This window comes from Ostrea edulis, chromosome 8, assembly GCF_947568905.1.
Source record: "Ostrea edulis chromosome 8, xbOstEdul1.1, whole genome shotgun sequence".
NCBI lineage: Eukaryota > Metazoa > Mollusca > Bivalvia > Ostreida > Ostreidae > Ostrea > Ostrea edulis.
The window spans coordinates 15540952-15613040 of record NC_079171.1 but is presented as its reverse complement, the minus strand read 5'-3'; the positions used below and the strand labels follow the sequence as shown (position 1 = coordinate 15613040).

Genomic DNA, 72089 nt, shown 5'->3' with positions numbered 1-72089 from the left:
TACTCAATCATTACGCTCAACATCATCAACACCATCATCACAACCCTGCTCTTTTACATCGTCAGACTCAATCCAAATTATCACGACAGAAAAGATGCGAGACCAGCATGCAAACAACCATACGCCGCGTGACAATCTGCATTCCTCTCCATCTCACTCAAGTGGGAAGTCCACGTCGTGCACCTCTAACTGTACTCTTATTGGTAACGGTCCAATGACTCCCAGGCAAGTCAATTAAAGACTTTGCACTTCGATAGCCAGAAAAAAGTAGACAAAGGCAAACAAATAAGCGGATCTTCAGGGCCGTCGAATTACAGAGCGGTCGATTACAATGGAAAATCATGCGTTATTACGCTAAGTGACGAACGCAACTCGGACGCACCTCCTAAGCATGAAGATGACATTTTTATTGGTGTTACATATCAAAAGTCAGCCAGATACTACTTATCGGGCATAGGTAAAGAATCGTCAAGAGCAGGTATTGCAAACGTTATCGAACACAAAGGTGTTAAAATAACCCACTTAATGTTTTTTAAGCCGAAATTTAATCGATCCCTCATGACTGCGAAAGTAAATTTCCCACCAGAGTTCGCGAAAACCGTGGAATCTCCCGACTTTTGGCCCGAAGGTGTTCGATGCAGGAGATGGATGAACAATAGAGAATGGGAACTAAAGTGTGCAACGCAACGCACACACGAGGACTGGGACAATGAAGCTGACAATGACTACCAAGATAAATGATGTACAAGTGTCACACACATTAGTTATCTAGTAGACTTTTTTCTTGTATATTATGTACTTATTAAGCAATATTCTATTATATATTATGGTTGTTCTGATGACATGGAATGTACGTGGTATTATCTCATCTACAATGTGCTTGTCAACCGTTTTAGACAAAGAAAATTGTTACATTATGGTAGTAACAGAACATAAGTTAAAAGAAAGCACGGAAAATTACCTTGACAGTATTCATAGAAATTATGCCTGCTTTGTCAAAATTGATGATGATAGCACATTGTATTGTAATTCAGGGTTTACTGGAAAATGTGGTGTTGCTATTATGTACAAGAAATCGCTGATGTTTTCTGTTAAAGAAATTAGTTGTTATAACACAAATCGAATTGCTACTATTCCAACTATGGTAAAGTTATCATTGCAGGTGATTTCAACGGCAGCTTGATTGATACATGTAACACAAGCCCTATCAAAGCTCTTTTATTATCAGACTTTGTCTCAAGATGTAATTTATGTATCCAAAACAGAGACTTTGTTATTGAGGGTGAACATTTTTCCTTCATCCAAAAGAGAACTACTCTCGATTACATTTTATTTGAAAAGCATGTTCTTAAATGGATAAAAAGTTACAAAATTCTTGAAGAAGGGTCTATTTCCATTACATCAGACCACTTACCAGTCAAAGCGATTTTTAATTTCGAAATTCGAAGACACTCTTTAAGAAATTCTCAATCAAAATTACCCGCATTGTATAAGGCTACCCCTGAATCTGTTGTAGAATATAGAAATCTTGTTCAGGACAACTTGCGAGATTTATGTAACACTATACTCAGAGACGACAAAGACATGGATGAATTCGCTAATGAACTCTGGTTAATACTATTATTTTGTGCTGAATCGTCTATTCCATTCTCGTCGTATAATCCCTATACACGCCCAGATTGGACAAAATCTGTCAAACATCTACACACGATAGAACGAACCAAGCGAAGAATCTGGATTTCTGAGGGAAGACCTCGAGGTATGCAGTTCTCTTCCTATCGTGAATATAAGCGAGCAAAGCGTCAATTTCGTAATGCTCTTGACACAGAACACGAGAATTATATGCGCAAGGTATATAGTGATATCGATCAAGCTGCTGAAGTTGCTGTTCGGCTGTTCTGGAAGTTGACTAAACGCAGGAAGCCTAGATCATCACGAGTATATCCTGAAGATGGAGTGATTCACACGGATCCACATGGTGTAGCGGAAACATTTGCTACATTCTACAAGAAACTTTACACTCCACTGGATGAAGACAATTTTGACAACGAATTTCAAATGAAAATCGAGAAGTTCCAACATTTAAAAAGCGAAAGTGAGCTAGACTTCGGTTATATACCAGGAGGCAAGATCACATTAAAAGAAACAATCACCGCTATTGACACCTTAAAACTACGAAAAGCACCTGGAAATGACTTGTTGACAAATGAACACATAATACATGGTGGTAAACTACTTATCTCCTGTCTTCTAAAGTTATTTAACGCAATTGTAAATTGTGGTCATGTCCCTGTCTACCGGAAACGCGGTCTGATAGATCCGTTATATAAAGGTGGCAATAAACCTAAAGATTCCTGTAACAGTTACAGACCTGTAGCCTTATTGCCTTGCCTTTTTAAGCTTTTTGAAAAAGTTATCTACAATCGTATTACTAAGTATGTTTTACACAAGAAAGATTTTCCCAACACTCAAAAGCAAGGTTTCCAGAAAGAATTAGGTTGTCTGACTGCATCGTTCAATTTACATGAAGCAATTTTTCATAATTTGGAACAAGGTAGAAATGTTTACGTGGGTTTTCTTGATATTAGCAAAGCATTTGACATGGTATGGAGGCCTGGTCTTATGTTTAAGATATACGAACTTGGCATTAGGGGTAAATTATGGTCACTTATTAACCAATGTCACCAAAATACAGTGAGTTCAATTATTGTAAACCAAACCCAATCAGATTGGTTTCCTGTTAACCAAGGTGTTAGACAGGGCGGTGTGCTTTCTACCTTTTTGTACCTTGTTTTTATTAATGATCTTATTCATGAACTACAGTCGGGTAGTCTAAATACTGGCGTACTAGATATCCCTAGCAGCTGCCCCTCTTTAGCTGACGACTTGTCATTAATTGGCATATCACCACTATCGCTCCAAATAATGCTGAATATCGCTTACAACTACTCCCGTAAATGGCGATTTACATTCAATGCGTCCAAATCCTGCGTCTTGCAATTTCGAGCTAAAGGAACAAAGTTAGACAAATTATCGTGGCACTTAGGTCCTTCCAAAGTGACATGCGAACAGTCCTATAACCATCTAGGAATTGTTAACATTATTAACCACAAATGCAAACTTTCGGACAGAATACAACAAAGGGCGTAAATCTTACTTCGCACTATCCGATCTTGGTACACAGTTTCTTAGCCCAATGACAATGTCTCATTTGTACAAAACGATCGTACTACCATCAGTGCTTTATGGATGTGAACTCTGGAGCAACATGTCACCTGTTGATAAAGTTCGACTTAACACATTCCAACACTTTATTTGCAAAAACTCCCTTCATTTACCAAAGTTATGCAGGTCAGATATGTGCGAATCACTTTTCAATGTTGTACCCATATGTGCTGATATTGATGTGCGGAAACTTTTATTCTTTGGAAGATTGTGTCGTCTGAATTCAAAAACATTAACGAAGTCAATATTTCTCGCAAGACTATTTTCCTATCTGTACAGTCTCTCCGATGTTCATTCTGGTTTTATTCCCGATATTGTGAAGACTCTCCAATCATATGATCTTGTTTCCCATTTATGGAAATTTCTGGAGGATGGATCCTTCCCTTCGAAGCTGAACTGGAAGAATATGGTACGTGGTAGAGTCATGACCTCACATCTATCTCAGCGTCAAATACGAATGTTGCACGACCGTGAATGTCTTTCCTTTATACAAATTTTCTCGGACTCAAAACCGTCGTCTATCTGGTTTTTAGCAAAAAACTACAAGGAAATTGAACTCTGCAAATTCATATGCAAACTGTGCACCAATACTTGCTCAATGGACCAATTCCAAAATTGCTCTCTTTGTGGAAGGTCTTTCTCTAATGTGTTTCAACATTCCTCTTGCGCATGTCCTGCAACTGCAATTATTAGGAACAATTGGTGGAACGTGATCACAAACTGTTTTGACATACGCCTATGTGCAGAGTTATGCGGATTGACAGAAAATGAAATGTTTCTTGTTCTTTTGGGGCGGTATACAATACACGAAACCAATAATCAAACCTTCCGCTTACTGAACTTCAATCTTGTTCGAAGCGCAGCTGTGCATTACCAGAGAGCTCTGGCTCAGTTACAGGTATCGCCTCCCTAGCTGTCAGACACCATGCCGTTATCTGCCCCCTATCCATAACATACTTTAAGGGTAGTGTATATATGTTTATTCTTCTATATTCTTTTTGTTTGTATATATATATATATGTCTGTTCAAAATGTAATATTCATGTATATGTAATTGTATATTAACTTATGTTGCAATATCTCCACATGGAGGAAATCAAGAATGAATGAATAAGCAGTGGTTTATTTTTAACGTAATTAACGTTTTCATTGTAATTAGGAATAGGTGATTAAGGTCAGCTATATACATGTACATGTTTACATTGGAGATGAATTGCATAATGTACTCAACTGCGATGCAATGTGAGCAAAGAATAAAATATTTATCACCTAAACAAATAGATATTAAAAACGTCTTTACTTCTACACAAAGCTTTAGAAAACTGGCAATTAGATTTTGGAACGCAGTTAACTATTCACAATTCAATAGCGAACTGCATTCTAGAACGCAGTTCACAAATCAAATTTCTATATGCATAAAACAACACCACACTGGAATTATAAGGATGGAGTGCCAGTTACTAACCCCAAACACTGTGAAGAAATGGTGATGGTAATCTCTCTATTTATGGAGATGCACCCCTTAAATTTTTATGCATAACGCATTATACTTAGTGAATAAACATCGGGTTCGGAATCATCGAAGACCCCTACCCAGAGGACTGAAATTTTTATGGTAGGGTGTTAGTGGTCCTCTACCACCACTGTGAAGAAATTGTGATGGTACTCTCTTTAGTTATGGAGATCTGCTCCTCCGACAATTTTTAATAACGCATTACACTTAGTGAATAAACATCGGGTTCGGAATTATCGAAGACCCCTACCCCGGGGACTGAAAGTTTTGTTGTAGGGTATTAGTGGTCCTCTTCCACCACTGTGAAAAAATTGTGATGTTAATCTGTTTAGTTATGGAGACCCGCTCCTCCGACATTTTTAAATAACGCATTACACTTATTGAATAAACATCGGGTTCGGAATTATCGAAGACCCCCTACCCTGGGGACTGAAATATTTGTGATAGGGTATGAGTGGTCCTTTCCCACCACTGTGAAGAAATAGTGATGTTACTCTCTCTAGTTACGGAGATCCGCCCTCCAAGTTTTATGCATAACGCATTACACTTAGTGAATAAACATCGGGCTCGGAATAATCGAAGACCCTTACCCCGGGGATGTATTATTTACTAAATGTATATATAACAGCTTTTTGTCTTTATATTTTTGTTTACCAGTGCATAATGGTGATGAGATCCAATAAATTGAATTGAGTATATGCAGTCTTGAAATATCACAAAGTATAGAGTTGACAACGATTGAAATAAAAATGCAGACGTTTTCTCGTTTATTCAGTGACTCACAAACTTGCGCGTCTTCTCAATGAAAGTTGTAAAACAAACGTATAGGTTTGGACAGTTATAACATAATACTGGGGTAAAATTCATCTCATCTCCGCTACCAATGGGTTTTGGTTCAACTGTGCCTTCGTGGACGAATAATCTTGGCTAGTGAAGATGGGGGGAAAATGCCTAGATAGTCCGCTTGCATTCACATGTATTACGAAGGTGAAATCGAAGAATTATCCAGTAAATCCAATGATGTTGCAGTATATATAGCATGTATTTATTTTATTTTTGACTGAGAGGGAGATAGACAGCTAAGCACGTAACATCGTTTTAGAAGGGCGGGGGGTACTCATTAATTAGTCCTAACCCGGACCAGCCGAAAATTTTAACATGTAAAGAAAACAATATGGGAAATAAAAACAATATCAGAATGAAAGGGGATGGATAATTAATCAGAAAGAAAATGTACTTTCAAGATTTATACCGAACGTATTAAACTTCTCGTATCTGCATACATTCATGAATATTATAATCAATGATTACCAATGCTCTCTCTCTCTCTCTCTCTCTCTCTCTCTCTCTCTCTCTCTCTCTGTTGCTTTCATTATCTAATGCATCTAAAGATTATATTAAGGATTTTAATAATCGATAGCGTATACGAATAAAAGCAAATGATCGTTAAGTCATTTCTGTTTATATTGTTAATAGTCTTTTTTTTCATTAACTAGTTGCATTTGACACCGAGGATTTACATTCTTAAATATTGATTACAAGCACGTAGAATCGGAGAGAGGGTAATTTGAAAGTTAAAGGACACATCTCATGTTTTCAAAGTATACAACATTACATGCATTTCGTCTTCTTTATGCTTATTGTAATTAATTCTAATAGTTCGTTCGCCGAAATTTTGCGATAATTAACCACAATTCAGACTTAAATCTAAGCCCCGGTTTCAAAAAGTGTAGTTAATTAGGTAGGTAGCCAGGTGGTACAGTGACGTCACATGCGCCCTTCGAATAGTGAAAGTACTGAGAGATATTATTAAACACTTAACTTTTAGGGGCCTAATTTATTTACCATGGGCAACATTTAAATCGATGTTGACAAATTTTCCGAGTTTTATGTTTTCGCCACCAGTGCACACATATTACGATGTAAATACCCAAATATAGCAAGTAAAGCGTGTATGAAATCGGCAATATTGTGAGTAAATATTAATGTTTATATGGGCCGCTGTCTACAAACTGTTTGGTAATGTTATTCCTTTATATATCTGTAATTGGCGGTGTTTTTCTAAAATAAACAGTGCAATCATTATTTAATTTTGGATTAGACAAATTATAATACGTTACATTGTTGTCAACTGGGCCCTATGCCAAGCTATTGTCACGAGTGCATTTCGGAAAGAAAGAAAAAGACAACACACACACAAATCAATAAAAATAATCAATTTTCAAGTGGTAATCACATTATTTTATTTTGATAAAGCAATCTTATTACTATTTTTGAATTGTGATCTGCACGTCTTTAGGAATTACAATGTGGAAGCACGGCGTTATACTGACGCACTCAAGATGCTACGAGTTCAATAAGGAAATAATTTTATGATTCAATTTTTAAAATTTAGGAAATACAATATTCTATTATTTGTATAATTAAAAGTTCAATTATTTTGTATCTTTATTATTATTATTATTTTATTTTTTTTTTTTTTTTGGTAAATCTACCAGTTGGTAGAAGTTACATTGTAACGTCGATATATGTTGTTACAAGGTGAAGGTCAGTTGATCCGAGTGTGTATTGAATGTGAAGAGCAAAACAGAATGTATGTTATAGGCCTACCAGTGCTTATAGCTTCGAAATATCCATTTTCTCGCAGTTTATCAGGATCTTTGTCCAAGCGGTTTTTGAAAAGGTGACTGATTGTGTTTTTAAGGTGAAGTTCTTGCTCCAACAAAAAAATTATTCACGCCTTTTTTTTTTCGTACCTTCCTTCGAAAAATTGAAAAATACTCAGTCTAATCCTTTCTACCGACAACTAGTACACCCGAGCACGGCACAAAACATCTTAATGCATTATTATTTACAAGCCGTTAACGTGATAATTGGTTTTTTGTCGATCTGTTTATGAAATGGCTAATAGATGTTGTCAAACCCGAGGGTGCATATGACGTCACACATAATGGCGCGTAAACTAGCGAAAGAAAATATGCATATCGCAAGATTTGAATTTCATCGCTTTCAAACTCGAAAACTACGCAAAATATTTCATTTAAAACACATTTAAAGTAGTTTTAGGCATAAAAAGAATTAAATTTGCTGAAGAAATGAAAAAAGTTTAGAAACATGCGTTGTGCCCTTTAAGGATTTAGCCTTGTAGCTTGTAGCGACCTACCTACCCACTGCACGATTTAAGAAATTGAAGTCGGAAGGGGGAATTGAGACAGTTTCAGACTACTACCCCCACCCCCACCCACACATGTTCCCAATTTAAGGTTTTCGTAATCGGACAATTTAAGCACATTTTTGTTGTTATTTTATTGCTTGTCAAGAATTTTACACAACTTCAGTTCAGTCTGCGGTTTGGTCATACTTCGTCATTCAATAATTTATCAAAAATATATTTTAAAAAAAATGTTTGTAGGTTTAGCGGTACTATGCTGTATGACTCTAACAATTACCTGTGTATAACTTGTACATTCCATGCAAATTCGAAGGGGTTTTCGCCTCAGTAGAACAATGGGGGTCAGCTACTCCGTGTATTTGAAATCAACAGAAGTGCTTAGCTTCTTGTGGAAAGTGTGAAATATATTGGGTCGGCGCAAGATACCCGTGATCTTAGACTAGGTCTGATATCGCGCCGACCCAATATATTTCACTTTTCATAAGAAGTCAAAACCCAAACTAGCTAACCGTAATTTAGTTATACTGTGACAAAGACCCTAGGAATTTGCATGGTATATACTTATTATACAAAAATCATTGCATTATCCAGACGCTCCCGATGAACATTTCTTTTATGAAAACCTCTATCAAAGTACATTGAACATAAGTCTCGGTCAAATGTAATTAACTCGGGATTTTAAAAATAAATAATTTGATGTTTTGTATTTTTGCTTCTATTAATTATGTCATAAATTAATTCCAATTTGTTAATCATCGACAATGCTCTAATATCGATAGTGGATCAAGTTATAGTTGTCAAGATGCATATTAACACAATATGATGGAAGTAATTATGTTAAACAGCGCATTTGTCAGAGAGAGAGAGAGAGAGAGAGAGAGAGAGAGAGAGAGAGAGAGAGAGAGAGAGAGAACACATCGGTAGTTATTAAATATCCCTATTACATGTTGTACATGTATCCTTTTCATTTACTGAATATAATAATTCGCATTCAAAACAGGAATTGCCTCCAAATACGCATTATTTAAACATATAATTTAAGAAATATTTAGTGAAGAAAGAAGATTAAAAGAAAAAAATTCAAAACCAGGTTTTCTCAAAAACATAATATATAGTCTTTGATACGTTGGAATTGGCTCAAAATGCTGAAAAACAATATAAGTATCAGGGGGGAGGGAGGTATTGACACTTTTTTCTTTTCTTAAAATTCCACCCTATGTTGATTATTTGGCCTGCAGCACATTTTCATACCTCCCGCAAGGCGCCCGTGGCCAGAACAAAGTTCCCAGAAGCTGTGTGTATTCGCAAATAACACACACCGTGGAACACGGAGGACACGGTGTATCTCCGTGGATTTTCAACTGTGGACGTTCCACGGTGGGGTGTATAAAACTTTTGTCGTGTACTGTAGATCTTACTGAGGATCAGAAATAGATATCTTCTCAAAATAGTGTAGTTTCATGTAATACATGAAGTTTTCAATCGAATTTGCAGATACAAATGCAAGACGCAATATGACTTTTTGTGCGGTTCAGTATATAATATAACCCGCACCTTTTATCTTATATACACAATTTTTAAAAAGTATTTCATAAGCACAGTATCATTTGTTTTAGTGGTAACCATCCAGCTCTTGACAAATCAGAATTCATTTTTTAAATACATTTTATTACATACATAGACTACACATTTTTATTATATATCAAAGAAATATCATCAAGACAATAGTCAATGCATGGTTTCTTGAATGTATATTTCTGATAATAATGAAAACATTATCACGAAGAGTAGGTCATTTAGGTAATGTATATTTCTTTAACGATTTCATACCAGAATCAAGGAATGTCATTACCATCACTACATGCAATGGAAACCGCTGTGATAAATAAATACAGGTAGCACATACCTTGTATGTACCAATCGACAGTGTACATATTTATGACAGTGAAAGTCTGATTAATCATTAACCCCACGTATTAGAAAAAGAGGTACATGTATATTGTTTTGCTCCTGTCTGTCATTCAGTGGACTTTTCGCTGCTCAATACACATACTCTCAAGAATCCCTTTGATTGATAGATATTCACACTTGTACACTTATAGCTCTCGCATAGTAAATGACCCCTTCTGATTTGAGGTAACAAGGTCAAAGTCAATGACCCACAACATAAGAAATGTTTTTATAACCCTCAAACTTGGTAGAGTAGTGTTATATAAATTACCCTAACATAGAAGCACTATATGGCCCCCTCTGATAATGAGGTCAAGTCAAAATCTCCCCTTTTATACATGTAGGAAAATATTGGTCACTAGGAAACCTGACACAATCCCTGATACAGTTGTTGCCCTGACTAGTATCTGAGACTACCTGCAACTGATTTAGAACATCTTCTCATTATCATATACATGTATAAGTTTCTTTAAACATTTCTTGTTTTCAAAAGTATTCTATGCTGTTTTATTATTTTTATTTTAGATAGAAATAAACATCAAACTGTCAAATAAACATGAAAGCATTTTTATATGGTGTATATTCAAGTTATTTCAACTGAAATTCCTCATGTAATTAAATTCGAAAGGGAAACAACTTATGGAAAAATTAAACACCGATGGGTTGAACTGTGTAATTAAGTTGTGTTGACATGTGAAAATACGTGTATAATGTGACACATCATAAAATAGCTCATTTGGTCTATTTTATGCAATTTTGGGCTCTTCACCCTCCCCTTTGTGGATGGAAAATGTACAAATATGAGTCACAACCCCCTTCCCACCTTATTTTTTTCTGGATTCACCCCTGCTTTGTAAATATGTTCGTTACACTGTTTATACAGTATACCGTTTGTAGAGGATCTAAACTTACAAGTTGCAACTGTTACATTTTTTAAAAAGATAATGAAGTGATAATCAAGAATTCATTTTCAATCAACGTTACATAAACTAGTATCTACCTGGGTTATAAAGAACACAATTTTTGTTATCTGAATACAACCTGTAATCAGACTACGATTGTGCCATAAACATGATAAATGAGTCAACTTGCATTTTTAAACCACATATTAATTCAATTACAATAATCCAATTTCTACATTATTTTCATAACATTATCTAAAGTCAATATAAACCAACTTCTACGTACAATATTAATGACACATATATATATTAATGTCTGCAGTTACTATTCTCATTTTTATTTCATTTATAAAACGTACATCACACTAAAGGTTTTTGTTACACTCTTACAAAGGAGTTATCAGAAAAGCAGATGCTAAAAGTTTATATTGAAATTTGAGTCATGTTTCTGCAATTGTTGGCCAAAGTTTTAAAATCATGTGCACATGTTTTGTAATATTTTTGTTTTAGATTTCAAAATAATTAGAACAAGAATGAGTTCAAAAGGATTTTTCAAATAAAAGATATTTTCAATGAAATATGTAGGGTATAACACAAAAGTTGACAAACTCTCTCTACATTTTTGTATCATTAGAATTTCCTAGAACATATTAAGTGTATTTACAATTTTGTTTGGTATTCCATGTATAATGAAAGGATAATGAACAGTTTTGAAGGATTTAGATCAACATAAATGTTTATTGTTAAATAATGATGAAAGTGAAGCAGATGAAATTCACATGACTAGTAAATGATTAGAAGCTGACCTTTTTGCACTTAAGACTTTTTTGGAAGAGTTGTCTGCCCTTTGTAAAAATAAGAAAAATCTAATTTTCTAAAAATATGTGTGGTCAATGATTAATTTTATTTCATATTTTTAGTAAGAGAAAGTGTATGTAACTTTCTACCAAGAGATTTGTATGAAAATATAATTTCTTTTTAAAATATTGTAATAAAACATGCTTTTCCCATATATTTCAATGTTAAAGTCTAGGTGAAATAAATCACGCAGTAAACAAAATTTTGAAAATTCCTATGGTGGATTATTTTTATTTGATGAACCCTTCAAAATGATACCATTTTTACAAATATTCCACCATCCATTTATTAGATATGAAATATGGTTATTATACACTGAATACCTTTATACTGAATATCTTTATACCCAAGACTATAATGCCAATTTCTTGTCACTCGAGCAACCTACAACGTACGTCGTTGACGAGCCTCATAAGGTAGAGTTTTTGATAGGTGAACTTCAAAATGTAAAATAATTCTCAACCAAGCATTTTTCCTGTAATCTATTAATTACCCACCCACTCCAAACTATCCAGCAAAAAAATACTTGCAAGGTAACTCGCCATTCAGTGCTAAATATCCTATAAGGCGCGGTCTAATAAGGTGTTTACAATACACCTGAGGAAATCTTAATGAAATGGGTTAATGATAAACGGACTTTCGATAGTTTCTCGCATTTACATAGACATATCGGATATAAACACATAAACAAGATAATGTTAGATATAAATAAATATTATAATTACTAGATCATGAAAAAAAGCCAACTGTACTTTTTGAATAGTTTGCAAGTAAAAGAAAACTTAGAAACATGAAAATATATTATTTTCAAGCCATTTTTCACAATCTTCACATATTTTTTCCGAGCAAAATCAAAACTTTCAACAACAAAAATTGATTAAACATTATTCAATAGTATGTCCTATATTGATCTAATTATGAAACTTTTAAAAGTTATTGCTGTTTCTCGAGAAAAATGGTTTTAAAGTAGGAATGTTTTTCCATTAACTACTGCAACGGCTACCATGGTATCACATAACAAATACTCATTGTGACACCAGAAACTAGTAGACAGTAACCTTCTTCATTTGAAAAATGTATGATCTTCTCATTTAAAAAATCTTTAAGTATATATAGCATTTTTATGAGTCATTTTTGGTCAAAACATGGGTGTTCTATTTTTAGTAACGCAGCTCTGTGAAGGTGCATCATATGGAAAAAAAATATATATCACAGACTGAGTTCCTAGTCTCTTTTTTGGAAGTAAAATACAGAACAAAACTCTAAACACTTTGTACAAATATTTCGACCGTAGCAACGTAACGCACGATTATATACACGAAAGTACTATGACTGTGACGTCATAGTACTTTTGTGTATGTAGTCGTACATTACGTTGCTATGAGAGATAAACACGACTGAAGAAGACCGGTCGAAATATTTGTACAAAGTGTTTAGAGTTATATATATATATATATATATATATATATATATATATATATATATATATATAGGGATAAATCTCCGATATAATCTTCTAGAGTGCTCGACGTGGCCTCACGGAGCTACATAAATTGACGATCAGATGGAGTTCAATCACATAACATTTATTTCTCTACAGGCTGTTTCGTGAGGGGATGGTTTCCCCTCACTCGTCGGGAGAAAAATGACATCTAACGAAAAACATCCGCGTGGCTGAGAATATGTTACACAGAAACATACTGGATAGTTGCTAAGCATGATTACACACAGGATTGAGTAAATAGAAATTTATGGGAATGACGGCAAGTGCTGACAAGTTCTGAACGCTTATTCAATGAAGATTTTTCGGGATGACATATTATAAAGAATTTCTCTAGAATACAGAGGTTGCACTTTTTTGAAATGTTTGAGTATGATGATGTTTTTCCTAAAATTTCCCACTTGATTTTGTAGTCAATATTTTTGTCTTTCAATGTCCATATGAATTTGCTGAGCTCGGTGGTATTCTTTTTCGTGGAATTACGGAATGAATGAGTGTGGTTGGCGTATCTTAATTTGAACTCGGTGTCTGCTAGTCCCACGTAGCTCTCTTCTTGTCCATTATCGGCTCTGACTCTAGCTAAATACACAATTCCGTGGGCGCGACATTCACCGTTGAGCGGGCATTGGTCTTTGTTTCGGCAATTACACCTGTTACATGTATCTCCGGTCTGGCGCACTTGTTTAATTGAAGTGTTATGCGAGTCAATTACATTTTGCATGGATGGCATACAACTGTATGATATTTTAATAGTGTTTCTGTTGATAATCGGGCGTAGAACATGGCCTATCGGGAAACACTCATCTATAATTTTGAGAAACTGTTTACCCAAGTTTGTTTTTACGTTACTATCATATGGGGGGTTAAACCATGTGATGTTACGGGAACGATTTCTTCTGCTGTTCTGTTTAGTTTTGGCTGATTTGTCGTATGTTAGCTTGTATTTATAGCCGCTTTCATCAAGTGCTTTTTGGTATATGCCGGCGGCTTTGACGAATTCCTCTTTGTCCGATGAAATTGATGACAATCGGTGATTGATGCCTGATGGTATAGCTTTAAGTATGGAAGGCGGGTGGTTACTGCCGGAGTGTACGTAACGCGGAATGTTGCCGGGTTTCAAATACGGGGAATGTTTACTTGTATGTAAGTTCAACGTTACGTCCAAATAGTTGACCACCTTCTTGTTGGCATCTATAGTGATACGGAGACCATGATCCTCAAATATCTTGCACAGACGTTGTTTTATCTTCTCTGTGACTCGTGCGCTGCATTTCGTAACGCCTAGTCCGTCGTCTCTGTATAGTCCTACGTTTAATAGACTACCGAACTCGGCTTTGATCACTGACAGCAGGTAGATGCCGACTAATTCACAACACTCAGCGCCATCGTATGAGCCCATGGTAATATCGAATAGATTTTCTTTGGCTTCTTTCTTGACCCACGGTTCGTTTTGACATAGTAATAACGACTTCTTTGTGTGCATAATGATGTGACTATCCGCATCGGAAATATGATGAAACTTCGATGCGTAACTGAGAGCATTGTGGAGTAATTGCTCAGATATGCTGGGATAAAAGTCCACGATATCAAAACAGATGAATGAAGTATTATACAAACAGTAGCGGCAGCCACTAGACACAAATTATGGCGAAAAACTTTATCCGTAGTGGAATGGTTCGACAGTATACCTGACAAGAGTTCATCTTCATTCATCTGTTTTGATATCGTGGACTTTTATCCCAGCATATCTGAGCAATTACTCCACAATGCTCTCAGTTACGCATCGAAGTTTCATCATATTTCCGATGCGGATAGTCACATCATTATGCACACAAAGAAGTCGTTATTACTATGTCAAAACGAACCGTGGGTCAAGAAAGAAGCCAAAGAAAATCTATTCGATATTACCATGGGCTCATACGATGGCGCTGAGTGTTGTGAATTAGTCGGCATCTACCTGCTGTCAGTGATCAAAGCCGAGTTCGGTAGTCTATTAAACGTAGGACTATACAGAGACGACGGACTAGGCGTTACGAAATGCAGCGCACGAGTCACAGAGAAGATAAAACAACGTCTGTGCAAGATATTTGAGGATCATGGTCTCCGTATCACTATAGATGCCAACAAGAAGGTGGTCAACTATTTGGACGTAACGTTGAACTTACATACAAGTAAACATTCCCCGTATTTGAAACCCGGCAACATTCCGCGTTACGTACACTCCGGCAGTAACCACCCGCCTTCCATACTTAAAGCTATACCATCAGGCATCAATCACCGATTGTCATCAATTTCATCGGACAAAGAGGAATTCGTCAAAGCCGCCGGCATATACCAAAAAGCACTTGATGAAAGCGGCTATAAATACAAGCTAACATACGACAAATCAGCCAAAACTAAACAGAACAGCAGAAGAAATCGTTCCCGTAACATCACATGGTTTAACCCCCCATATGATAGTAACGTAAAAACAAACTTGGGTAAACAGTTTCTCAAAATTATAGATGAGTGTTTCCCGATAGGCCATGTTCTACGCCCGATTATCAACAGAAACACTATTAAAATATCATACAGTTGTATGCCATCCATGCAAAATGTAATTGACTCGCATAACACTTCAATTAAACAAGTGCGCCAGACCGGAGATACATGTAACAGGTGTAATTGCCGAAACAAAGACCAATGCCCGCTCAACGGTGAATGTCGCGCCCACGGAATTGTGTATTTAGCTAGAGTCAGAGCCGATAATGGACAAGAAGAGAGCTACGTGGGACTAGCAGACACCGAGTTCAAATTAAGATACGCCAACCACACTCATTCATTCCGTAATTCCACGAAAAAGAATACCACCGAGCTCAGCAAATTCATATGGACATTGAAAGACAAAAATATTGACTACAAAATCAAGTGGGAAATTTTAGGAAAAACATCATCATACTCAAACATTTCAAAAAAGTGCAACCTCTGTATTCTAGAGAAATTCTTTATAATATGTCATCCCGAAAAATCTTCATTGAATAAGCGTTCAGAACTTGTCAGCACTTGCCGTCATTCCCATAAATTTCTATTTACTCAATCCTGTGTGTAATCATGCTTAGCAACTATCCAGTATGTTTCTGTGTAACATATTCTCAGCCACGCGGATGTTTTTCGTTAGATGTCATTTTTCTCCCGACGAGTGAGGGGAAACCATCCCCTCACGAAACAGCCTGTAGAGAAATAAATGTTATGTGATTGAACTCCATCTGATCGTCAATTTATATATATATATATATATATATATATATATATATATATATATATATATTCAATTTCAATCCCTGACGGTCGACTTATCACCCTCTGCCTGCTTTTTACATGGAACTGTACTGAAGCATTAAGCGCAATCCCTCTTAGGGGGGAGGTGGAAGACGTTGCCAGCTTGGTAATAACTTTCTATCATGTCAAATAAATCTCTTACTTGTTTGACATGATTTTTACTGTCAACCTTAAGTGTGTTATCAAAGATGATTTTTCTACGCTGAGACTTTTCAAAACACTCTTTCATAAATTCAGGCACTTCTCGCCAATATCTACTAAAACCAATTTTTTCTTTCCGGAGCTCATCATCACCAGTAAACAAAAGTATGCAGTGATTGTAAAATGCATCACCAAAAAACTTCTCAATATTTTCTATTGTTTTTAAATCCTCGTTTCTGCTTAAGGTAACTTTTACGGTAAATACAAGTAAAATGACGTCCACACCTGAGGATAACAAACTTCGTAGGTCATTCTCCATAGATTCAAAGTTTGCGTCAGGACTACTGGGATCAAAAAGACCTGGGGTGTCAATGACACATATCTTTTTGCCAAACCGTGTTGCGGATTCCTGTTTGCAATATTCCGTAACTGCACTTGGTGAAAGATCTTCATCAAATACTTTCTTCCCCAGCAGAGTGTTTCCAGTTGCACTTTTGCCTGTTCCAGTTTTTCCGATCAGAAGTATTGACAATTCTACAATAACAACAACAAAACTACGATCGTGATGAGTTCAATGTATTTCAAATATTGTATTAGCTAAAAATTTAATATGTTCTGATAAAAATACTTCTATTTACAAATCCGAAACTTGCAAACAGATACAGCATGGACCACAAAGTTGATATGAGTCATTTTGTACCCAACACATATTGCGGGAAATGTGACTTTGACCATGTCCAATTGGCATTGGTTCCCTAAAAACGTGAGAAGGGACGCAACTAACTTTGCATGCGAAAATAACGGGAAAATAACATTATACGGGGTTTCTTGTGATTGGGTACTTTTTTTTCCTTTTGGAAGTTGTATACTGAATAATGCATAAATGTGATATCTCCATAGAAGTGAAACAATTTTGAAATTTTATGAAGCTATCCTTTGATATTAAGACCTACATGCATCTTCAAATTATTGCACATATCCCAAAACAAATTAGAGGTTAAATTCACTAAATACAAATACATGTAGATTGATCCAATTCGATTAGAAATAGGTCAAATTTCTTATTGAAATATACTAATCTTTAATGGAATGTGATCCTTTCTTAAATTGTTTTAGAGATTTAAAGACAACTTGGAAGATGATGTCAAATATATGAGAATTTTTGGTTTAGAAATATTTTATGTTTTGTAATATTTGAACTTAGTTTTGATTACTTATAGCGATCTTGAAATATTTGGAAATAATTATAATTAATTAAAAATGATTTTAGTTTAATATCTTCAAGTCGTTTATCTTCTTTTGAGGACAAACTGCAAGGGGTATGGCTTGCACTACTTAGAATATTTAGATATACATACAGGCTCACATATTATCTGCTGGAGGTTTTTAGGATTCATTTCTTGGTTTTTAACTTCCGGAAAGAATGACGAACAGGTCGACAAACTTCAGACAATATTGAAGAGAAAAACCACTTGACTCTGAGCTAAAATTGACTTTCATACCTTTCAGGTCATTTAAAGGCACGCCCTCTTCGTCTCCAGTAAACCCTACAACATCATCCCGAATCAATGATAAATTACTAACAAATTGATCATATGCATCGCTGTCTATCGTTCTATTTACATATATTTTAGAACCAAAAACAAAGTTACTTCGTTAAATAACATTTACATGTGAAAGAGAGAGGAAGGGAGGATGATGAGAAACAGAGTGAGAAAAAAGATATCTGAAAGATATCTGAACTCAAGTTGTCCCCTCGCAACGTACATTTTACTGACACCCACTGATATAGATCCCAATCCTTTAATGTACTCAATGATTTTCTTCGTATTCGTTGCGAGGGAATAAAAAAAGCATTTTATACTTAACCATGATTAAAGGTACGCTTTATTCTTTTTCTATAACGGTAAACCATAAAGAAAACGATAAGGAGCACAATCAGAGGTATACTGATTGCTAATGCGATTATTGGTGAGCTGTTTGTATCCCCGGTGTCTACGTTGGGCTTTTCTGGATCTACAGAACTGAAAATTACGAAATTGAAATTATTGAAAATTTTTATGGTGTTCCTTCATTTGTGGATATTGTATAATCATTTGATTTTGTTAAGGCCCAATTTCGCAGTTACTACATTTTGTGGATGGGTGTTAAGTGATTCAAAGTGCAATTTAAAACGTTGATACAAATAAAAGAATAAAGATAACACTTACACACGTCTTTGTAAACAAATAGGATCTGTAAATATAGAAATTTAGTATTATATATGGATACATTAATACATGCAAATGTCTTAGCATGGTAACTCTTTCGCAGAGTAAATCTTTAACTGCCTTCTGAACCTGGTAGAAATTTACTTGGAAATAAGTTTTGTTTTTAAACATAGAAAGAAACAGTGCCATATAATTTAGATGACTCAAACTTCTACACGTTCTCTGAGAGTTGCTATTTTCATAGCACAGTATCCAAGGTCAGAGGTATTCAAGTACAAGTACTACATCATGTATTCTCTAAATTAACATTGACGACACGTATTGAATGGAATCACCAGTATATTATGTATGTGTATCCCAGGTTCGCATTATGTGACCTTTTTGATTCTATTTGTTAACCTCTATCATTGACTTTCGGTTGAATAAACGTGCTGTGCTTTCATGCTATATAATTGTGTATTGTTGCTGTTTGGGATAATTACCTACTATATGTAGCGCATATGATTTGCCGACATATCCTGCTTCAGTATTTTATTTTATCTTATTGTGTATGTGGGAAAACTTAACAATCTATGTATATAATTCCCTTTTTCCAGCTTCTAGAATTGATTGAGATATCTTTTGGTCAGTATGCCTTTATACTTACAATTGTAAATTGTATTTGAATAATGTTGATTCTTTGGACATTGCTGTCTAAAACGTATCGAACAATTGAACTGGTCAGTTATTCGTTTCCCTTGAATGCTATAAGCTGGGCAGTAGTCTGCAACACAAAAGACATTCACATTTATAGACTAGTGTAAATCTTGACAATAGATGTATCTAGGTTACTTCATGCTGCCCAATCTCACCGCAGCTCTGTTTTTCTGAATAAGGATAAATTAAATCAACACCGATACAGAGATGTACAATGTCATTTATTAAAAATGATGAAAAATATACAAACATGATAGGAGATCAGACCAACAGTTAGTAACGCATTGTGAAATGATATTTCATATATCGATAACCTACAATTATATTTTGTTTGTTATGCCAGGGGCGTCAGGACATTGGGGAGGCGAACGGGATCGAAAGGGAGGGGGTCTAACTTCGTGTTTTGACTTAAATTCAGATTACCACCTGAATCTTGATAATATTTGCCCTTCTGTCAATGTATAAATCAAAGTACTTAAAGTACTCGTGGGAGTTGAACATTGTGGAAATTCAGTTAGAAAAGATAGTACTGGAAGGGTAGGGGGATAAATGACTGAATATTATCATGATTTTAGATACAAATCAACTGTTGTTGTTTCAAAGCGTTACAACAGCAAACATGGATAATGGAAGGCCCATGGGCCACAACGGTCCTCGAGTAACTGAAGTCGTGTTGTTGTTTTCTAGAATTTCACCCCTTTATATTCTCATGAAAAATGTGACCACATATTATGGCCCAAACATTCAAATCAATATGGTTATCAATGCCTTGCAGTTATGAAGAAGTTTTTCCCCTGTATATATACATTCAAGTTTAATCCTAGTTATAGCTAATTCTAAGGATTCATTACTTGAAAAGGTAGTCCAATATGCTAAACTGTCACCTGAGTATACTACAGTCCTGTAGAGGATCAATGGAATGGTAAATAATTGTATAATAACTCAAAATAAATGAAATGCAAAAAAATTAAAAATTGTCGGGCATCGGAAATGCACAAGCCGAGTTGCGCAAGGAATGGGCATAGAGGGAACCGGCAGAAAAGTTTTCAAGAATTATCAAACAGGGAGCAAAATTTTGCGTACATAAATTTCAGCCGACTTAAATCCTTTGTGACCTTGACCTTTAACCCTTGACCAAAATCAATAGGCTTCTTTGTCTCATCAAGGGCGATAATCCATCTAAGTTTAATTGAGATCCTATAATTTGTTAAAAAATTATAGTACAGAAAACAAAATTTTCTCCAAATTTCAGTCTATTTATAGCCACTGTGACTTTGACCTTGTGACTCTTGTCTTACTTAATCGATCTAAGTTTGATTGAGATCCTATAATTCGTTCAAGAGCTATGGTGCGGAAAACAAAATTTTCTCCAAATTTCAGTCTATTTATAGCCAGTGACCTTGACCTTTGACCTAGTGACCCCAGAATCGATAGGCTTTCTCATCTTACTGAGGGTGACAATCCATATAAGTTTGAATGAGATCCTATAATTTTCTCAAGAGCTATGGTGCGGAAATGAAATGTTGATGCGTGCCCGCCTGCCCGCCCAAAGGCACTTCATCAGATCATAAGCCGAGTTCGACTTCATCGCAACTCCGCTAAAAATGAAACACTAGTCAAATAATGTTATTTATTGCAAAGGTATTTGGGATATTATATTGTGGCTCAAACAGGGGGTGAATGAACCTGACAGTATGGAAAGCATATAGTGGAATCAGACTTGTGACGCTGGAAATCTATAGTGATTAATAAACTATACATGTACAAGATCCATAACTTTTTTTTTCCAGTTTGTGAGGGAGAATCCTCATGTCTCTTTCATCTGTAGACAAATAAACAATGTGTTTTGACCAGAGCAATTTCCAATCCTTTTGCAGCATAAATTCAACATTGTGGCAACTGGGTTAAACTTTGATAGTGAAGTAATACATGGCAGCACCTTATCCCATGCTCTTAAAATTTCTGTTTGACACACACTCATGACATCCACTCAAACATTACAGAGTGCAGCAAAATCCCATTGTAATAGGGGATTCAAAATGGATAACTGGTACAAAATATGGTACATACTATTCAAAAAGGATAATGAATTTGACATATTGATGTCTTGGAAAAGGAAATTCTGACATCGGGGCTCTAAGTGTTTTCAAACATTGTCATTTGATAAAAGTGTTCTACATTTTTAAAAATAGAGATTAATATGTCTTTACATACATAGGTGAGAAAGTTTCCATTATTCCTAGCCGAGACATACCATGTATGCGCAAAAAAATCATAAACAAATATCACACTACTCACGTAGAAAATGTGGACCTTACCGTCAGATCATCAAGCGCAGCGAAACACGCCATTTCGATATTATAGTCGACGAAAACTCGGTAACAGTAATGAATAAGGTACACTCATTTTGTATCTATTTTGTGACTTTCTTTATTAAAAGGAACAGTTCTCTAATGTGTAACGTGCAATTACTACGTAATTCAATAACTTGAAGCATGAAGCAGTTTCACTTTGCCACCGGATATAAGAAATTTTATTTCGTATTCCGATCCCAATCGAAAGTTGTTGACTGGGAATGACGTGTTTTAATTCAATCTACATGTAACATCAAGCATTTTTTATATCACATTAAAAAAAAAACCAAATATATACACATACACAATGTTGTAGAGTTATTTCTTGTAAATTTTCTGAGGTTTCGCACCATATTCGATATTTCGTGCCACGGTGTCAATAGGGCTTGTGTGCAGTTGTCGTTCGTTTCCCTATCAATGTTTATAGGTGACACTGTGCTACAAACGACAATTTTCAACCTTATCTTTTATTTTTCTATGTCTATCAGTATCAATTTGATCGAAATCTTGTATTCAAATTGATTTGAATACAATATCATTGCATTTATTTACATGTCAATTATCAAAATTAGATTAATTCAGAAAAGTTACATGGATTATTTAATGGCGGATGTTTATAAAAGTTTATGTTGATTTACCTAGGAGTAAATCAGCTGACACAGAACCCCCGCTGACGACCACTATACAAATCAATACAAATTACTGCGCAGAAAAGTGCGTGATGACCCAGGGAGATTGAACATAGTTCAACTCCCAAAAACACAATACGATCAACCAAAAGCACCAAGAGCCTCAGAGTCTACTCATCCACGATTTCCAATAAGGGAGGGTACATGTATATAAAACAGCACCATCTTATGAGCTTTGATTCTTAATATTCAAAGCATGGTAAAACAAAATGTATATGCATAAATATTATGATTAACTATATATCTGTGGAATTTCAAGGTCACAAACTAGGAACACGACACATGGGCTTGAGGAATTTACCCATAAAAGCTTCAAACATTGTGTGAACATAAAGTTTTAAGATACATGGTACCCAGCACATTTTCCCAATATCGGTACGTGTCAAATATCAAATGCCTACCACAAAAGACAAAAAGAGGCCCACAGACATTATAAGGTCACCTCAGTATTAGTTGTAAGTATCGTTACTCGCAAGACCTATGAAAATTAGAAGAAGACGAAACTGTATTGAATACTATATGCAACAAAAGTACAAGTACAATCGTGAAGATCAATGCCCTCGAAAGTGCCTATAGTGATGAAAGGCTTTGCATAATATGAGATACGTAACATTAACACAATATCATTAATTTGAACCCATCCCAGGGTCAATACCCTGAGTTTGCGAAATTCACAAGTTTGGGAAGTATTTAGTCGGATATGACCTTAAATACGGAGGTCACGTGTCGCGACAGATCGACTTCCTGTTGATAATTTTTCACCCATTACTATAGGTGGAGTACCACACAAGCCCTAAGCAGCGATGGTTCTAAAACGAGTCAACGCCTGTCGCGACACGGGACTTCCGTATTTAAGGTCTAATCCGATAAAACTTCTAAATGCAAAACATTTGGCGAAGGAGCAATCGCAAACTAGGTTTACGGCTTAGGTTTGACACGACACGAGGCTCGAACCCAGGACCTATCGGTTTCGACGCGAACGATCTGCCAATGAACAACCGCGACCGGGCTCCTACAATTATTATAGGATTAAATATTCTTTTTGAAAAAATTATCGATGTGTAAACTCCGGACATTTTACTCACAAACTGAATAAAAGTGCTAAGCACTTTCATGTTAAGTTTGTGAGTAAAATGTCCGGAGTTTACAGATCGATAAATTCTTCAAAAAAATGTTTGATTCTTATAATTCCAATTCATTCACTGTATTAGCATTTCAAAAAATAGAAAAGTTTCCCTGCATTAGGTTATTTATTTTCAGGCGCGTGTGAATACATCGCGTTTTCGGATTTATTAACGTGTAAACTCTCGTTCAGTTTTATTTTTGTCCAAACAAACTAACTGTAATAAATAACGTTGGAATTATAATTATACAACATATACACATAAGTAAGATGTTTACGCTTTGGTGATTTTTCACATCACGTTACATTAGTTTTGAAAACTTTAAACAATCAATAGATTCAAACCCTAAAATATATGAATTTATTCAAAACGTGTAAGATAAAGTACTTAGCTATATAAAACTTTACTAAATTAATAAGTCGGGTTTGTCAATGGTATATCATTACGCTAGAGAAATTGTGTTGCTAATCAAAAACAGAGCTTACATGTCGCTTGCGAAGTACTTCATTAACATAAGTCCAGCCTTACATAAGATAAACCTCTCCAGTTCAAGTGGTTTATTGGAAATTCAATACATACAAAACGCATAGGATTTGAATATGAAACTTCTGTTTCTATTCAATTAACTTTTCTTTACATGTATTAGATGTGAATAAACATTAATTACAATTTTGTAGTATCGAAATAGAACATACAAAAATTACAGAAATAGGTAAATACTTAAATATGGTGTTTGATATGTACACATGTACGCCAAACACTGTACAGTGCAATCTTACCGTTTACTAAACGGGTATTGGGAGCACACACTTCAATGGATTGGTTTTGATAACCAGTTAGCAGGCAATGATATTCCAATTTTTTATTGTCACATTTTGTTTGGATAGTGCAGTTTTTTATATTCGCCCTGTCTTTCCATGAGGATTCGTTGTCCGGACAGCTGTCGACGTTGGAAACAGTTTCAAAGGATGCTTTACATTCACTTGCCATGCCGTAAGTACAACTTCAACTTGATGAGTTAAATGCGAAGGGAAACCCCAATTTCCTCTGCCTGTAATTCAACTTGAAATTAATAATCTAGAATATGAAACAGTTAAGTAATGTCCAATAACATCCGTTAAGATATTCACCCTGAACTTGTGTTCTAAGCTTATGAATCACATTCACACGTATGCACTCATCAATATTTTAAGTTATGTTAACATCGTTTCTTGACAATGCATCATTTCCATTGAACGTAGTTGGATAAATTTAAAGATTCAGCATTTGAAATTGTATTATATTCCATCTGAAAAAATATTTGAAATTTTGAAAAATATGATGTAACAAATTTTGTTTGTTGGAAGTACAAAATATGAAAGTTTTGAAAATGTTTTGTTATTGTAATTGTATCAATGATCTCAATTGTGTCCTCAATCATCTACATACAGTGTATATGTATATGTAGTGTGTGAGCGAGCTTTTTAATGCAATTGAAATGAAATGGTTCCTATTTAAAAGATGCGTTCGCATAGTCACACTGGCAGAAACATACTAAGATAAAACGATACATAGGATAATAATAATGAAATTGTCACTTTACCTAATGCTTTGGTGTATATATTAGTCCTCGTAATGTGTGGATTATGCCAACAAATAACATCGGATTCTCTACCTTATTACTTCTATAAATATTATGTTTGCCTCATTAGAAAGCGATACCAATTGCAAAATTAAAATTCATGATGAGATATGAATCAGTGCCAGGTAGACTCTGTTTGTCATACAGGTTTCCGATTAACATTCTATACAAAAGTTTTAAAGACATTAAAATACATATACCCCGACACTTTAAAAAAACAAAGCAAGAGGTGGACTGTGTTTGTCATACAGGTCTCCGCCTATCATTGCATGATGACTTCACTTTATCTATGTAATATGAAACCCAAAGACCAACGTTTTAAAGTAATCTATGATTTACGACTCAATGGTTAGCAATGTGGTTTAAATACTGTCTGTGTAATCTGTCTACTTAAATTCCACCCAGGAGGTAATTACGGCTTTGAATTGATTTCAACAGTATTAATGCTAGCATCTTTGCAATCGGAACATAACAAAACCTGTAGTTTCTACATGTAGTATTTGCAATTTGTGGCGTTAAGGTAAGACGATTAGTCAACGTTTTCATCAGTTTTAGACAATCTAAAAGTATAGTTATATTATCATAACACAAAATACTATCTTAAGAAATAGTTAAATGGAACTGTGCTATTTTGCTTTCCAGTGATTTACCAACAGAATACATATTGTTGGTTGAAAATTGCCATTTATTAATGACGAGTTTAGAAGTCGAAAATTATTTCCAACCCCTATAATAGGGATATCCTCGAGTATCAAAAAGAAAGAAACAACTCAGACAACCTAAACAAGAATGACATTGGGATCTTGATCATATTTTTTTTTAAATACTAACACCATTAGATAGAAAAATTAGGCGGCATCTTACAATTTTGCCATCATAACTGAACCAAACTAATATCAGTATGAAATCGGGATTATTGTAACCCTGACTTGTTAAGGACTAAAAAATTCGATGTTTCTGGTAACCCAATTGACCCTTATGTTTACCCTCAACCCTAACACATGTACTTTTTAATGGGTTGGTGGAGGAAAAACATCCAGAAATTTAGGGGTTTTGGTCATGTGAAAAAATAATAAAAAATAACAATAACCAAATTTTATTTTTTGTAATACTGTTAACAAATGTATTCGTTACAACATTTCATAATCCATTAATGTTAACGTCGAATAACGTCAATTGCAGCACACTCGAAAGACACTGATATTCGAACTTGAATTAACAAAGTTAATAACGCTTGTGACCACCATTTGCATTCACGCATGCTTGACAACGGCGCCTCATTGATGCCACTAAAGTGTTCAGAAATGCTTGAGAGATGTTCCAGATGTTGGTTAAAGCCTGGCCTAAATCAGCCAATGTCACTGGCGGATTTGGTAAACGGTGTTAGATGTCATTCCATTCCATCCCAGATGTGCTCGATCGGCGATAAATCGGGGAAACAGCTGGCCAAGGCAAGACATCGACATTCTGTTGAACAAAATTTCCTGACTACACATGCAACATGTGGCCTTGCGTTGTCCTGCTGCAGAGTGATGTGATTTTGCTGTCTCTGTATGAAGGGTATCACATGGCGCTGAATAATTTGGTCTCGATAGCGTACGCCGGTGAGATTTCCATTGACAATTTGTAGACGGGTCCTTCCACGTGCTGTTATTCCACCCACACCATAACGCTACCTCCACCGAATTGTCGACGTTGTACAACACAAGCATCCTGGTACCGCTCCCCAACGCGACGATACACTCTACAACGTGCTATCCAAATGAAATCTGGATTGATCAGTGAACAGAATATTGACCCAGTCCTATATTCTGAATCGCAGATGTCGTCCGCACCACGCTAGTCTAGCGATATGATGACGTTGAAGCAGTATTGAGCGCACCGCTGGACGTCTTGGTCTGATGTTGTGCTCGCGCAGACGATTACGCACAGTTCTTGGACTGAATGGTCGAAGTCCAGGAATGCTACGAGCAGTCAAACTTGCTGTCTGGAAACGATTTCTCAGGTGCACAAGTCTAATGTGGTTATCCTGTCGATGCGACGTCATAGGAGGACGCCCAGAACGTGGTCGATCCCGAGTTGTACCAGATTGTTGGAAACGTCTCCATAATGACTGGATGGTGTTAAGATGAACTCTAAAGTGTCTTGCTACGATAGTTTGTGTCATTCCAGCTTGAAGCATCCCAACAGCACGATTACGTTGGTTTTCGCTGAGTCGTGGCATGACAGAAGGGTAAAGTTTGTCATAACTAAAGTACTTTCCTTGAGGAATAGTGTCGAAACAAACCTTATACACTTCTTACTCCAAACAGTATTGGCCAGTAAAACTAGTGCGCACGAACACTTCAATAAACAACATGTGTTCACTAACCATGAAAACGTCCGTGCATCTGAGTCGGGTGCTATCCGATATTCTTCAAAAAATCACCTTTATCGATTGTTTAGATTTTATAAATATAAACAATAAATATAGAAAAATTATACTAAATTTCATAATGCTCAGTTTCTTTTTTCCGCTAGTATATATCTAGAAAGTACGTATACCTATGATATCATCTATGAATAGCCCCACACGCGTTAGGGAACTTTAACAAGTTCAAGTAGTATAAATACATGTGTAGCACAATGTTGTGAATTTAAATATCGTGAAGATTGATTATTTTGTTGTTTTACGCCACACTCAATAGTATTTCAGTTATCTGGTGGTGCCCAGTCTTTATTGGTGGAAGAGAACCCAGATACAATGTACCTGGGGAGAGACCACCGACCTTCCGAAAGTAAACTGGAAAACTTTCTCACTTACCGGCGCGGGCGGGATTCGAACCCGCACCGAACAGAGGTGAGAAGTCGTGTGATTTTGAGCGCAATGCTCTAGCAACTCGGCCACGGAGGAGAAAACCGTATCAATTCGGGTAATAATTCTATTGCTTCAGAATGAGGGTATCTATTTCAAACTTAGTTTTCTACCCTAATCTTCAATATCACTGGGGGGAAAGGACAAAGAACAAGGTACGATTGTGTACATAAAAAGGCCCCCCAAAATTTTCCGATTTAAATGTGTCTTGATTCAAGCTTGATCTGTGTTTTGAATAAGTTAAATACATGCCAGGTATACTATCTCAACTTAAATCAAAGTTATTTCTTATTTTATAGCATTATTACGTCATGAATAAGAGTTCTTCCCGCCTTTTTTCAAAAAGAGCTTGATAACTGTTAAATTTCATCTACATTATTGCTTAGGAAAAGGTGTGCCCATCCGTCGAGCAAAATGAAATAAATATATATTGTGTATTAAGAGAAAATGAAAAATGTCTTTGAATATAAATTTGCTCGACGCATGGGCTGCATGTTTTCTGAATGGAAAACCCTCTGGATTTTTAAAAATTTTCATTGATTTTTGCATTTTTTTGCAATTTTATGCCAACTTCACGCTCCTGTCATACAACACAACGATATTTTGGATCAAATTAAATGTAGTTTGGATTTGCTTATATATTCCTTATTTGAATGCCAGATTTTGGGACTCCTACTGAAATCATCTATTTTCTGGGCCAGATAACTATAGAAAATGTCTCTACTAAATTTACAAACAAAGGAACAGATGCCGTCAACATAAGCAACATTCTTCGTCATAAAAGGGCTCAGTCGTGTATTCCAACTTATTTCAAGTTCAAGTCTACACCCTGTATACCCTTCAGCTATATTTCTACTATTGCATCCAAACTTTTTAATTATAAGCAAACTTTGCAGTGCCTAGATATAGACCATCTTATACGTAATCCACCAACGTGTTCTTGTTCTTCATCTTCGTTCAACTATAATCAACCTGGACATGTCATTAATGGTGATGTTGATATAGTTGAAAATGAGGACCTACAATCGCTTATTCTAAAAGGTCCTAAATACAGAGACCATTGGTCTTTTAATTGGCGACAGAACTTCATCTCTATTATGAATTTTGTCGAAGATTATGCCAGACGATTGGAGAAGAACTCGTAAGTTACTTGAACCTGTTTCTGATCCTTTTGTTTATCATGTATGTACAATAAAATATGTTCAAAACAGACGATTGGCTAAATATGAAAAAGAAGGACTTGATACATTGTTACAATGGGTTAAGAGCATCAGAGGAATATTAAAATCCCGCATTAGACATATTAAAACAAAAGTACGTATCATTTATCCTTCTGTGTTTAGTAAACCAGAAATGATAAAAGTATTAGATAGGTTACATGAGGAATATATTTTGGTTCCAGCTGAGAAAGCTAGTAACAACATTGTCTTTGTAAGACTCATTATTACAACTGTATTTTAAACGAACTTGGCATTAATTCCACTTTTTGTAATCGTACTTATACTCCAACTCCCCTTTCAAAAGATGAAATTCTTCAAAACGATGCCTCAGTTTTAGACACATTTAATATCCCAATCAATGAGTCGAATGAATATGAGTTACCGTACCTATACTGGATTCCTAAACTACATAATTTAACCCTTACAAACAAAGATACATTGCTTGATCCAGTAAGTGTTCTACCAACCCCCTATCTTTGCTCCTCACGAAAATATTAACAGCTGTGAAGGAAAAACTTCAAACTTACTGTGCGACTACATATGTCAGAAGGGGTGTTAATCAAATGTGGATTCTAAAAAAAATTATAAACAATTTTTAGTAAACTTGAAATCGCAAAACTTTTCCCAAATTAATAACATCAAAACCTAGGACTTTTCAGCACTATACACGACCATTCCTCATGATAAATTAAAGACTAGACTTTTTGAAATCATAGACAGTTGCTTCCTCAACAAAAATGGAAAACGGAAATATTCATATCTAGTGATCAGTCATTCAAAAAGTTACTTTGTTAAACACCACTCTAACTCCACGCACAAGTACTCTGAAGTTGAAATAAAGAATATGCTAGAGTTCCTCATTGACAATATCTTCGTGGTGTTTGATGAACAGGTCTCCCAACAGCCTGTTGGAATTTCCATGGGCACGAATTGTCCTCCTTTGTTAGCTGACCTGTTTTTATATTCATCTGAAGCAGAATTTATTCAAAAACTTATACTCGAGAAGAAATCTCTTGCTGTGGCCTTCAATTCGACATTTAGATATATCGACGACGTTTTGTCTATTAATAATAATAACTTTCATTCATATGTCGATTCGATATATCCCTGTAAGCTCGAAATAAAAGACACTACAGAGTCGTCCACTTCTGCTTCATACTTAGATATTTTATTGAAAGTAGACATTAACGGCAAACTGACAACTCAACTGTATGACAAACGGGATGATTTCAGTTTTTTCATCGTCAACTTCCCATATTTATGTAGCAATATTCCATTATCACCTGCAAATGGTACGTATATCTCTCAAATGATTCGATACGCAAGAGTTTGTTCTGTGTATAGTCAGTTTTTAAATCGAGGTAAGCTACTGCCAACAAGTTGATGGTATAAGGGTTTCAACAGTCTCGATTGAAGTCAGCATTTCGCAAATTATACGGTCGTTATAACGATCTAGTTCGTCAATACAACCTATCATTGGGTCAAATGCTCTCTGACATGTTTCATACCGATTTTTAAGCCGTTCTTGGCACACTGATTTTGACTACGGATAACTCCGTTTACCTGATCAGGATATAGACCTCAAGGCGGGTGTGACCGGTCGACATGGGACTTACTCCTCCTAGGCACCTGATCCCACCTCTGGTATATCCAGGGGTCTGTGTTTGCCCAACTATCTACTTTGTATTGCTTATAGGAGTTATGAGATTGATTACTGTTCGTCATCTTCACATTTCACTGTACACTTACTGGAGATACATCAGTCTTTAATAGTTACCAAGAAGTATAATAGATAAATCATTTTTTTCTTTGAAAAGAGGGATGGATAAAGGGACCACAAGCTACAGCTAAAGTGGGGATGTCCTTTAGTATGAAACATCTTTTGGACAAGGGGGGGGATAAATTGTAATTTTCAGGACTCCTGTGTCTAAACGGCCTTATGGGGGGAGGCAAAACTGCTAAAAATTGACAAATTTTCAGAAATATTCTCTACAATCGCACATATGTAAGAAAGATCTAAATGCATAGTGATGTAGAGTAAGAAGGCCACTACTGCCGCGGTGGTCTAAAGGTAGAGCGTTCGCCCCGCATGCGGAAGGTCAGGGTTCCAATCCCGGCCACGACAGACATAAGTAGTTAACACAGGAAGTGACAGTCCCATCGCCAAACGCTCGGCATCAGGTGTTAATGTCACGGGTCCTCGGAGATGACCTTTAAAACGGATGATCCGTGTCACAGTAGGAGTGGCACGCTATAGAATCCTCACTGCTCAATGGCCGTAAGCGCCGAGCATAGGCCTAAGCCCTTGACCGGTATTGGTGACGTCTCCATGTGAGTGAAAAATTCTCGAGAGGGATGTTAAACAAAATACAATTAATCAATCAACAAACATTGTAAACTTTATGATCCCTGTGGTAGAGGTGGGGCTAAAACTTTGTATTATATGTGAAAACATTTAAATGATATCGGCTTTAATGATATTGATACTAAATTGCAAAGAAAGATATATTTAGAAGGAGTAGGTTAACTTTTATCAAAATTGTAAGTTCATGTTCTCCGGGGTAACGGTTATGGTTCCAGGGTAGAGCCAAAATTATTATAGTGATTATTGTCTTTATCATTCGAAAGAATTCTTTGTGTTTGCTGTTATGGTATAAAACTAACTGCATATTTAGGAAAAACAGGAAATGAAAGGATGTACCAAATTTATGAATTTTGCAACCTTAGGGTTTTGACTTTAGGACTAGTCCAAATTAGTCATATCGCATTAATGTTACATATATAATGTGTATATTATGCAAAGCCTTTCATCAGTATAGGTACTGTTCGACGTTGACCTACTCCTTCTGAATATCTATTTAGTTTCAATTTAAATGCGACTATTGAAATCATCGATTATCTGCATATTTAAGAATCATCATATATCCATTACGTAGTATTTATTGTAATTATCTACTAATATACCTTGCTCTTGTATTATAACCCTTTTCAGTGGTTTATTTAAGGGGGCGCAGCCGGGGCGCGCGTCCCCTAAAATTTTCAAATTTAAGGTAAATCGCGGTATCTTGTTTAGGAAAATTTACTAAACGATAAAAGAAGCAATAATTCCTTCCACTCCCGGAGAAATAGATGACATCTTTTAATTTCTTGAATTTTTTTATTGAGAGAACTTATTTTTTCCAAAAATCATTGAAATTTGCGTCATTTTATTAATTTCAGCTGATCAAAAATGATACAAAATTGTACAAATGACTAAATAGGAGATATATTTCAAGCCCTATGAAATCTGTAAAATCTAGGAGCTTCCGGGTGGTTAAGCCCTCATCAGGGCTTTGCCCTGGACCCACTGGGGGCCCCAGGCCCCCTGCCTCATAATGTGGCGCCCCCCGTAACCGCAATTCCTGGATCCGCCCCTGTTTTTAAAGTCAAAAAGGCATGAAATGAATATTATTATGCTTTATAGATATGGGTGCGGGGGGGGGGGCGTGGCGTAGCATGCCAGAAACTCTAGTCGAGAATTGAGATATACACAATTAAAATGATCATTAAATTGTCCTTCTTTTTTTTCAGGATAAGTTGAAATGATAGCCTTCATCTTCTGTTTTGCATTGATTCCCTGCACAGCGATTTTTTTCGTCGTATACTTGTTTATAGTATGTGAAAGATTGCTCGCCAAAGGTATGGATGGAAAAATAATTTTATTAGGTGCAGTGTGACATACTCTTAATTGATCATTATAATCGTTGAGTGCAGTGCTTAAAAATATCTTCTTTTGATTTAGATGGTAATCAATCAAAGTCGAAATTCAACAGACAACTAGAAGATCCAGGTATGCCTAATTTTGAAATAGATATCACGGTTTTATAAAATCGGTATTTTCATCCGATGATACTGTAGGAAAATGGGATTCTTTAGTTAATATTGCAAGCTTGATTATATGTATTTATCTAGACATGTTGTATTAAATATTCATATCATGCATCACATCAGATTTATAAAACTTTGGACTCAAAACTATCTTATTTGCAAACAAAATATGTTATACTGTTATAGAAAAAAGATAATAATATGATTGAGAGCTTGTATCACTTTTTCGATGGTGAAATCATAATTCATACGAGCTGTGTTAACGAGCCATTAAGTAAAATCTTTATGTAATGATGCACCTTAAACCTACGGCGTTTGATATAGTGATTGTTCTTTCGTCAGGTACCCACTGTTACGAGTTTCTCAATATGACTTTAAAAACGGTGGTCTCCTGGCATGATAAATAACACTCAATGCTACGACAAGTAGGGGCATTTATGGGTCAAAACATAAATCTGATGACGTTTCTATATAAGTGAACAATTCTCAAATGGGACGTCAAAGAAACAAAAAGTAATCAAACGAGCTATAACTGTGTTGGGATGCCAACACAAATGTCTCCGAGCACCTCCCCATTTTGAAAAATCTGAAAATAGATTGGAAGGAAATACTGATGCTAGAAATGAATTGTGGACCCTCCATTTACCCCAGAACCCAAATGTTGTACAGATTTTAACACTTTCAAATATTTCAGTATATGGCGGCCATTTTGAAAATGGCGGCTCAAAAATAATTTTTGATGGTGGAAATGGACTCGGGGTCACCAAAACACCCTAGAAATAGAATTTGGTTGAAATCCGACAACCTTCAGTTTTTGACATTTTTTGGCCGCCATTTTGAAACAGCGGCCATTTTGAAACAGCGGCATTTTGAAAATTTGAAAAGTTGATTGCACCCCTCCTAATGACCCTCTATCAGCTCACAAAGTTTGAAGTGGATCAGTCGAAGCATGTTCATAAAATCGCGCGGACAAATTTCTCACTAAAGAAGAGGAAAAATAAGAAGAAAATAATAACGAGCTATAACTGTGTTGGGATACCAACACAAATGTCTCCGAACACCTCCCAATGTCAGAAATAATTTTTGATGCCAGATATGCACTCAGGATCCTCCATAAACCCTAGAAACTAAATTTGGTTGAAATCCGACGGACTTGTTTTTTGGCCGCCATTTTGTTCAATGGTGGCCATTTTGAAACATTTGCACAAAACTCCTGCACAAAATTTGGTCAAAATAATAATAATAATAAGAAACAATAGAATCACTATAAGGTCTTCCGTGAAGAACGGAAGACCTTAATAAGAAACAGTAGAATCACTATAAGGTCTTCCGTGAAGAACGGAAGACCTTAATAAACAGTAGAATCACTATAAGGTCTTCCGTCTGGAACGGAAGACCTTAAGAATAATAATAAGAAACGGAGCAAAAACAATATGTCTCCGACACTTTGTGTTCGGAGACATAATAATAAGAATAACTAGAAACTCATTACTAGTAATGAGTAGGTCTTCCGTTATACTACTTCCTGTCGAGATTGGAAGTTTAAAAGCCATTCATTACAATTGAATTTTATTTCTTCACACATTATCCGTTGATATTAAGGTCATCAGTGTTAGAAACAAACTGCAGTTCAGATTGCTTTAGTCAAATTCAGTTCCAGTTTTGTAAAATGCATTGGAATTTTCAAAAATATATTCCACAAAATGTACCGTTGCGCCTTACAAAAAAAAAATCATTATGATTCCTGTTGTCTATATTCACTTTCGGTCATGACCGGAAGAGCTCCAATCGAATAAATATTTCATTCTACATCTTAATAATTCTCAACTAATCATACTTTTCGCTTTCGACAAAAATACACATGTTTGAGACAACTTCCGGTTTTTCGGTCGTACATATTTTACATGAACAAGACCTAATCATCATCCATAATAGCCCCAATATCTGTCCCAAAAAAACTTCAAAAAATTATATTTTTTATACGGCTTCCTGTCACGACCGGAAGTGACGGCTACGTACGATTCTCACATGATGCAAACACACTGATGACTGACTATCAGTCTTGAAAATTTGAGACTTCAGTCGTTCATATTTGCAGAATATTAGCTTGAACAAATTCTCATTTTGAAGACTGCAAATCTCGCGACCGGAATTAGATTTCACCAAAATACTTTACGTTTCTCTAGACATTTGCAATGTTTTGCAATGTCAATAACATACAAGAAAATCATTTGTAATACTCCATATACAAGCGAGATTTAAGACAAAGTCAAAAACTCAATTTTTCCACTTTTTCTCACAAAACCGGAAGTTGCCGTTTTTGCTTCCGGTAGGGTCAACATATTTCAAAAGAACAAGAATGAAGCAATAAGCTAATGTTCGTTCTGCGTCAAAAGAAAAAATCTGAAATTTTCGATTTCTTTGATCACTTCCGGTGAGGTCCGGAAGTGACGGTTGACGAAGTTAACCATATTCGACAATCTCACTTGTCATGATCTATCATTCCTGAAAGTTTAGTGCCTTAATCTTTAACTGTTGCTGAGCAATTTCGTAAACAAAATTTCATTTTGAGAACAGGAAATCGCGCAACCGGAAGTAGATTTTACAAAGATATTTGAGGTTACTTTAGATATTGTCGGTGTAGGTAACATATTTCAAAATTATTTCAAATACTTCATTCACAAGCGAGATTTATGGGAAATAAAAACGTCCAATTTTACCGTTTCGGAAATCGGACATATCTGACGAACGGAAGTGAATTTCAAAAAAATGAAAAAAAGTCTGGAGGTATCTATATTCTCTATCATCCCTGAAAATTTCAAGAAAATCCATCCAGCCATCTCTGAGAAATCTTCAGTGAAAAAAAAAAGAATAATAATAATAATAAACAGTAGAATCACTATAAGGTCTTCCGTCTGGAACGGAAGACCTTAATAAGAAACGGAGCGAAAACAATATGTCTCCGACACTTTGTGTTCGGAGACATAATAAGAGGTACTTTCGTGGCAATTCCAGATCATGCTATAATATTGTAAAGTCATATGATTTGACTAAGCAATTAGAATATCATTTTATTTACCTAAAGAAAGCCACCAAAGCTTTAGAATGACAAATAATGCGAAGGTGAATTGCTCCCGCATCTGCACCATTACGGAGATTCTAAGGAGTTGTAACCCTCTCCCCAAAACAATCGGAAAGGGCTACATTATTGTAACCAGTTAAAATTATATAGAAATTCGTAACTATGTACATGTATATAATGTATTGATAAACAATTATATACATGGTTTTGTATATTTTATTTTACAGAAAATCCATTACTTACTAGAATCTTTGATGATAACCCGAACGAATCAAATAAAGGTTTGGATTTTAGAAGTTTTTGAATATTTCAACATTAGATGCTCCTTCACAATTCAAACACGTGGAACAGAATGATCGTCTGGCTTAGATATCATTGAGACACTTGTTACCTTTTCAGTGTGAAATATAGATAACTTCTGCAGATATAAACTTTGAAATGACAGATTTGTTGATCAGTTGCAAAATGACAATTTATATATAAAAATAAGATGGGGTAGGTGGAGCGTATTTAAAACTTACATGATATAAATGCAATATCTCTTGATAAATCATCTTCACAAGTTAAGGGTTACATGTATTATTCGTTACCTCGCACTAACCCTATCAATCACCATTCAAACCATGGATTTGGGACATCTTTTGACGCAATAAGCTAAAAGGAAATCAGCAAATGAAATTCCCTTGTTTAAGATGCAAGTTTGGTAAGAGCAAAAACATAAAGTAAACGATTGTCTATTTCAATTTTAAATGTTGAAACACAATCCACAAACATACTTAGGCAATGCATCGTTTTCATGTGGCTTGTAATCTAAAACTTTATCTAATTGTTTCTTTAAAAAAATAAATTTTCGAAAATCAATCGACGGTCACAAATTCTACACCATATTGCAGATGCCGCGCCATGCGTGTTTAGTTTCGTTTTCGATCGATTATAAAAGCTGTTGTATGATTTGCTCCACACTACAGGCTGCAAACCTATCATATGCTCCATCTCAAGCCCAGGTTTTGAATGGTGACTGGTGTCAAGGGTTAGTGCGAGGTAACGAATTAATAACCCTTGACTTGTGTATATGTTGACATTCAGTGTCATGACTTTGTAACGTTAAGCAACGTTAACATAACATGTCCGTCTGTCCGTCAGATCAGTTTTCCGCACTTTTTTCTCTGTTCTTGCAGATATTTATTTGATATTTGGTACATTGTTTTGCCCTAACAAATTACAGATCAAGTTCGAATTTCATCTCGGTCCGTTGATTTTTCACTAAGTTATGGCCCTTGGACTTAGAAAAATAGCATGAATTATTAGTTTACATCCAAGTTTCTTATTCCTTTACTACACTCATCAAAACTTCCAGCATAGTAATGCGACAATGTAGCTAATTTATTCATGATCACCTACAATTCACAGTTCATTGACTTGGTTAAAGACTTAAAACCTAATTATAAATTTGTCTTTGATCTAGTCTTTGTACTTGAATAGTAGTTGATTTCCAACCATTCATATCCTGGTTCCCCAATAGTTCCCTTTACCATACCATACATATTGAACTTTGAATATTGTTGCGGTCCAGTTTGCGACCGGTAGCGGACTATGTATTGTCATGGAATACTCTAAAATGTTTGTTTATTTAACAATTATTAAAAATTATTTCTCTGGAAGATCACAATGAAGCATTGATATACAACGAATTTACTTCATCATATCGTATCATCTCAAGATGTCATTTTTAAAAATGGCTTAGATCCGTCAAAGAGTGTCCACCACTTTACTCTCATTTTTCCTATTTCAGGGTAGTTTATTGAAAACGGATGTAGGTTTTTGAATCAATTTAACAATATTTAGTAATGAAGAAAGATTCTATTATAGCTTACGGACTTCACTTCTTATATGAAACAATATAAATGGTTTAAGATGTAACTCTGGAGCAAGTGTTTCATTGGCAAAATTTATTAATTTATAAGTATACACGTAGATGATTTATTTTAAAATCACAATCATAGTTTAACTCCAAGTATCAACATAAATAAATAAAAGCTGCATGAAATCGACGCAAGACGATGGGAAAAGTAGCAACAAGAAAGAATGAAAACAAAAAGAACGAATACAACTCTAAAGATAATGCTCTCTGTTTTGGAACTACCCACCATTTATACATTAAAGTTGTTTAACTAATACACCAAAGTCGATTGATGTATTTTGCACATATTTTCTCTACAACTACAGGACCAAGTGACGTACTTCGTTTGGTGTTAATTGGTGAAACTGGTTCCGGGAAGAGCACCACAGGCAACACTATTTTAGATGACGATGATGCTTTTACTTCATTGCTAGATGACGCCAGCAAGTGTTGTTGCAAACAAACGAAAACACGATTTGGAAGAAAGATTGAAGTAATTGATACAGCGGGAATATTTGATTCTGTGACGGAACTTGGCACATTCCAACGAGAAATTGTAAAATGTATTGCTATGACTCAGCCCGGACCCACTGCTTTCCTTATGGTTGTTCGACCTTATGTCTTGACAACGGAACAATATAAGGCTTTCGAAAAGTTCTTGAAAATCTTTGGAGAAGAAATTTATAAACACTTGATTATAATTTTCACAAGACCAAAAGAAACTTCAGAAAACTGCAGAAAAATACCAGAACAACTTCGTAATATTCTTTGTAAGTGCAATAATAATTTGATATATTTTGACAATCATCTAAAAGGCATTGAAAGAGATAAACAAGTGAAGAATCTCCTCGAACTAATAGACAAGGAAATTTGTAAAAAAGCGGATACTTTTAAGCATACGTTCTATGAAGAAGCAGAAAGGATTATCACAAATTCACATAACTACCTTCGTCTTCTCTATAACAAAGACACACCAGAGGAAAATGATAATGCGACCAACAGGGAGATTGATCAAGGGAAGGGGTTGATGTTAAAGATTCTTTTGAGGAGCTTCGCAAAGATATTCAAAGCAGAGAATTTTAATGTAACAACGAAGCCTTTTCGACCGATATCAATAACAGGTGAGTTCATTTTGCATTCATCAACACACTGTCAACAAAATCAATGATGTAAAATTATAAAATTTCTATCAAGAAGCAGAATGAAATAAATTTAGATATATAATTTCAATGAATGTCTTCTTAAATGATTATTTCCATATTTTTCTTTACACTAGGAAATCTATTTTTTAGGGCATGTTGTGATTATGTTCAGTTCAGAACAAATATTTGATTTGTTTAGAAAACTATTGTCTCGGATAAAAATTCAAAATTGATGTGTTCGTCTTCCATGTCAATGTCAATAAGCATTTGTTTTGCTTGAAATTATCAGGAGTGTACATATTAAGCAATGGCTTTTCATATATCAATTGGTTTGAGGTTCATGTAGTTTACTCTTTTGCGACAAATTATGAAGCACCGACTTCCCCAACCTACATGTAGCTTAAAATCCGATTGCTGAATTAACTTTTCATTTCATTCCTTACATCAATATTGATGTTTCGAGCGTTACGAAGCGCACAAAATATTGACATTTTAATTAAGTAAATTAAAAAAAAACATGCGTACATGATATCAAAGGTATTTTGTAAGTAATTTATTCAATTCATTTACAGATTATGAGTTGCGAATTATTATGTTTGGCCTTTCTGGAAGTGGCAAAAGTGCAACAGGGAACACTATTTTAAATGACAGGAAATTCAAATCCTGCTTTTCATCATCTGAAACAATTCATACTTGCAAGAGAGGAACCAAGGAACGCTTTGGAATTATTCTACAAGTGATTGATACCCCAGATATTATAGAACTGAGTGATGGAGATTGCGATCGAGAATTAAGGAAATGCGTCGGACTAACTGCGCCGGGGCCGCATGCAATTTTGTTTGTAGTGCAAGCCGGGAGATTTACACAAAACAACGAGAAAACAATAAGTAAATTAGAAACCTATTTTGGACACGAAATGTGGAATTATTTCTTTCTCATATTTTCTCACGGAGATGAAATACAACAGAAGCATGGTTCTTTGGAAACATTTGTAAAGAAAGCACCATCTAATTTAAACCAAATTCTTATAAAATGTCAGAGAAGATGTATTGCGTTCAATAACAAAAGTGAAAAGCTAAACGAAAGACAAGTTCAAGATCTGATAACAAAGATAAGGGATATTATTTTACAAAATGCCACAGATCATTTTAGAAATGAAAGATATGATTTAGCAGAAAACGCAATGAAAGAAAGGGAAGAGAATTTGATGCAAGACACTAATAACGTGCTTTTACATGGAAAACACCCACGAGAGAAAGTGAGGGATGAGCTTAATAGTTATGATTCTGAAGCTTCTAAACTCCTTTCCAGAAGAACCTTACATTGTAGATAAAAACTTCATGTATTATTGTCATTTTTTTTTCATTTGGCGACTTAATTAGTTTTCGTTCTCTGTCGTTATCAAGGATGTTAAAAGACAAACTTTGAAACTTTGTATTCATCTGACTGTAATTATGTGCAAGATTTTCTTGACTTCCAGTGACGTAGGTATGTTTGTTATCTAATCATTTATGCTCTATGCACAGGACACTTTTCTTTCATATTGCATGATACATATACGCGGTTGGTGAAACCGGGCGACAGAGAATGCTTACTTCTCCTAGATACCCGATTCCACTTCAGGTATGTCCAAGAATCAGAATCTCCTCAGCTCTTCATTTTGTATTCATTGTAGGAAGTATGAAATTGATCACTGTTCGTTATTTTCACCTTTTCATGAAAGATGAATATAACGAACAGCGACCAATATCATGACTGGTAACAGGTCGTTCCGGCCCCAAAACTAATCAATCCCCTAGTCGTTCCGTCCTCAAGTCGTTCCGTCCCTAGTTGATCCGGCCCCAGTCAATCCGGCCCCCAGGTTTATAAAGTTTTTACTGTCTTCTTATTTACAGTTAATGCTATAATTTTCATCCAAACATCAATATGATTATATTGTTTGTAGTGATTATAACCATGATTTAGATTAAAGATTTGTTTGTAACATGTACATGTGCGTGACGTGTACGTTATCTGTTTGGAACACTACGGATGCAGACACTTAAGAGTTCTAGAATTTGTATTTCTTTATATCTTTTTTTTCAATTTGTAAGTGATAATTGCTATATGTTAAAGCAATACAAGCTGTAATTAACTGGCGGTACTTTCAACTATCACAATAGTCTGCACTAATATTAACACCTATCGATATGACTAATATAATACATCAATAATTGACTAATATAATCCTCATGCCTACACATTTCATTTGTTTTAAAATATTACATCATGTAAATTTTGAGTATTAAAAGTATGAGGAAATAATAAATAGCAAACGTGCCACTCAAATCAAATTTTGATAATGAATTAATTGTCAATAAAATTGTCTATGTTATTCTATTTGATCGTTTATTTTGAATTAATTTAACTTGTATTGCTTTAAATGAAATTTGATGAATTAATACATTTTTTATTTATCATATTAAACAATGTTTCATCATTTATAAAACATAAATGTACTTCCCACCCCATTACATAAATTATAAACAGAAAATATCTATAAAACGTATATGGGGACGGACTGACTACGGTAATTGTGGCCGGAATGACTTGGGGCCGGATCGACTGGGACCGGATTGACCGACATTCATCATGACTTCTATAAGCAATACAAAATAGATAGTTGAGCAAACACGGACCTCTCGACAAAATTAAAATCGCTTTCGAGGCCCTCCGAATCCATAATAAGTATGCATATACATGTACAATGTATGTGCATAACTCTGTTGTGTCTAATGATTTCAGGGTGTTCAATTGAGATAATACGCTGACAGGTTTGTCAAATATTTAGGCACTATATCTAGGCCTAGGTGTCGTATTTTTGTGTTCTTGTACGAACAGTATGGATCATGGGTGTCCGTAATGTAATTTTCTTTATCTAAAACACTTTCCTGGCCGGACATGACCTTTACTGATATTTTGATTAAAATGACTCGGAATGTACGCAGTAGTTACATGTTAACACTCACATCACATGGCTGTATCGTATTGTTAAAAACTAGCAGGAACTAAAAATTACCAAGTGGGCGAGGAATGCAGAATTTGCATGTTTTAAAATATTCGAATTTCCCAAAATTTGTAACTTGAGCATAGGTTAGCATTCTCTGAATGAGCGTTAAAAACGTAAAAATCATTCTGATCTCCATCACTTTGTTCCAACTAGATCTGGCGACATAATTTTTCATCTATTGTGACGTCATGTCAGTGTTCATGTGATGTAGGCTATGGATTTAGTAAACTCCATAGTACAGTTAGGATTGTTCTAACTTCAAGCCCGATCCCTAAAGCTTACAGCAATCAATGAAAGTGTTTGGTTTTTTTTTTTTTTTTAGCTATTTGAAGCTTTAATGTCTTAAACTGTTTTTCAAACACCACCTAGTAATATTTCTTGAAATGGTAATCTAGTAATGTAAATGATGAATAAAACATGTTTGCATAGATAGGAATTTTAGACACCATTTTCCAATATGCGTTTTTACAAAGTTTTTAACCTAGAGGGGGTCATTGGGCTCTCAAATTATCCGCTACCCTATTTACTTCTTATGTCAAATGATTGCTGGAGTGTACAGGTAAAACATATTGAAATGTTTAAAAAATCTGAAGGTTTTTGAAAACACAATGTTCCGGATATGGTAGGCTATGATTAGTCAAAATTGCACTACTATACGTGCATTTTCATCACCTTGAAACCAAGAACATGGTTCAGTAGATGAAACATTATTGAAAACAGTCATATGCAATTCATTTTCTGCAATTCATATGAAAGAAACATATTTCTATCGTTTAAATAAAGACAGTGCCTTGAAATGTATGTATGTTAACACTGCTTGTTTTAAAGTGATATGTTCTATTTTTAGAAATGGCTGTACTCTGGGAAAGGCCGCTAAACATATTTTTCTTCGGGAATTTGGTCAATATACATCCTCGACAAAATATATGCAAATTTTGATAGAAATCTGTAGGGTTTTCAATGCTAAGACGTGGTACGGGGAATTACCTTAAGAAATATTACGATTTTTCTAATTTGAAACAAGCCCGATCGGAATCATAAAAAGGTAGTCATAGAGATCATTGTAATAAAAAAACCACATCCCCTTGATGTAAAATGGTTTACAAATTAAGGTGGGTCCTTAGTCCTGAATTTTTGGGGTTTAGGTAGCATTTTTATACCCCCCAAACGAAGTTCAGGGGGGGGGGGGGGGGGGTATATAGGAATCACTCTGTCCGTCTGTGCAGATTCGTGTCCGGGCCATAACTTCTTTGTTCTTTGACTAAGGCATACCATATTTGGCACACATGTGGATCATCATAAGACGATGTGTTGACTACCTTCATGACCTCTATATGACCTTGACCCTTGACCTCAAAGTCAAAAGTAAAGGTTTTTTTTTTACAATGAATTCGTGTCGTGACCATAACTTCTTTGTTCTTTGACATATGCATACCATATTTGACACATGAGTGTATCACCATAAGATGATGTGTCATGTAACTTCATGACCTCCATATGACCTTGACTTCAAGGTCAAAATTAAATGTTTTTACAATGGATTCGCGTCAGGGCCATGACTTTTTTGTTCTTTGACATAGGTATACCATATATGACAAATGAGTGTATCACCATGAGACGATGTGTCGGGTACCTTCATGACCTATATATGACCTTGAACTTTGACCTCAAGGTCAAATTGATTATAGGGTTTTGACATAGTCATACCATAAGACATGGGTGTATCACTATGAGACTATGTACCATGTACATTCATGACCTCTTTATAACCTTGACCTTTGATCTCAAGGTCAAAATTATGGGTTTATGCCATGGATTTGTGTTCGGACTATATGTTCCATTTTCTTCTACAAAGGCATGCCATATTTTTACACTCGGGAAAGAGGTAATTTATACCTATTAACAACACCCTTTGGGAGATTGGGGTAAACGGGGGTATTCTTAGTGAGCATTGCTCACAATACCTCTTGTTTTGATTGGAATCAATAAATTAACATTCAGAGTAATGAAAATGGCAAAACAGTTAAGGATTTCCTATCAATTTTCATTACAGACACTACTGAAGTCATGTACCCCTTTGTAGATTTTTATGAAATTCATTGGAACCAGTTATTTGTTGTTATTTTAAAATAAAAACAACAAAATATTATTTGAATTGCACTTATTTATCGGGAAACATGTTAATAACTTTAACACATGTCATTTTCAATATGTTCATCAACTTTGATAATAATATGTGCAAATTTATTGAATTAGCGTTATTCTCCAAAATGTTAAAAAAAAAACAAAAACAAATGTTGACGCATTTTCCTTATAGCATGGTTTACATATCATTTCTTTTCTGTTTATATTAGTAAATGTACATCTGTTATAGTTATTTATGAGAAAAGATCCAAACCTTTCCTTAATGATTTCAAATTTATAGCTTCCAGAGTATGTATACCCCCATAAAAAACAGAAGTCTAGCACCATACAGTTGAGCTATTCAAAATCACTCGGGATTAAAATTTTATGCAGTTTCCTGAAAAAAGACAGATAATGATTCCTTATCACCTTGGTAAAATGTTTGTCAAAAATAAAGGAAAAATATCGCATAATGGACTAGAGTTATTGTCCTTGGATTCAATATTTTGAAACATATCATTGACTATTCAAATATAACTAAGACTTTTGAAATATTTTATGGCTAACAAGATTTTTTTTTACAATAACTATTTAAAAAGGCTTGAACAAAATGTGTTCCTGTCATTAAATCATTGACTTTGCAAAATCCTATGACGTCACAGGAGTGTGGAACTACGTTAAATAGCTTTTTAAAGGAAAATGATTTCTTGATTGACAGTGCATACAATTAGCAACAATATGATTATTTTAGTAATTTCTATCAATTCTGATATGGATCAGTACTTTTTTTCTCCAGTTTGAATATGGCGATTATATCTAAACTATGGTCATTTCGTTTCAAATGCTTTTTATAATATATTTCTTCGATATATCTCTTTTCTTACTGACATGTTTTTGAAGATTTAATACGTAGATTTAAGAAATAATAACAAATTACGTTTTCAATTTTCATAAATATTTTTTCTTAAAAATTTGAATGTTTATATCTGAATCTTTTAGACATGTTTTATTAGATATTCATATCATGCACCAAATCACAGCGAAATTGTGACTCAAAAATCTCTTATTTGCAAACCAAACACCCTTTTTATCATTCCGGGAAAAATCATATAAAATAATTGACAACTTGTATTACTCTTTCAATGGTGAAATCATACTTCACAAAAGGTGTTTTAACGAGCAATTAAATAAAAAATTTTAGTGTAATGAGCTACCTTAGTATTTCTTGTGCATGAGCTCATACGAAATAGCCACGCTTGAATAATCACTTGTTTGTTCAGTATATTTCACGCATACAGAAGTATATGTATGCCAGAAACATATGTATGTGTTGGAGTCACCAGCCGTGTTAAAAGAAAAATCTGGAAAACTCATTCTAAATTCAAAAAACTTGCCTATTAGTCAAATTCACATAGACTGCAAGTTCAGAAATCCACTTAATGGTTGAATTTATGAACTCATGGGGATCCGCCTTTACAGTATGAGGACTGAGTGAAATTATGTTCTGCAAATCATTTTACGTCTAATGTACATGTACGCTTAGGTACAGCAGATTGAACCCGAAATCCGCCAAGATTCAGGCCAGAGACTGTTTTTTCTTACGGGATCAATCATGACAAATATTTTATTATGTTCTTATCAATTCAAGTAATAATTAAATAAGTAATAATAAGTGAAGCGAAAAGATGTATTTGTTATGATAGTTATCGCCCTTGTCATTTTAATTGCTTATTAGACATACTCAAATAAATATTTCATGATGGTTAGTTTTGAATTAAAGTACATACAATTATAATCATTGTGTGTTTCTATAGTAGATTCTATAAAGATTAGCCAGTTTGGGTATGATTAGTATTTTGTTTTAATTTATAAGTAATTATACACTACGGATCATTATGGTACTGCGGACATATAGGATTCTTCTATACGATGGGTGCGGGGGAGAACGGTTCTATAGGTAAAACTCGACAAACCCTGTTAGGTACGTATAAGTGTGCGGACTTCCCAACTTATATTGTACGTCTTAATAATAAGTGTGCGGTCATCCCTGCTTATTACTGCCAGAGTGTGTGGTCAAACCCTGTTCTGGATTTGGCATCTCATAGCTACAAGTGTGTGGACATCCCTGGTTGTTGCTGCGCAAGATCAGGTGTGAGGACATCCCTGCCTGTCTTGTGGTAGAGCTCTGGTGTGCGGAAATCCCTGCCAGTGTCTCTGATTAGAACCGGTATTTATATAGTGATAGGTGTGCGGTCATCCCTGCCTATCACTGCGCAAAGGCAGGTGTGCGGACATCCCTGCTTGTCCTTGTGGAAGTGCGCTGGTGTGTGGAATTCCTTGCCAGTGCACTTGTTCGCTACCAGTCAATAGATCCTATATAGGCGCAGTACAACTGATTAAGTCTGCGCATTGTACATATTTGCAGCATCTCAGGGCTATCCGTTTCTATCACAGGTACGAGCCCGCGGGGGTCCACAGGCAGTGACCTCCCTTGCACGTTACATAAGTATCTACCAAGTTTCTCTTAAACAAGGAATAATTTCAGGCAACAGTCCATATTTACCAATGACAACTTTCCTCTGATTTCTCCCCCAGGGATAGAGTGAAGATTGCTGTTCCTCTTCCCTTGTCCTCTTCATTCCAGAAAACTTTAAACCATAAAAGACAATCTCAACACTGGATCCACATATTATTTGATGACAAAAGGACATTGAACAGAAATCAGCTTTGGCATCAGTAACATCGGATCGGAGGCTGTCTTTGTGATATCTCTGAACTTTTGTATGGGATTGTGTCCTAAACTGGATTGGAACACCAGTAAGAGTGACCTCTGAAAGCTATTGTTTTGCGGAATTAAAATACTTGGTCTTCTGATCCTTTCAAAATCCCCACATAATCATTGAGTTATTGAATACAAGTACATATGTATTATTATCAAAGAGTACATTGGAAATAAAAAAAGAAATATCGGAGACAGATGGCTTCTAGCACACAATATTCTATTCATGGAGATCAAATGTTCATAGATAGCAATGTTTTAAGGGGGGGGGGGTGACTGTATTTTTCTTACCATAAGAATACATTCCCCAGAACTATGCTGATATGTTTGTTAGTACACACTTTGCTGTACAGGCTTCCAGGACTGAGAGTTTTCTGTGACATATCTCTCCCTTGTAAATATGTACTTCCTGTCACAGAAGAATATACAAAGTATAGCATTACGTACCATCAGTTTCTTAATTGTCCTACTAAAGATGACATGTTTACTCTTACGATTTCGCCGTATTTTGAGACAAAAACTGTCTCATGTTTTCATGTTCCGAAAATACGAAAATCTGTCCGTTTGCATTTTAGTAGTTATAAATTTGTGTTGTTATCCGTCTCGTTTCGACTAATTGCTTTAAAAAGTGAGTTAAAGTGTTATGTCGTTACGGCGACTTGTATAAAGCCTACTCTTCTAATATGTTTGATAAGTCTGTTTCAGATTAGTAGCGGGTTAGTACAACCCAACATTATGTTGTTCTGGAAATGATTTGATATAATAAATGAATGCCAGTTGTATGACTCTGTTGTAGATTTTGTTGTTTGATGTGGACGTTGAGTGGGGAAAACATTAATTACTGTAGCAGCCAGCACCGTTACACTATCTCCTGAACCATCAGTAAAAATGTGGATGATCTCTCATAAAATAACGATGGACCCCCATCTGTTTTGCATAATTGAATATCACAATCATCATGTAAAAAAAAAGCTCTCCATGAAAAACAAGACCATAAAATTGCAGTTTAGGTATATTTTGCATAATGTAGGATGTTTCTTACAATAAAAAAGAACTTATTAGAAAACATACTTAATTGAATCACATAAATTACAGTATTGTGAGGGGTTCTTTTACTGTTATCGGCATCCCACGTTCAATAAGTTTTACTTACATCTACGTACAACAGGAAGACCTCTACCAAAATTGTAATGATGCATGGAGTAAAGGATCCGACTCCAGGATGAGGACAAAGTTGGCATTCAGTGTTTATGTGTAAAACATTTAAAGAACATCTTTTTTAATGTAGTTGATACATGTACATGTACTAAATAGATGATTAAAAGGTACAGGTAATCCTTTACCAAAAATGTAAATTTCATGATCCCAGAGGTAGGGGATTTGCTTCCAGGGTGGGATCAAAATTATCATATTGATTGTCTTTATCATCTGAAAGATTTCTTTGATTTGTTGATAATGGATAGAAATTAATGCATATTTAGGAAAAGCAAAAAGGAATGCACTAAGCTTGTGAATTTTACAACTAAAGAGTTCTGTTTCTAGGCCGGTGCAAAATAGTCATATTGTATATAACATGTAATATAACATATATTATATAAAGTCTTTTAATCAGTATGGACACGTGCGGGGGCATTTGTGTTTTATGCTGCTGCTTAATATTAGAAATTAGCTTAGTCGTTAAAACAGGTAGTGACAGTTCGATCGCCAAACGCTCGGCATCAGGTGTGAATGTCACGGGTTATCGGAGATGACCTTAAAAACGAATGACCCGCGTCACAGTAGGTGTAGCACGCTAAAGAACCCTCATTGCTCAATGGCCGTAAGCGCCGAGCAAAGGCCTAAATTTGAAGCCCTTCACCGGTCTTGACGTCTCCATATGAGTGAAAAATCCTCGAGCGAGACGTTAAGCAAGATACAATCAATCAATAGATATGAAGAACAGGAAAATCATTCTCGATTTCATATCCCTTAGGGTTAGTAATACTTTAATTAATACTCAGGTGTCTAAGGAGAAAACGCCCCTTGGTGATCGGCCACACCCGCCGTGATCAGATGTATTTTTCATATAACTTCATGTCGTGAATCTATATAATCAATTAAATCTATTTCAAGTAAATCTATTTCAACCGTACTTGAAACCTCCTAGTCTATGTCATGTTAAATAATCTTCTCTAAATATTTTTCACAATGATTTTTTTTTTCTTTCGTGGTGTATATTATAAGAATAATGTGATTTCCTACACAATAAAAACTGACATGACTTATTACTTGTATAAATTTCAGGCGTTGGTTTTCTTTTTGAATAAAAACGTTAACAATTTGCTTTCCACACACTACCAAAAAATCTTTAATACATTTATATGCTTTACACTCTTATTTTAATACCGCTGCATTGAATTACAGCTGCACGTGTACTATAAAACGATTAAACCTTGCTTTGCGGTGCAAATGAAGTACTCTCCGTAGCGTGTCAGTTTGTTATCTACCAACCGATTATGGCGGCTCCTTAGCTTTAATCTTTGGATTAGAATGAAAGAATAAAGTACCAGTGTCATCTGCATACAATAAAACTTTTACAGTCATGATCAATACTTGCAATGAGACCATTAGCATGTACAACTGTGTTATATACATGCGTATATATATTTTCTTTGATAAAGACAATTTGTTAGTTTCTTAGATTTACTTAAAATGATTTTGGCATTGTTTAAATGTTTTTGATTAATTGTTAGAAATCTATAATTGAAATTTAATTGTTTTATTTGATCATTAGAAAGAACATTGCTGCACCTGTTTGTAATTTCTCAAACTTGACATCTTTCTCCCCGTCCCACCGTATCGATGCTATTCGTTTGTAATTGTTATCAGATTTATGGTCAGATCTAAGACTGGTGTTTCTTTGAATTTGTTATGCTTACTCAAAATGTTTCCTGTCCTGTAAATTAATGTCATTGAGCTTTCCCCTAATTTTAGTACCGTTTTTAAGTTTGTTTCATTGGTTCATTTAATGAAAAGTGGGAGGAGTTGTCAAAGATGAGACGTGCGTGAGTTTGTCTGTTATTCACCTTTTTACTTTTTACTTTCGACTCTTACAAATTTTTGTGTTAAAATGCAGTGTTTAATTTTGTACTTTTTGGACTTGAATAAATTCTAAATTTTAATAAGGAATTATTATTTACAAAACAACGAAAACACTACAACTGCACTAAGAATAAAAGGGGCCCAGTTACATGTAAATCGCCCTGGGACACCCCACATTCAAATTTAACATTGCATATTATAGAACTTACAGCCGTAGCTAGTGGCGGATTTAAGAGGAGCGCAGCCGGCGCGCGTCCACCCTAAAATTTTCAAATTTAATGTAAATCGTGGTATCTTGTTTAGAAAAATGTACTGAACAATAAAAGAAGCGATAATGTCTTCCATCTGTAAAATCCAGGAGCCCCGGGGTTTTCGCCCTGCACCCGCTGGGGGCCTCAAGGCGGCCCCCAGTTCCACTGCCTCATAATCCCCCACCCCTGTAACAGCAATTCCTGAATCCGGCCCTGGTAGCAGTGACGGTTCTTTAACGTTCTAACGACTGTCGTGACACAAGACCTTCGTTGCTAAGGTCATATCCGAAAGATCCATAAATGCTGAGTGTTTGGCGAAGGAGCAATCACTACCTATGTTTACGTCTTCGGTTTGACGGTTGCCGTGGAGCGAGCGGGGATTGAATTTACGGTGAACCTCCCTGTTACGAAGCGAACGTTCTAATTTGACCCTGTCCTGGAGTCAGAACCTTTATCCAAGGGATCTTGAATTCTAAAAATTTGGTAGCACCTTCCTGCTCTATATGACTATGCTTTTAGATATTTAGGCAGTTTTTGCCCGTCCGAAGGTGCGAGAGTCCTGAAATGTATAACTCCCCCTGTAAATGTAGATATAAACCAACACTCCAACTTTATGATAAACGGGATGACGTCAGCTTCTATATCGTAAACTTTTCATATTTATTAATTTGCGAGTGATAAGAATTGTGTTATTGTCTTTCAACTGATTCGATACACAGGATCATGTTCTAAGCATGACCAAATTTCAAATCAAGAGAAACTACTGACAAAATAAGTTGATATTACACGGATTTCAAGTCTCGTTTGAAGTCAGTATTTCTCAAATTCTTTGGTCTGTCGTTAGATGGAATGCTGCCTGGTACACCGGTGCCTTTAATGCCAATTGTTAAACCTTCTGATTGATTACTCCGTTTTCTTGATCAAGAGAGAAGCTCACGGCAGTTGTGACTGGTCAGCAGGGGATGCTCACTCCTTTTAGGCACATGATCTTAGTTCTGGCGTGTCCAGGGGTCCGTGTTTTCCCTCTCTTGATTTTGGATTCATCGATATTGATCACTGTTTGTGATCTTCATTTTTTCATTATCAGATTTTTTATTGTAACCATTGAATAACATTCATACAAAAGATACATATCTATCATGCATTTATTAAAGATTTTGCAAAAACATATGACATGAGGATGAAGTTATCTTATTAGTTTCCACATCATATTAAGTTTCTATCTACCTCACACTAACCATCACGACACCTTAACATTCCGTTGTCAATCACACAGGTGACACATAGTGGTCTGCATAGCAGAATCTGGGATTCATAGTTTAATTGCGCTTTTGTCTGTTAATGTTTTTTTTTTTAAAACGTTCGATGAATTACCAGCTGCTTTGCTTATTTGCATATCAAACTCTATTTAAAGCTTGGGTAGCATTTGAAATTTATCAGTTGTTGTCACTGCGTTCAACAAAAGGTTAAAGAATCAGAATGCTGAAGCTGGTACTGGTGACGGTATTGTCCACTTTAATGTGGGCGACTTGTTTCATGGAGGTTAGTAACAAATTCCTACATTTAAAATAAATATTACTAATGCAAAATTAATAAGGTCAAATCTTTTGGAATTGACATTATAATGCTTGTTGTTTGTGTTAATCCCGCCCCCCTTCAAGTGTGACGCCGATATCGGGGTCATGACAGTATAACTCCCCGTACCCTAAAAATAAAAAAAAATATGTACCTATGAATACATGTATATATAAAGTCTCGCTCTCATTAAAATTTGTTTTCTATACTATTAATTCAAATTTATAATTACCTCTCCCGTAAAAATGATATATTTGCAGTATTATTGTACAGTCATACAACGGTTAAGCTCCGCCTAATAAAAAATATTGTATATTTAGATTTTTCTTATTTAATGACACTTGGTACAAACAAGAGGAAACAGTCATTTATGGAAACATGGACTGACATATATTGTTTGGCTTAGTTTGGTTATACTATTGCCCAAACATAAAAATGAAGGGACTTATAAATTTTCTTTGATATTCAAAGGTGGGGATATAAAAAGTATCTCTAATCGTCTACCAAAATTTGAATAATTATCAGTTGTTTAGTTACAAGTAAGATACCTTGTTATGTAAACAAGGCTCGTGTCATGTTTTTGTTTACATATAGATTGCTCAATATAGAAAGCATCCTGTTTAAAACAAAATGAGATGTGTCAAACATAGAAACTGTTCGAGAATTAACTTGTAAATTGAAAACTGCTTTATGCGAAACTTTAACTTAAGTATACAAAAACATGGCACGAATCTTGTTTACATAACAAAGAATTGTGAGCTCTGTATCTCCCATGTTTCTCGACAACTGACATTCAAATTTTTGCTGACCATTAGAAATGCCTTATTTAAGCATTCTTTACATTAAAAATGAAAACAAAAATATGAAAATTGTTCATCTCAAATCGTGTTCATGCCCCTTTAAAGGGGCATTAGCTATGAAAGTGATGACAAGAATTTTTTGTCAATGAAATAGGAATATATATTAATGACTAATAAAAACATTTATTTCGCACAGGAGATAACTAAGTTAGATAACCGCTTTTAGTGTAAAGAATTCTATAAAAAAGAATCACTGTCTTGCAAGACAATTATTATTTAATCACCAACATTACATATTCATGGGGGGAGGAGGAGGCCGAGTGGTTAGAGCATCGCGCTCAATATCACACAGCCTCTCACCTCAGGTCGGAGTGGGTTCGAATCCTGCTCGCGCCGGTAAGTGCGAAAGTTTCCCAGTTTACTTGCGGAAGGTTGGCGGTCTCTTCCGAGGTACATTGTATCTGGGTTCTCTCTTCCACCAATAAAAACTGGGCGCCACCAGATAATTGAAAATTTGTTGAATGTGGCGGGAAACAAGCATATTTCTGTACCAGCTTTCATGATTGATTGAATATTGTTTAACGTCCCTCTCGAGAATATTTCACTCATATGGAGACGTCCTATGTGTTTGAAATAATAAAATACTGGTATATTACTGAAATATGTAATATGGAGCAATTTTCATTTAAATTCCAATTTTTGGTGACAAATTACATGATTGACCCTTACGTAACGTTTAAACGGAGCAGCCAATGCACGTTTTGACCTTGATGACGCTTCATGTGGTGATTATTACGCAGACAGACGTCACTAAAAAAACTACCATACAACAAACATGTATTCATTATCGCAGATGGAAACAATGTGAATTTCAAAAGAAATATAAGACAAAAGATCCAATGAATGTAAATATTTAAACAATAAAATGTTTTCTTTGTTGTTTTATCGGGTAATGAAAGAAGCAACCATTGCAGAAAAATTCATACCCAGAGTTAGTGAATTATGCAAATATTTTTTGCAATAATTCCTACATTCATCATCCGATAAAACAATAAAGACATTCTACTTATATTTTCATTTATCTTTATGCCCCCGAGATCGAAGATCGGGGGGTGACAAGACCTTTCCGTGGGTACCAACGTTTTTGACCCCGTGACCTTAACCTTGGAGTTTAACCTACTTTTAGAAAACTTTAACCTTGCTAATAACTTTTGAACAATAATTGATAGAGCTTTGATATTTCACATGAGTATTCCTTGTGACAATACCTTTCCATGGGTATTGAACCTTTTGACCTTGACATTTGACCTACTTTTTTTTTTTTTTTTTTACATTGGTCATAACTTCTAAATGGTAAATATTAGAGCTTTCATATTGTACATGAGCATTTCATTTGACAAGATCTTTCTACTGGTACCAAGATATTTGCCTTTGTGACCTTGGCCATCTTCGGAATTGGCCATTATCGGGGGGCATTTGTGTTTCACAAACACATCTTGTTTTTTTTTTTATTATTTAAGTACTAACATTCCATATCGTTGAGTCGTTGACCCATTCGTTACTTTAAACGGAACAGTCTGTACACTCACTGACCTTGACAACGCTCCGTCTTTGGTAATGAATACGCGGTACTAAAAATAGGGCACGGCTTAACCGGTACATGATACTCCCTCATACATAATAGGACACGGCTTAACCGGTACATGATACTCCCGCATACATAATAGGGCACGGCTTAACCGGTACATGATACTCCCGCATACAAAATAGGACACGGCTTAACCGGTACATGATACTCCCGCATACATAATAGGGCATGGCTTAACCAGTACCTGATACTTCCGCATACATAATAGGACACGGCTTAACCGGTACATGATACTCCCGCATACATAATCGACCCAGGAATTTGTACAAGAAAGAAAGGATTATTCACAAAAGGATTTCGTCAGAGTTGCAATAACAATGTATTTTGCATTAAACAAATCTATGTACAAAGGCTGTAACGCCTTCAAAATTAGTGGGTCAGTATTCCCCTTGTCATATGCACATCTACACACTGTGCTCTTCATTTGTACTAAGTGTCGTGGAAATCCATTAAAGAGTTTAAGAGGATTTGCGAAGACAAGACACATGTACTGACATAAAAAAGTCCAAAGGCCCTAACTCCTTCAAAAATAGTGATGCAGCATTACCCTAGCAATATGCACAGAATATGACTAATATTCAAAGATTGATTATTTGAGTGTATATTGTTTAACTCGAGAATTTTTCAATCATATGGAGGCGTCACCATTGGCGGTGAAGGACTCCATAATTTAGGCCTATGCTCGGCGCCCAGGACTTTGAAAAGGTGGGATCTTTATCGTGCCACACCTGCTGTGGAAGGGAACCTTGGTTTTGCGGTCTCACCCGAAGGACCGCCCCCATATAGTCGCCTTCTTACGACAGGCAAGGGGTACTGAGTCTAACCCGGATACATACGGAAAACAATTGACGGAAATTCCATCTATTAATTTACAGAATATATAGAATATGCATTTATAGGAAACAAGTGTTTGAATTACAAATTGTACGGCAGTCTTGTATTTTCGCCATTCAAATTAAAAAGTGTGATCAAATATTGGTAAGATAGCCAACGGTAATGATCAATACATATAAATTACATTATTGTTCGTTATTACCACAACGCATGTGAATACACCTGTTAACATCGATCTCGTTAACGTTAAAGGGCCCGCTAGTTAACAGAGGTTTTGTGAATAGGGTCCCCTATTTGTATCCCATCTTTGTAAGGGTACTATTTGTCAGTTAGTTCTTTGAGAAGTCGAAAGTTTGCAAATGCCTACAAAGTAATGATCAAATCTGATCAGAAACACATGTGCATGCTTGTATGGGTGTCTACCTTTCTTTACAGTCCACTCAAAGTGTGGAGTACTTGGTGGGGAAATGGAAAATCTTTTACGGATTGGTAGATGTCAACCGTGATGGGATAGTCACTTGTGTGGATGCTGTGATTTCTAGAGATAAATTTATCAACCTCCACGCACTCCGTGGAGTTAAGGCCAGGAGAGTTAAGGTCGCATTTAATCAATGGTGGAATAGGTGTGTATTCCAAAATGGTCCGGACAGAAAACTTACGAAAGCTGAATTTGTACAGAATTTAGTAAATGGGTACATCAAAAACATGAAAGCTTTCAAGGAGGGTAACCAACGTTGTTTCAACATGATCTTCAAAATCATCGACATCAACAAGGATAGCTCAATCAACCTGAACGAGTATATCAAAGCTTTCAACGCTTTCGGTCACGACAATAACGAGATGATAAAGAAGGTGTTTGAAGTACATAACCCCCAACACGTGGCCTTGTACCTCTGGATGACGTTGTCAGCACATGGGTACGATTTATGACAACCAAAAACAGTCAGTGCAGTGACGGTCTCCTGGAGGTGTTCATGGCGAATCAAAAGTGAACTTTGGAGAGTTATATGTATTTCTCTTCAAACGGCACGCGCACAATTGTGTTCTAATAAAGATTACCTTTATTTCAACTATGAGTTCGATCTTAGATATGACTTTTTCAAGCGATCATTTAAATGTTAGTATCCCGTAAATATTGGGCGTATAATCAAGAAACCTGTCATTTGCTTAACACGAGATACGGTACCCAATTTCATGTCAAACCATTAAACACGCATGGGAGAACTTGAGAACATATTATTTTGATAACTAGATGTGAGAAATCGCAAGAAATCTGCATACGATAAGTTTTAGATCAAGGCAGACTACTGACAAACAAGTTGATGTTACAGGGGTTTCAACAGTCTCGTTTAACGTCAGCATTTCGTTAATTCTATGGTCGTTATAACGATCTAAATTGCCTATACAACCTTACATTGCGTTAAATACTGTTAGACTGTGTTTCCACTACTGTACGAAAAACCGTGCTGTTGGTGCTAATAATAACTGGTATTTTATTGTTGATACTGATAATTTGTGTTAATGGTAATATTTACGGTATTTTGTACGTATTTACTGATAAGTGTTGTGGAAGGTACCAGCGACGTTTTATCGGTATTGAGAAGTGCAATGGCTATAAATCGCCTTGCAGGAGGCGTAAAAATGTGCCGCATGCTAAGCTGTTGTTTTTTAAAAAGTTGTTTGTTTTTCAAATTTTCCCCGATATGTATATTCTTTTTCAATTTATCGAGACAATGACAACGATACCAAACACGATATATATATATATATATATATATATATATATATATATATATATAATTCAATAAAAAGGCAGGAAAATATACAGTTCCAAAATATATTTAAATCACTAGCACTTTCTGAATTTTAACATCCATCCTCAGGTGAATACAAATTAATAATATTTATTAATTATTTATTAAATATATTTATTAATTTGTATTCACCTGAGGATGGATGTTAAAATCCAGAAAGCGCTAGTGATTTAAATATATTTTGGAACTGTATATTTTCCTCCTTTTTTATTGAATTATTTTGACTTTGTGATATCAACTCTTTCTATTTGGATTATATATATATATATATATATATATATTTCTGAGAAAATCTGGTTATGAAGATTTTCATTTTGATCTCCTTTCATAAGGTAGTGATTGCAAGGCATCACGTGGTTTATTCATGTAGTATCTAAAAAGAGACTATTTTCGTTTCTGATTCCGGAATACGTCAAGCTAAGCATCAGTAATAATGACAGACGATGGAAACAAAGACTTCTCAGCTATAACCAGACACAGGGTAAAGTGAAAATATGTTTAGAAATACACTAAATAAATACAATACAAATGAAAAATCCCTTATGTTTTAAATATCTTTTAAATATTAGTCATTAAGCCCTTAGTCTCCATGATACATATAACACCCCCCCCCCGTTAATTTGCAGTCTTACAACACGTAATTTTAATTCACCAACTACTAGGACTATGGCCTACATTTTTGCAGTTACTCCCCTTACACCGGAAGATGGGGGCGTGCTAACGATTAAGGTCCTAAGCTTCACATAAATAGTATTAACAAATAGTGTATACTAAAGATTACGTTACCAAATTCTTTAGTATGCCAAGTTTTAACAGGTTGTAATATATCTATGGCAAAAACAAGGTTTAATTTCTTGGATTTTATGGAGAAACCTTTTAAAACTTTGTCAAAGTTTAGAGTTGAGGGGTAGGGGGGGGGGAGTTATAGGTGTATTTGACGTTTATTTCTGTCCAAATTATACAATTAATACTGAGGATATTGCAATAGTCATGTTTTAAAGACAACAGACACCTAGAATTAAAAACACAATGAAAGCATGTGATACAATCAGGCACGTAGTTTCGTTTATAAGGGGGGGGGGGATAAGTTGATTTCATAATATTGCCTAAAATTTCTTGACAAGTCAATTAAAAAATAATAATCTAAAGCTCGAGAAGGAAGGCGGCAAGGGTTGATCTTTCAGTTCCATTCATCAGTTATACATTTCCACTACCATTCACGACAATGTTTTTAAGGGGGGGGGGGTGTATTCATTAAAATGGTAGATCTTGTCAACAGTTGATGCCGCTGAGGAAAAATAAGTCGTGTAACGTCTACACGAAGAACATTATTAAAATATGAGGAAGTAAGTAGCGTATAATTGATGTGAAATTTTAATTGACAGGTCCGAAACCTTCCATACTAGTCTGAATTTCGCTGCTGTCATAGGCGAGAAACGACTCCGTGACCTGGACCGGTAAATGTCCTAGTAAAAATAAACAAGTGAAATCGAGAGAACGATGAAGTATATCTTTGTTATTTTAAGAACCAGTGACTTGAAATTTGGCATGCAAGTAGTTAAAACATTAATCTATGCAAGGAAAACGACAAATTATGCATAGATTACCTAGTTTAAGATTTTTTAGGCATTTAAAGCGAGTGGTTAGTTTTTTTTATCTGTGTCAGAGTTAGACCCCTTTCTATATTTATGGTATCACAGAGTTCGGGCCCAAAACGGGCTTAGCCCCTGTGCTAGAAACTATCAAGAAACCTCCCAACCCAAAGGTAATATAATAATTTAGTAAGTAAAAAGGGCAAAGTAGACGAACAAAACGTAATACCAAAATAGGAATAATGGAAGGAGAAGAGTAGCTAGCAAGGTCAGCTGTCTCGCTTCGACAAATAGTAAGCTGCATGGCTTTATATAGCAAATTAGACAATAGAAACTGTCATTAAAGTGATTGGCTAAAAGATAAAGTGGGCGTGGTCAAATACAACGGGTGAATAATTTACATCGGGATCGAAATTCAGAAAAAAAGTAAAAGTAAAACCCAAACTACCACATTCCTCCCCCTTAAAGACAAATGCTATACATTTGACTAATAGCTAGGATATAGAAATGAAAAATAAACCCCTCTTCCCCCCATGGAAAACAATGTTATACATTGTACAAAATATATGAATGAATGTATACGTAATATACAAAAGTTCACTTTAAAGAAAAGTCCATGTATCATGAAAAGTTCATCCAGATGCGGGTAATTTAACAGTTCTCCTCGGTTAGTATCGACGCATTGACTTCACCAAAATGTCAGGAACGCGAAAACCGGAATAGTTCACAACACTGTCACATCACGTTCACTTGATTTAGTTTCTTAGGTCCAGATACTTCGAAGATCATGAATCACGGATATCCCACAGAGTTGAAAACCATGTGTTTCATGCATCATTCGCTGGATTCCGTTTGTAGCTGTCATCCATATCCCACCAGATACTAAAAAATAATCTGAAAGCATGTTCAGCAAGAGTACTAAGAATATGAAAGTAATCATAAGTAATATTATAATTACTGGTAAATGAATAAATAAGAAAATTTAAAGAAAAATGTATAATAGAGTAAATTTACGCGGTTTATAATAATTTCACATCCCAAAATTGCCATACAGATGTCAGGGGATAGAAATTCTACTTAATCGTTTCAATTTACGCGTTTTTAATAAAGGTAGTAAATTTTAAACAAAAACAACACAAACTGTGTGTACACACACACACACACATATGTGTAGCATAAAGTACGATCAACCAGTTTATCGTACATCTGGGTAACAAAACCCGCATGACCATTTCAATAAGTCAAATATCTAACCTATTCCTTTTGGAAGTTCCGGTCTACAGTAAGAGTACAATACCAGCGACTCTACTGCATAACGGACCGAATGAGTGCTTGTGCACTGGCTCCTCACCAAGGCACACACTTGACCAGGGGGAACAGTCCTCCCATCAAGTTTCAACGCAAAAACAGAACGCAAGTCCAACTTTTCAACTGAAGGCTCTAAAGAAAATTCCGATCTAGGAATGAATTCGTTTGCCTCAGGATTCAAAGAAGTCGCAACACAAACTGATTTCAACTCCGACTCGCAAATATCGTGAATAGCATTCGAGTTACGAATATGAACTTCATCAGAATGAAATGATTTTTCATTGATAGAGTTTTCGGCGAGTTCGTTCTGTGCATTACTCTTCAAAATCTCGGGTGGCCTTCTGTGTTCGGTAATGCTTGAACGATCTAGATCTGATACCACGGCCCCAGCATCAGAACTAGTGAGTTTCCCGATATTTTGGGTTGACTTTGACGCACATCCAGGGTCATTCCTAGTCTGAGATATGACATTAGTTTCCAGTACTTTGTTCTTTTTATGGACCGTATACAAATCAAGAGCGGCTTGGATTTCTCTACGAATAAGGGCTCTTACAGAATTTGTATTAACTGGTGTATCGGAATTATATGCAATGTTCTGCTGAACATACGCATTTCGCTCAATGAAATCTTCAAACTCGACAGCAGATGCAATGGCTTCATCGAAAGATGCAGGACGACTAAAATAAACATGTTTCATTAAGTCGGCATCTCTTAAGCCAAATACAAACTGGTCAATAACGTGAGTTTCTATCGAGCTAAAAGAACAGGAATACGATTTGATTGCAAGTCTCCGCAAGGAATGACCAAAGTCTGAAATAGTTTCTCCTTCTTTAACCCTGTTCTTGAATTGAATTCTGTAAAAATCCTGAAATGCTGATGGACAAAAACGATTTCGTATTGTATCTTTCAATGTTCGAAAGTCTAAGGATACGGCTAAAGGAATTTCAGATAGAATGTGTTTTGCTGTGCCACGTAAAGACATAAGAACCTGACTGGCACACTCTCTCTCACCCCAGCCATTCCACTTAGCAGCATGTTCAAACTGAATGAAAAATTCTCCAATATCGTAACTCCCATCAAACAATGGTGGATTGATTTCTTTCCTAAAATCGACTGTTTCATGCAAGAATCTCCTCTCTCGAAAACGACCCCCATTCTGTCCAAACTTAACTTTGATTTGGCTTTCTAACAAAGCACATTTCGCCGTTAAGAGATCTATCCTATGGTCTAAATCTGATAAAGGTTTGAAACCCCTTTGCATAACTGCATGGTGAGCAAAAATAGTTCACTGTTGAAAATATCAACAAAAAATAATAAAGGTAAAGGTAAAGGAAAAAAACCTTTCCCTAAAAATATGACGAAAGAATTCAGCCGAAATCCCAATCGCTGAAAAAGACTCACTGCATGAAGCACGTGTCTATGAGAGTCACTGCCCAACAACAATGGAAATTCTATCCCGAGTTGTCGCGATCGAACAAAGGTAGCAGTTCGTATCGCTGAATAGGACTCACTGCGTGAAGCACGTGTCTATGACAAGTCACTTCCCCACAACAATGAAAATCCTATCCTGGTCACGGTCCACCAAATAATGTAGCAGGTCTGGCGTTCGTATAGTCTGTACTTCGCGTTGTGTTTGTTTTATTTTATTTAGATAGTGGCGACTTCGAAACTACCCAACTACACTATGATTTTAAACTTGAAAATAAATTCAATAGAAATGAAAATAAGATAAATAACACTTTACAAATTTATTACTAGTATGAATGTGACAAATACACACTCCTAAAGCCTAGAACTTAGCCTAGAAACTATCAAGAAATCTCCCAACCCAAAGGTAATATAATAATTTAGTAAGTAAAAAGGGCAAAGTAGACGAACAAAGCGTAATACCAAAATTGGAATAATGGAAGGAGAAGAGTAGCTAGCAAGGCCAGTTCTCTCGCTTCGACGAATAGTAAGCTGCATGGCTTTATATAGCAAATTAGACAATAGAAACTGTCATTAAAGTGATTGGCTAAAAGATAAAGTGGGCGTGGTCAAATACAACGGGTGAATAATTTACATCGGGATCGAAATCCAGATATAAAAGTAAAAGTAAAACCCAAACTACCACACAAACAAAAGTAACAGACGCAACTTGCAAATAATGACGTTATCTTTACCAGCGTTTTTCTCATTATGACGTCAAAATATATAAATATATATGGCAACAAAATATTGATGCTCATGTAGTGATTTTGGGGGATGGATTTTTGGTATTTCTGGTCGGGCTCGGAGTCCTCTGAGCCTGCACGTGTTTTTCTCTCTCTCTCTTACCCGCGAACTCTAGGCAAGCGGACGGGGATTTAATTGCGCAGCATTGTAGTCATTGTATTTGTTAACCCCTTGTAAGTTGTTCTGTGTATTTGTGAATAAATCTGTTTATAAGTGTTTTTCCGGTGTTCTTTGTGTGTAGGAAATCACTTTACTCACACGCTTTACTGTCGTTTTTCATTTCAATCTCAGTGCAACTTCACAACTGATGTCTATTTTAAGATATGAAGAATATAAATGTACATGTAGCTTATCGCTTGCGAACTTCAAAGGTACAAGCAATACCTCTGGAATAAGCATTCTAAGTTTATTGGGAACACTTATCGAAGTATAGTGGGGAAATCGTTAAGACTGTGATACAAGACTGTGACTAAATTGACTGATAGGTATAATCGGTCAAGCACTGTAATTGACTTATATGTATAGTTAAACAAGCAATATAGGATACACCGAGCTTTAAATTGTTTGAATAAACAGAAGGACAGCGTATAAACGATTTAGAAATACGGTACGTAAGCTACGAACGCATTCGTTAAAGGCCACAACGCATGTTTCTAAACTTTATGTTTTCCGCAAAAAATTCTTTTCATGCCTAAAACTACTTTAAATGTGTTTTTAATGAAATATTTTGCGTAGTTTTCAAGTTTAAAAGCGATGAAATTCAATCGCAATATTTCGGTGAACTAACTATTAAATATGATAACTGTAAGCATAATAAGGACAAAATGCATATTATTTTGTATACTTTGGAAACATGCGATAGACATATCGCATGTTTCCTTTATTGTGTTATACACAATTAGTTTATTGGTAATCCCTGAACTCTTAACGGTGTACTCTCATGATAATTTTACCGCGAGTGTGTCTCCATACTTTTCAAAGTCGTAAATATGAGGGTGCGCGTGTTTTATTTCGTATGTGTAATAGAGTGAAATTTGACATGTTTTTAATACTTTATTTCAGGGATTTCATTTATTGAAAATAAATTGCTTTCATTCAATTTCCTTACAGAGTTTTGAAATTTGATATGAGTATAAAGTTTTATCTAATTGAAATCATTATTATAACTATGACTTGTGTTTGTCTTATTATTTCATTACTTATTAGGGGCCTCCGTGGCCGAGTGGTTAGAGCATTGCGCTCAAAATCACACGGCCTCTCACCTCTGTCTGCGCGAGTTCGAAACCCGCTCGCGCTGGTAAGTAAGAAAGTTTGCCAGTTCACTTTCGGAAGGTCGGTGGTATAATTACAAGCATAATTACTTATAAAAACTGGGCGCCACCATATAACTGAAAAAATGTTGAGTGCGGCAGAAAACATCAAAAACAAACAAGCATAATTACTTATTAAATTTTACTGCTTACCATGCAGAACAGGTTTTTCTTCAGGATAATTGTTACTATTTATAGATCACTCTAGTCTGGTCACATGGTTTTTAGGAGGGACATTTCTTTTGAGGACAGGTATTCTTGTTTTCATGCTTAAGTGGCATAGAAGGGTTGTTGATAAAAGTTTGCTATAGTAGTTTGTTCCTTACTAGTTGATTGATTTACTGGATGGAGATTTATTCTATTTGAGCAGAACAGCAACACATACTATAAAGTAGGAGGATTACTTTATATTTGCACCGACCTTTGCGCCTCATGGGAGGGTCATGCAACACTAATTTTTAGTTACATCGCCACAATAAAGATACAACCCACAACGCCAGAGTTCATGTTATTATTCCACCCGGTTACAATGGGACCCAACGTGATTATTGTGCATTTGATGTAACAACGCCCTCTATGCATTACGGAAATAACTGTTCCACGGTTCAGTATGAAGGACTTCTATTTAGTGTACACTTCCGGTTGTGATTTGGGACAAAACGTGTTGACAGTTTCCTACTTCATCAGAAGACAGGTTTGGAAATTAAACAAACAAACGACCATAGACTTATTGATTTCTATATGATTAGGTTATGCTATGGTAACGTATGTACTTACTTGCAAGCTGACATTTCTTCAATTTTAAAGAACATTGCATTAGTTGTGTTATTGCCGTTGTGGTAAACAAACAAACTGTAGTGTCTTTGTACATAGTTTACATTAGAATGTATTTACAATTATCGTTTTGGTGAATGTGAATATTTCTGATTCTTTTCTGAACAATTTATTTTTGCTTCATATTTTGTCAGTGCTTTGATTATCGATGTGAACTTGATACTTCTGTGATATATATTACTTGTATTTTTCTTTGATAGCTTACAACACAAACATACATACACTTGCTACAAGGTCAAGGTTATCGGATCCGGAAGTAAGGGTAGTTAATATAAACAAGGTAAACAGTTGCATACATATTTTGTATATTTTTGTGTGTTATTTTTTTTCATTTTTTTTGTTGTTAGGAAATACAGTTTGCATATCATTTCAAAAGTAAACATTATTCACATTTAATCTAAATCAGTTTTGTTTACATTTAAACTTTCATAAAATCTATTTTGTATATAAGATAAACTTGACACTCCTAACAAAAATAAATGATTAAAACTCGGTTATGATTGAGATGTGAAAGTGGTTTAGTAAATTGCATGCATTTCAGAAATAACAGTCTGTTCATCTAATCCTACCCATGCACACCTATTCCTTCCTTACTTTCCTGTAATCTGCCAATCCAAAACAAAACTTTGTGGTTTGTGTTAAGGAATTTATTTAGTGTCCAGTTTTAGTATTGGTCTATATTGTCAGGTGAAACTTTGATTAGTTGGTGTTTAGAGTATATTTGATCTTAGGATATAGTGTATTTTCTGGATTTCTATTCAAAGTTAGACTAGTGTGACCAACTTAGTCATGTAGTTTAAAATTATTTTCTGAAATCTTAAACCTAGTACCGATACACTTATATCAAACTTCAAGTCTATATTTTTCATGGTTTGCATTCGCGTTTGTATACCGGCATATTTGACGTGTAGCTGAATATACAATCGAAGTGTAGTAGGACAGCAGATATCTTTTTGACTAGGTAAGCTTTCTTTGACTTTGTGTTGTATACATATTTGATTATTCAGAACTATTGATAAATGTTTGAATGGTGTTTAGTGTAAATATCTTGTAAATATTTTGTTGTTCTAAATTTATACATTATACTCTATTTTCATTTGTTGACATTTGGATCATTTTACGGAGTCCATCATGGCTGAAGGAGGAGATAACAAAACAACCAACGATTCCCACTACGACGCAACCTTTGGACATAATTATGTATGACCAGATGCTGAAAACATTTAAGGCTATGGGATTGAATCCGAAGGGAGATAACCCAGTTGAATTGGATAAATGGATTAAGGATTACATTGAGCATTCGAAAGAAGGTCAACCTGATGTCAAACCGAAAGTTCCAGCAATAAGTCTTCCAACAGATAGAACAGGAGCAATACCAAAGACTAAAGCTTTTACTTTATCTCCATACCCCCAAATGTTAGAACTTTTTCTGGTGGTGATAACAAAGGAGAAGTGGCTTATGACATTTGGCGTTACGAAGTGAAGATGGTGTTGAGAGATTCAGGTTACACCAAGGAGCAGAAGGAATTCGCAATACGTCGTTCTTTGACAGGATCAGCAGCCCGTATGTTGATATATCAAGGACTGGACACGCCATTAAGTGAAATCTTAGAAACTTTGGACAGCGTTTATGGTAGTGTGGGCAATAAGGAACAATTAATGGCAGAATTATATAGTGCAAAACAAAGAGAAGATGAAGATATATCTGCATGGAGTGGCAGTCTAGAGGATATCATTGGAAAAGGCTTAGAAAAAGGAATAGTAAAACATTTAGAAGTCAACAGTATGTTGTATGGAATGCTTTGAATAGGATTGAGAGATAACGTGAAGAATATTAGCGGACACAAATACGACACCATTAAAGACTTCAACAAGCTGTGCATTGCGTTGCGACAGTTGGAAAAAGATCACATGAAGCCAGCAACGCCAAAGACAGCAAAAGCAGCCATTATTACATATACGTGAGATAAAGATGAAATCTCAGAACTTAAGGGAATGGTACAGCAGCTGACTCATTAAGTCACCGAGTTACAAAGACAACAGCAGCAATGCAGAGAAAATAATTATAGAGGTAAAGGAAAGGAGGAAAAAACAGACCACCTAGACAGCAACAATGCAGATTATCAGTATCAACAGCAAGACACATCACACGGAGGAGCTGCAGAAAATAGTGACAACACTGTCTACTGCTACAAATGTAAGCAGCCAGGTCATATTCAGATTGGATGTCGTGTGAGACTGGACCATACAAAGAAGCCTTTAAACTCGAGGAAACCTGGACGAGGGGGCCAGTACTAGGCTTTAGTAGAAGGATTAAAGGTCCCACTATAAAGAACAATAAAGTACGCACATCTATACCTCCAGGAATGTTTGGAAAACCAACAGAGACAGAAATTATCTTAGAAGGAAAGATAATTACAGCTCTGTTAGACACGGGACCAACAGTATCAACTAATCAGCAAATCATTCTACACAAAAGAACTATCACACTTTATCGAGATGAGGCACTTGAATAAGATTTTGGATATTGAGTGTGCAGGAGGTACACAGTTACTATATGAGGGATATATTGAGATAGACATCAAAATGCCTGGAAACAGTAACATGGAGACTAGACACATAATGCTGATAGTACCCGATACTCAATGCAGCCAACATATTCCAGTACTGTTAGGTACAAATGTATTGCAGTCAATGATTGAACACCTGAAAGAAGAACATGGTGCTAGATATCTACAGACAGCTTCTCTGATCACACCCTGGTTTATGACATTGAGATGGTTGACACTCAGAGAGAAGGAACTTAAGAAGAACGATAACAGACTGGCGTAGTGAAAACTTGCTGACATATGTAAATCTGTAGAATATGGAAACTTGTGTTAGATTAAAGATTTATAACCATTCTTTACCAGTGATGCATTTGTTGACAATAAAAAGGGTATTTGATTTTAGCAGAATAAATACTAATTATTATAGACCAGCCTTGCAAAACTTCAAAATGATAGCAGTTTGTAGTGTACATTGTACTTGTAAGCTGACCTTGTCCTGGGATGGAAATAAAGACACAACATTATGTTTACCTATATACAAGTTTATTTTTTGCACTTATTGTATTTTATAACAACACCCCCCTCCCCATTGTGGCTGTTGTTGGTCTTGGCAACTAGGCAATGAGTAAAATTTTAAAGTTTTACATTAAAATTTTACCATGTAAATTACACCTGTGTATTGACACTCAAATGGTACAGGCCAAAAACACATCATTGCCTAATGTTATATCATAAAATCAAGCAACAAATTTAGCAGATCTTCTCATTCCGGTTGACGACAATGAGACGATTTGCAATCACCCCCAAACATCAATCATTAAAATGTCAATTTTTAATTAAACAAAAAACCATATGACTATGATTCCGGTGAGCGGCAATCAAAGTGTATCATATATATATATGTGACCAAATTGTCACCAAATAATTCAATACATACAATATTGTCCAATCAAATCATTCAATGTCCAATCACAGGAACCAGACGCGCATTCTTCTTGTGTTCCGTAATCAAAAATGTACTTTATCTGGCCCCAAGTTGCCAGGACAGTCTTTTCAAACACACTCCATTGTATTTGTTTCTTTTCCCATAACCAGAACTATATCCAAGAATCGAGCTCACCTGAAAAATTGAAAACATTTTCCGCAGTACATATTCTTACAACTTTTTGGGATGGGTGGGAAGGGAAATTAAAATGTTGTCTCGACTGTTATCTCACCGTTCTCCCGAAATTGCCTCGTCATAAAAGGAAATGCTATTCTATTTGCCAACTTATTTCCGGTAGGATTCCGGAATAGTGTTTTCGAAAAAATCCTCAGAAATAAAATATATTTAAGTCTGGCTAAAATAAATGGATTTATAGTTAATTCTATAAATCTTATTATTATAGACCAGCCTTGCAAAACTTCAAAATGATAGCAGTTTGTAATGTACATTGTACTTGTAAGCTGACCTTGTCCTGGAATGGAAATAAAGACATAACATTATGTTTACTTATATACAAGTTTATTTTTTGCACTTATTGTATTTTATAACAACACCCCCCTCCCCATTGTGGCTGTTGTTGGTCTTGGCAACTAGGCAATGAGTAAAATTTTAAAGTTTTACATTAAAATTTTACCATGTAAATTACACCTGTGTATTGACACCCAAATGGTACAGGCCAAAAACACATCATAGCCTAATGTTATATCATAAAATCAAGCAACAAATTTAGCAGATCTTCTCATTCCGGTTGACGGCAATGAGACGATTTGAAATCACCCCAAACATCAATCATTAAAATGTCAATTTTCAATTAAACAAAAAACCATATGACTATGATTCCGGTGAGCGGCAATCAAAGTGTATCATATATATATGTGACCAAATTGTCACCAAATAATTCAATACATACAATATTGTCCAATCAAATCATTCAATGTCCAATCACAGGAACCAGACGTGCATTCTTCCACATGGCGGAAATGGTTACAATATTAACCATTGAAGCCACCGCCACCAAGGGGGGGGGGGGGGGAGCGGCTAGTTCCTGGAGCCAAGACCTTGCCACAAAATACCCCGTCCAAATTCTAGCATACCTTTGGATACACTTGCCATCCATTCGTTATAAATTGTTCTAACCCTGCACTAATGTTATTGAGAAAAATTTCATTGCCTATATTTGATATATGGACCCCATCTGCCTCAAAAAGATTTGTGTTTACAAGTTTGATATCCAAATACTTGATATAACATCCCCCATTCCTTACTATATAAGCCGTCACTGAACTGTTGATTCTTTTTGCAGAATTATTCATTTTTTCTATGCTATCTGATGAATACCAGTTCTTTCTAGGCAATATTTGTGACCATACAAGCTTTGTATTGGGTAAAAGTTTCCAAATTTTGTCAATTGTACCTTTCATATCTTGTATAAGCTGTTTGATTGCTGTGTACCCAATATTATTACCACCACAATGTAGAATAATGTAATCAGGAGGGTCAGCAACTTTCAGCAATGTTTTGATCTTGTTGTACATTTCATACCAGCCCATACCCCCTTTTCCTTGCCACCAAATAGACACATTTAATCTATCCATTAGTCCCAAGTTAACTCCATCTGGTCTGATTCTAGCTGCTAAAAATGCTCTTTTGACTATTGATGAGCCCACTACCTGTTCTGAAAGTGTATATATAGAGACATGACAAGATTATATAATTATATGACTTGAAACCATTTTCATATATACTTAAACATATGACAGTCTTAAGGGTTACACCTACATTTATATTATGATTACATCCTAACATAAATTTTGTATGCTTTCGATTTCCATCTTCCTGCTTTACAGATTTCTTCCTCTGACATACCAAACATTGCTGCACTGGTTGCTGTCCCAATTCTAAATGAATGAGACTTGTATTTTTTACCTTCTAACCCTATTATCGACAAAACTTTATTTAAAACTGCCGTAAATTGGTATCTAGTTAGTGGTTGTCCACTAAAATGACAGAACAACTTTCCCTCCACTGAAGGTCGTATTGCTAGATATTCCTGAATAATCTTAATTGGTTGTATTTGAGACCCAAATTGGCTATTCTGAATAGTAATTGTTTCTCCTTCCCCTATTTGATCCACTTTGTAATGCTTTAATTTCATTTGGATTTTATTTTCTTCTGTAAATATTGTTATGTCTTCATAATCAATTGCATGTCCCAGATCTTTTTGGTTTTTTACTGTCATTTCTCCAACTCTAAAGAAACCAAAAAATGCTAAAGTGTAGGCGGCTTGAAACAGTTTGCATTCATAGTAGTTTCTACAAACCAAGTGCAAACTTTGTAGTATTTGATTTAATATATTTGATGTAATTGGCAGTCTGGCATCATTTTTCTTGACCTTTCTTCTGAATCCTTCTAAGAGTTCCTTAACCAGAAAGCTTTGAGTTTCATCCCTATTGTTTTGAATTTTTAGTTTGTAAGAAATAGCTGAAATGTAAGTTCTAGCTGTTGCCACTGAGAGATGTTTTGCTGACATATAACCTATAAATAGAACTATTTGCTCTAACGTAGGGGGCCATATTTTGCTAAGGTTTAGGGAATCCTGGAATTCCTCAAAGCATCTTAGTCCCTGGTTGTATGTTTCCTGAGTATTTTGGGCTGTTGTTAGATGTAACAAGTTGTTTACTTCATTTCTAACATCAACTGCTGAAATTCTACTGGTATTTTTTCTGGTATCTTGTTTGCTTGTGGAGCCAATTCCTGAAATGTTTTAAACTGTTTACGTGACAGTGCATCTGCGATACTATTTTGTGTACCTGCTATATGTTTTGCCTTGAATACTATGTTGTTTTTTAACAGTATAAGGACCAACTTTCTTATCAAAAACATGATTCTTTTTTATTTTGATGTTTGTTTGTTAATAATTGACACCAGTGCATTGTTGTCAATGTACATTATGATCCTCTTGTTCTTAAAGAGCATTTCGCCCCATATGTAAATAGCTAATACAATGGGCACCAGCTCCAAAAATGACATTTCTTTAAAAATACCTAAATCCCATTTTGTTGGCCAAGGCCAGAAAACCCATCTACCTTCCCAGTATGCCCCACATCCCAAATCTGGATTGCCTGTACTACCTGTAAACAATTTCATATTTTCGTTACTCAGCCAATCACTCTCATACAAGAGTCTAACACCATTGAACTGTTCTAAAAAAAAAAAAAAAGTAACCAAGTTTTAACATCTTCCCTAAACTCATTTGTGATTTTGATATGATGATGAGCTTTTGTCACCCCACAAGTAGCATCATAAAACCTTCTGTTGAATGCTCTTGCATTTGGTACACCTTTGCTGAACAAATTTAAGCTTCCAACTATGCTTTGTACTTCTTGTAACTGTAATGACTTTTTAATAAGGGCCATATTTAGCATATATTTCAACTGCTTTACCTTTTCTAGAGGAATTTTTACAACCATATCAACCGTATTTATTTCTAAACTTAAAAATATAATGCTTGTAGATGGCTCTACTGTTTTTTCATTTGCTAACGGTACACCCACCAAACTGCACAAATTCTGAAACTCTTCCATTAAATGTGAACATTCTTGAGTACCTACTCTTCCAATAAATAGAAATCATCCAGATAATGATAAATCGTGCCAATACCTGTCTGTTTCTGTGGTTGCCAGTGTAAAAATGTTGAAAACTTTTCAAACAGATTACATGACATTGCACAACCCATTGGTAAACATTTGTCAATGTAATATTTACCTTGAAATTTGAAACCTAGCAAATCAAAATCACCAGGATGGATTATCATTAGTCTAAATGCAGATTTTATATCCATCTTAGCCAGCAATGTTCCTGTTCCCAACCTAGCTACTGTTTCTAAAACCTGATCTAAAGATGTATAAGCTACTGTACATTCTTGGGGATCTATGTAGTGATTAACACCGTTATTTTCTGGAAAAGATAGATGTGTAATTAATCGCCACATTCCCTCTTTTTT

At 35.4% G+C, this 72089-nt stretch overlaps 2 protein-coding genes across 2 annotated transcripts; one reads left to right on the top strand and one right to left on the bottom strand.

Moving 5' to 3' along the window:
* Positions 1 to 16497: 16497 nt before the first annotated feature.
* On the bottom strand, positions 16498 to 25330 carry LOC130049613 (uncharacterized). Its single transcript, XM_056147462.1, has 7 exons — positions 25236 to 25330; positions 24433 to 24704; positions 19437 to 19553; positions 18791 to 18815; positions 18450 to 18604; positions 18083 to 18127; positions 16498 to 17114 (listed from the first exon to the last, which is right to left on the bottom strand). Exons 2-7 carry the CDS (start codon positions 24641 to 24643, stop codon positions 16498 to 16500), a joined length of 1170 nt encoding a protein of 389 aa, XP_056003437.1. The 5' UTR covers positions 24644 to 24704; positions 25236 to 25330.
* Positions 25331 to 32918: 7588 nt separating this feature from the next.
* LOC125662886 (GTPase IMAP family member 9-like) lies at positions 32919 to 42814 on the top strand. The gene is made up of 4 exons (XM_056147012.1): positions 32919 to 33026; positions 33130 to 33220; positions 38524 to 39318; positions 39912 to 42814. The coding sequence occupies exons 3-4, from the start codon at positions 38769 to 38771 to the stop codon at positions 40670 to 40672; spliced, it is 1311 nt and encodes a 436-aa protein (XP_056002987.1). The 5' UTR covers positions 32919 to 33026; positions 33130 to 33220; positions 38524 to 38768; the 3' UTR covers positions 40673 to 42814.
* Positions 42815 to 72089: the final 29275 nt, after the last annotated feature.

What these genes read in the sequence shown, in the direction of transcription:
- LOC125662886 (XM_056147012.1), top strand. Translation starts at nt 38,769, where the DNA reads ATGACTCAGCCCGGACCCACTGCTTTCCTTATGGTTGTTCGACCTTAT. An exon ending in TCGACCGATATCAATAACAG is followed by an intron (nt 39,319 to 39,911) that starts GTGAGTTCATTT and finishes ATTCATTTACAG; the next exon opens with ATTATGAGTTGCGAATTATT.
- LOC130049613 (XM_056147462.1), bottom strand. Translation starts at nt 24,643, where the DNA reads ATGGCAAGTGAATGTAAAGCATCCTTTGAAACTGTTTCCAACGTCGAC. An exon ending in CAATACCCGTTTAGTAAACG is followed by an intron (nt 19,554 to 24,432) that starts GTAAGATTGCAC and finishes TTTGTGTTGCAG; the next exon opens with ACTACTGCCCAGCTTATAGC. An exon ending in TTCAAATACAATTTACAATT is followed by an intron (nt 18,816 to 19,436) that starts GTAAGTATAAAG and finishes CTATATTTACAG; the next exon opens with ATCCTATTTGTTTACAAAGA.